General features: G+C 32.5%; 2 protein-coding genes across 2 annotated transcripts; one reads left to right on the top strand and one right to left on the bottom strand.

Annotated features, from left to right (window-relative positions):
- Nucleotides 1-12,329: 12,329 nt before the first annotated feature.
- LOC129219321 (cytochrome P450 3A24-like) lies at nucleotides 12,330-55,845 on the top strand. The gene is made up of 14 exons (XM_054853674.1): nucleotides 12,330-12,398; nucleotides 19,557-19,653; nucleotides 19,730-19,782; nucleotides 21,014-21,110; nucleotides 25,205-25,351; nucleotides 26,999-27,236; nucleotides 29,614-29,753; nucleotides 31,922-32,042; nucleotides 37,529-37,607; nucleotides 39,450-39,558; nucleotides 43,365-43,453; nucleotides 46,047-46,187; nucleotides 50,408-50,573; nucleotides 54,868-55,845. The coding sequence occupies exons 1-14, from the start codon at nucleotides 12,352-12,354 to the stop codon at nucleotides 54,943-54,945; spliced, it is 1,602 nt and encodes a 533-aa protein (XP_054709649.1). The 5' UTR covers nucleotides 12,330-12,351; the 3' UTR covers nucleotides 54,946-55,845.
- A 62-nt stretch (nucleotides 55,846-55,907) lies between these two features.
- Nucleotides 55,908-70,041, bottom strand: LOC129219077 (uncharacterized). The gene is made up of 6 exons (XM_054853396.1): nucleotides 69,961-70,041; nucleotides 64,366-64,880; nucleotides 62,995-63,258; nucleotides 61,073-61,375; nucleotides 58,433-58,735; nucleotides 55,908-57,686 (listed from the first exon to the last, which is right to left on the bottom strand). Exons 1-6 carry the CDS (start codon nucleotides 69,961-69,963, stop codon nucleotides 57,515-57,517), a joined length of 1,560 nt encoding a protein of 519 aa, XP_054709371.1. The 5' UTR covers nucleotides 69,964-70,041; the 3' UTR covers nucleotides 55,908-57,514.
- Nucleotides 70,042-72,089: the final 2,048 nt, after the last annotated feature.

The raw sequence follows: 72,089 nt of genomic DNA, 5'->3' as shown, positions 1-72,089 counted from the left end.
TACTATTAATGTTACAGTTATATGGCACCAAACTTTTATAACAATGAGTTTCATATTGTCGCGTAGATGAAGATAGCGAAGACAATGTGAAAGCCAAATGAAGCGAATACTCGTTAGTCTCAACTCGAGATCTTTATTCAGAACCACGAATGAACGTTACATCTCCTTATATACAACTTGAAAAAGTGCTGGAACTTTCCAGACTTGAAAAGATACAGAAATTAATAGAACATTCGAGAAAATACGGGAAACAGTAGAAACGAAATTTTAGTAAAATTCACTTTGTCCTAGTCGGGATTTGAACCCGGGTTGCTCGTGTGGGAGACGAGAATTCTACCACTGAGCCACCGTTATCCACGGATGAAAAGAGCGAACTTCGCTACAATATGATTTTAATCATTTAATAGGGAAATTTACTGTTTTTTGCCCATAACTTTTTATCTAAAGAACAAATATGGTCAAACAAAGTAATGGGACCTAAGTTGAGCCATCCTCTATCCATTAAAAAAAGAATCATCAAAATCGGTTCACTAGGTGAGACGCTATGAGTGGACAAACAAAAAAAAACATACATACGGTATGAACTGATAACCGCCTCCTTTTTGAAGTCGGTTAAAAATAAAACAAGAAACTCCTGAATGCAGAATTATTTACTGAAATGCATCTAGACTGCAAGGCTGTGTTACAAATTTACAGCATGATCATGAACTTGCTTTACTGACCAGATTTCAATTCAAATGTAAAATATGTGACGAAAGTCCTTATATTTTCAGTATGACAGTCCTTCTTCTCCCATTTGAAACATGTACGTTATGTAAAACCTTTGCCTCGGTTTGTCACTCCCATCCCCATTAGGTTAAAGTATATTAAAAGCAAAACTCAAAATCTCTAAAGCATAAAGTGAAGGGTTAATGAATAAGAAATTATACAGAGACTGTACTAAGTAATGAGAATAAATTCACACGAATAAAAATGCTTTACAGATAATGTTACAAAACCTTAGTAGTCTTCAAAGTATGCTCCTTGAGTATCAATACACTTCTGTAGGCGAGTTTTCCACGCTTCGTACGCTCCCTGAAAGTCAGCAAATGATACATCTTTCAGAGCACGCGTGCAAGCTCAAAATGCAGCAAAGCATTGAACAGAGTTAAACAATCAAGTTTTGCAGAAAAGATGGAAACAGACGGGTCAACAGAGTGCGATCAGAAGTGACCACTGATAGGAAGCTTCATCATGACAATGCACCATGTTTCGTGGTTACAGAGTACCTAATGAAAAGTGGCAGCAAGTGGCGTTATCCCCTACAGACTTTTTCGTCTTTCTCAAAGTAAAGTCTCCCTCAAAGAATGCTAACACGGAGCCTTAGATGCTGTCAAAGTGACATAGCACGAGTGGCTTGCACTCGTGCTATGAAGAATGTTTCATTTGCTGACTTTCAGGGAGTGTACATAAGAGTGGAAAACTCGACTGCAGAAGTGAGTTGATATTTGAGGAGCATACTTTGAAGACTAGTTAAGTTTTGTTGCGATATACGCAAAATATATTGATTTGTTGATTTATTTTCTTTACTTAAAATACAGACCCTGTAAAACATGAAAATGAACTTTTGCGTCGACTGTACACTGTATAGTTAAATATTTAACGTGATGAAGCACTGCTGTCTTCAGTTTACAAGTGCCGTCTACAATCATAATTGTAGTAGGTACCCATGTTTGGGTTCAGTTTCTAGTTTAGAAAGGGATCATTACTTGAGTATGAGCGCAGAAATCAAGAGAATTCGTCATATACAGGGTCATCATTTCAATTTTTTCCGGAGGGAGGGGTACAAAAGGCGTATGTTTTTTCTTTGTTTTTTTTAATTGGAAAACAGAAAAACACGCCCACGTTTATGCAAAACCGGCCAGCAGAATTTCTTTCAGCAGTTTGAGAAGAAAATCTAAAATCCCAAAAATAGTCTGCAAGATAAACCGATATTTGTTTAATCGTTAAATCTAAGCGAGCACCGAGAAATATTTAAAAATAATTTGCTTAACTTTAAAAATACACGGGCTCATGTGCAGAAAAAAGAGGGCATTTTCCTTGAATGTGTAATAAGCAAAAGCTCTATCAAAAACTGCAGGTTGTATTTTCTTTCTTTTTCAAAACGTGAAAATGATTGGTAGATTTTATTTTGTATCCCATTTCCCACGATGCTAAATTCTTGTTGTAAATGCAAGGAAGAAAGTACGATCGACTAAATTTTTGAGTCTTTTTTTTTTTTTCTGATTTTCATTGGAGGGGCGGGGACGTGAAATATGCTTGTAGGTAGGATGAAAATAAAGCCCACCGGTTGGCGTCTCATAGGGTTCCACTTACCAATCTCTGGTAGGCGAAATATGTTTTCAAATCTTTACTGGTCGTGGTTAAAAAAAGAGAGGGGGGATAGTATTCCGGTCTTGGGATGTTTCAGCAGAACAATGACAAAAGAACGTTACTGGTAATTCTCCGCAAACTTTTTCCTGTTCTCTAGTTCTAAAAAATCAAATCATTCTAATGACTATTTTATTCTTTATCAAAAAGAAGTGTCGAACACTGCGCAACTACTGAAACTGCTTCAAAAGTAAAAACGCCTTCACGAAAGTAATTTTTTACTCTTTGGTTTTGCAACCGTTGATTTTGTTAGCTTTTGAGGTATAATAGAAGAGCTGAAAAAATGCATACCTAACATCTAAGTTGGTAACGTGTTTCCTTGGGGCCGCTTTGAAATACTTAAGATATATAGGGGGGCAGATGGGGTAGGCAATGACGAATTAAAAGAGGCGGGGGCGATCGCCACCCCGAAATAAATTGATAAAAACCCACATCAGAAATTCTTTCAGCAGTCTGCGACGTACATTAAAAAAATCAAAAATAGTCTGCAAAATGAATCGACATTGAATTAATTGCAAAATCTAATTCAGCACCGAACAATGCTTAAAAATAAGATATTAAAGTTAAGAGCTACTAGAACATGCTACCAGTGCATTCATTATATGACGGAAAATACGTACAAATCTTCGCTGACTGAAATGTTAGATTATTTTTAGTTAAAAAGCTTCTTTTTTTTTTGGCTCCATCTAAGAAATAGTCGGCAGACTTTTCTATGAATCTGTTGCGTATGTTGCAGCATCACGCTGTTCCTGAAACCGGCAGTAAAAACATTAAATTTTTTCAATTCTTGGGACTCCCCTTGATCACGCTAATTGACGGGTCTGCTTACACATACGAGGAGAAAAAGGTTAACAGTATGAAATTACTTGTAAATTCAACATTTGCACAGAAATAAAAAGGTCAGAGAATTCCCCCTGAAAATTCCAAAATTGTACTTCTAAAAACGCAATTTATCTTTGGTTGTATGAAGACGGAAAGTTTAATGGCACATTGAACTTCCAAAACGCAATTTTAGAAGATCTGTGATGATGTAAAAAAAGGTTTCTGGGAACCCGGAAACATTACAAAAATTTTACTTCTAAAAACGCAATTGTAGCCCATCTTTGATGACGATAGACTGTTAGAGGAAGGTTCGAAAATCCACTCCGGAATTTTTGCAATCGAAGTTTCAAGAAATTAATTTGAGTAATTATCTTTCTTCCCATTTTAATTTCCATTTGAAACAAATTTTGGCTATCCATGCATTTTTTTCTAGTTTTGCTGTGCTTTTCGTAATGATATTATGATCTTTAAAGTATTACGCCGGCTCCACACTCTCCAACGAGAGCACAAGACAAGACAAGGGGTAGAGTGTGGATGGGGAACTCGGCGCCTTTTGGTGTCTCTCGCGAATGTCTCGCGTTGCCTCCAGTAAATGTCGGTAAATTGTTCCCGAGTCAAAGGAGCGCGAGAGGCTACTGCAGCGCCATCTGTCCGCCGCGCGGAATTTGCTTTGTTTTGGTTTTCTGAAAGCAAATCGCAGTTCGCCATGTCTAATAATTAGGTTTGGAACAACTCTTTGGAGTTGAAATTTTTGGAAATTTTTCAAACAGAGTCTATAATTTGGAACGCAAAGCACACAGATCATAAAAATAAGCAAACGGTTTGATGCATGGAATCGCATTTCTTCTGGCTGCTTCTTATGTAAAATGACCCCTTGTTTCCAAATACGACCACCTTTCCCCCATCTCGGCCCCCTTTTAGATTTTCCCCCACCCCTTCTTTAAATCAGAGCCATTTTTTTAAAACTTGGAGTGGGAAAAGAGCATTACAATAACCGTAAACATTACCCAAAATGACTAGAGATGTGCAAAGCTCAAAATTTTGTGCATATGTAGCAACAAATAAAACTTGCCCCCCCCCAAATTCAAAAATGGGGGATTTTCTACACAAATTGGTACGTGTAGGAGGAAAACGGAGATCATATTTGGATTCAGGTGGTCAATTAGCAGAAGAATCAGGCGGAATAGCCTCAGAATCATTTGAAAGTTTTTTTTGCTGCGCAGTGTGTTTGGGGGGGGGGAGTGCCCCCCATGTTTTCCTTTTTGCCACATATGCACAAGATTTTGAGCTTTGCACATCTCGTACGGTTAATGTTTACAGTTAATATAATGCTCTTTTCCCCTTCCAAATTAAAAAAAAATGGCTCTGAATCAGAGGAGGGGTATGGGAAGTTCTAAAAAGGGGGGCGAGATGGGGGAAGTGGTCGTATTTGGAAACAAGGGGTCATTTTACCTTAGAATCAGCCAGAAGAATGTCTTTTCGAATGAAAACCTGCGATTCAACTCGTATGCAACGTGCGACATGGACAAGACACTTTTTTTTTTAAATTTCTTTTACATCGCGAAAATTTTTTTGGATATAGGAGTCATTCATAGAAGAGAGTCTTATAACTCCCATTCTGCACCGAAATTTTTTTTACAAACATCTTTTTTAAAAAAGCAGAATAAAAAGATCGTTTTTCGTTATTTTTCTAATATTTGGGGGGGGGGGGGGGTATACACCCCAAGTCCCCCTTTTTGCGATCGGTGTCCATAATCTTGAACTTTGAACTTCTCTTGCCCATCAAAACTATTATTAGCAGTTAATATAAAGCTCCTTTCACCTCCAAAAAAAAAAAAAAAAAAAGTTGCTCTAAAACTAAGGAAATTTTTAAAAAACTTGGGGGGGGGGGGACTTTAATAAAATTGGGACGTATAGGAGGAAAACGGAGGTCATATTCGGATTCAGGGGGTCATTTTACATAAGAATCAGCCGACAAAATGTCAGAAGCATTTCGAAGGGTGTTTTTTTTTTTGCCGCACAGTGTAATTTAATGCTATGAAAATCATGAGTACAGATCTTTATATTTTATTTTTATAATTAAATTGTATAATATTGTGGCCATTTTTGGTTATAATCTTAATTTTTAAATTCACATTTGTTGTCATAAAACAGTTTCATAAAAATAGCGGATAAACATATTTGTCAACCACCATCTCTTCTTCCTCGACTTCTTTTTTGCCTTCTTGGTGTTGTAAATGTGTAGGTAGTTGTATGTAAAAAGAATACAGGCACATCGCAAAGTCTGCATCTACTTCGTGGTCCATTTTGTAAACAAACAAGCGGATTGACAGTTGAAACGCGCGCGAATGCTTGTGACATCACCGGCTTCTGCGTGCGCAAACACCTCGCCCGAGAGTGTGAACGGCTCTCTCGTTCAACGCTTCCCTCGCCATGACGTCACAGATCTCTCGGCAAAAAAAACCTCTCGTGCTTTTCAGGGAGAGTGTGGAGCCGGCATTAGAAATGTTCACATTCCGGCTGGCGCTGTAAAGCTATCATGTTTATCTATCGATTCGGTTTTTCAAATGAACTTGACATGGGTTTCAAATAACGTAGCGAATACTTTTGGCTTCGTTAAATAAATAAATAAATTTGTTGCGTACATTTCGGCGGTCTTTTGTTAGGTAATCTTAATAAAACAGATTATCATATATTCCTAAATAATATTTTAAAATTGCATATCTTTTTAACTTTATAGAAAAAAAACTTTTCGTATTTTTTTCCCCTTCATTTCTCCCCCAATCATATCGTATTTTTTCATTCATTAATTTTCCCCTCTTCCCTTTTCTTTTTTTTAAAATTTCATGTGTTTAAAAATCCCCACTCTTTTTTTAACACCAATAAATTGAATTTAAGGCCATTTTTGAAAAAAAATGGTAGAGTGTGACCCCCCCCCCCCCCTGGTGACTTTCCTGTTCCCTTGATCAACTCAAAGCTATAGTTGGATACTTCGTTCACATAACTTCAATATTATTACTGTATGTATAGGACAATAGCTATAAATCGTAGAAATCATTTCAAAGATTATATAATTTTTTTAGCACTAGGTGTGTTGTCGAGTAAACTCATGTGGGAAGAGGGGAACTATGCACTCTTAATTTTACTTATTTGTAATAGATTTAGGGTCCTATCACTCATTAATCGCGCCTTAATTAAGATTGATAAAATTTCCCGAGCATATATCTCTTAATGAATAGTGATTTTTTTTCTTAATAATAAGCGACGTGTAGGAGTCAGAGGCATAAATACTGACATCTGAGTACCCCAATCCTACAAATTCTACAAAAAACCTCTCTTGGCTGTCCTTTTCTGCCTGGCTGCCAAGCAGCGGAAACATTTGAAACTTCAGAACCAGACTTAACCAACCGAACTAAGTCTGATATAGGTACGGAAAGTTTAATAAAAAGAATAAAATTGAAGTTTAAAAATTTTAGGGCCCCTTCCGACTCCGGACCCCCCGCGTTGCTGGATCTTGCGGCACGTAGTTATGCCACTGGCCAATTGACATAAAAGTAGAGAGTTGAAACAAGCAGAAAAATCTTTTAACGAAAGAAATGCTTAGAAAAATTGCAATGCATTGTTAACCGACTTCAAAAAAGGAGGTTATGATTTCGTATTGTTATGTATGTTTTCGAATTATTCCAAAACTACTGAACCGATATGAATTTTTTTATTTTTGTTTGGAAGGGTATACTTTTCAGATAGTCCCATTGTAATTTGGTATGGATCTGATAAGGGGTCCCGGAGAAATCTAAGAAACTTTAAATTTCATACGTCATGGTCACGTGGTGTTGCTGTGATCGGTGTATTTTCACACCTAAGGTTTTGGCTTTCTCTTAAACGATATTTAATTCTCGCGACACATGGATGATTAATTTTCTCAACGCTGCGCCGCATGGTAATTTTTTATTATAGGTGTTACTAATGTACTTATTACTGCGTAACAAAGCAGTAAATTAAATATATTTTGCTACTTTAATAGTTGAATCAATTACCTTAATATTTTATTTACTAATAAATAACTTTATTTAGGCACTAAAAAATAAAGTTCTTTATTTAATATTCCAATTTTTAAATATACTTAGTGTTCAATTGAGAAGCAATTGAATACAGAACACCTCTCCCCCACGATTTAATTTATATTCTTTAATTATATACATTATAACTGTGTATGATTTCTGAAGTTTGACCAATATTCTAGATTTACTATTTCACGATGCCGCCAGTTCAATTTGAAATTAGGGTTATATTAATTAGCAGGCTTCAAAAAAAGGAGGAGGTTCTGAACTCGTCGGATTTGTTTTTCCTTTGTACAATGTTCCATAAATACTCGAAGACACCTGTACCCAGGGGCGTGCACAAGGAGGGGGAGGGACACCTGTTGACCCGGGCCTGAGTCTGGAGGGGGCACAATATTTTTGTAACTAACGGTGAAATATAGGGGTAAACAATAAGGAGAGAGGCCCGGAAAAGTCATTTATGATGGACTCCAAAATTTCTGTGCACGCCCCTGCCTGTACCGATAAGGAAAAGTCTTTTTTTGTTTGAAGCAGCATAGTTTCTCGGCGGTCTAATGTTAATCAAGTTCAGGTTTAATGAAATTGAGAGAGCTCTTCAAATATCATACTCACATTTAAATCGATTTGTACTTTATAAACTTTGTATATCGTCTCACTTAGTGACCGGTTTTTATGCTTTTTTTGTTTAGTGGTGGTTTTGTTTAGGGGTGGTCTAACTTAGGTTCCAAATCTTTTATTTACCCTATTTGTTCTTTAGGGAAAAGTTAAGGGTAAAACAATAAATTTCATGCAATTTCCCTCACAAACTATTAAATATAAAATCCATTGATAAACAAAGGCCATAAAACAAAGGTTTACATTTTCTTTACATATAGTTAAAGAAAGTACTAAAAATATATATTATTAAGAGTAATGATAATGAAAATTTTGAATTAAGGATTCTCTGAAGCAAACATAAAATTCATTCTAGTGGAATTTTTAATCTTCATCTATAGTAGGGCCATGTGAAGAAACATGCGACTTTTATCACGAGTTACATGACACAAATTGCGAAACATAAATTACAATTTACAATATTACAATTCTAAAATTTTCAATTTTACTAATTTAAACTTAAAGCGATTTCGTTTTTTTTCTAGTGACTCGTGCATTTGCTTTTGGAAAGCAAACTTTGATAAAGTTGAACAAATGATGAAGACAATTTTTTTTGTACATAGTTACGCATTTGAAAAAGCCTTTCTTCACAGTCGTCGGAAGTCTCCGAGACGCTCGCCTTGTTATTTACACCACTAAAAAGCAAAAAATAAATCACTTTTAAGTAAAAAAAAACCGCCTTCAAAAAATACCCAGGAACTAAAAAGTAAAAAATAACTGATTACACTTACATTCTATTTCCTACCCAAACATAGAAAAGAAATTTATTTTACAATTCCAGTACAAAAATCAACTAAACTAAACACCGAATTATAAAATAAACACTGATTTAAATTACTATACGATGAATTATTTTAAATACCTAACTAATTATATACGATCTCTTAATTTTTAATAACCTTTTGAAGTCGGGGCCTCCTATAAACTACTACCTAACGTAACTGAGTAGGTTTAGTTTTTTAAAGACGAATTTCGCGTATAAATAAATTAGTGTTAAATTCAGGATTCGGTGGATTGTCACTTAGACAATAATTTCGCATGAAATAGTTTGTCTTCTCAATAAACAAGACAGAAAACTTAAACCAGACACATTGAAAATTTACTTTAGGGGCGGTTTTGAAATATTTTGAGGAAAATATGCACTCTAAAAGTGGTGTAAGGATGTATACATGACCATGAACTGTCTCAGACTCATAATTTTCTCTTGCTGATTCTTCCATAATTAGAACCATTCATCCATTTGTAAGGAAAATCTGACAGAGAGCACGTATTCTTTCCTCAAAGGAAGTACTCACAGGTTGCAATAAACCAGATTACTCAACCTAAAGTTTCTTCATAAAAATAAATATAATTCTCGGAAATCATGAAAGTAGTATCATGAAGTTTTCTATTAGTTGATCCGGATGTATATATTTTTTAAATTCTTGAATAAATTAAAGAAAACAATTTGGTTTCAGCAACTAATTGTTTTATGTGAAAGAAATTTAAAACTCTTTTTCGCCAGAATGTGAATCTAATTGACTTAAATAAATCATAATTTGTGTTATTAAACTTTTAGTTTTCTTCTTCACGTTATCGTTCATTAGTTTTCTTGTCCTTTTGAGTCATATTTAGTTATAATTATCTTTAAACCAAATTTTCAAAAACAGAAATTTGTGAGTGCCTTAATATTTTTTAAAATAATTTTCGGCAACATAGTGCTTCAGGCCAGGAAGGAAATGTAATGTAGAATTTATTGAATTATCTTTAAGGATTAATTTTCTGTAATTTCAGCTTAAAAATTGTTTCAAATGCAAGATAGGAAGTGGATGCCGTTTGCGTAGACAATTATAGATAGGGTCAGTTGGGGTAAAGGGAAACAGAGTTTTGATGTTTCAGCTTCTGTTCCTTCCCTTTCTTTTGGATAAATTGGGACACAAAATTTTGGGGTAAAATGAAACAGAATTTCAATATTTTAACCATGAGTTCTTTCCCTTTCTTTTGGATAAAGAGGGACATGAAATATTTGGGGAAAAAGAAAACAGAATTCCAATGTCTCAGCTTCAGTTCCTTCACTTTCTTTTGGATGGATTGGGAGATAAAATTTTGGCGTAAAAGGAAACAGAATTTCAATGTTTGAACTTGAGTTCTTTCACTTTCTTTTGGATAAATTACGACACAAAATTTTGAGTATTGGGTCCAAAACTCTCCGAGAGGAATTGGGAATTAAAAAAAAAATGGACGAAAAAATTGTTTCTTAACGAATGAAATCTTGTGTTATTTTCCCTCAGAGACTAGGGGGTAAACGGAAACACCCCATTTATTTCCCCATGAGCTTCATATAGTTATACAGCATGTCCCCGTTTAACCTGCAAGACCTATATTTTCTTAACCGTTAGTCCTAGATACATACTTCCTATCGCAAAAATTGTCAAAATGAGATGCGGATTCAAAATATTGAAAGTTTGAAGAGATAAAAAAAAATTAGGGAAAAAATACGAAATCTAACTTTTTATATGGGTCCTAGATCCCTAAAGCTGCATTTAGAAAAACAGTGGTTACATTCCTTTTTGTTCTTCAATACATATTTGAAATTTTCTTTCTAGAAACTTACCATTCACGTTTTATTTTGTGCTTTACTGACGCTCTTCATAATTTTTTTTCAAACTAAATATGAATAAAATTAAATTTTTATCTTTGCAATTGATAAACTTAGTTATAATTAAATAACTTAAAACGTTTCTTTCTTTCTCAGTCTTTAATTGTTGTTGTAAATATGAATAATTCTGTTTTGAAAGAAAATTAATATGTGTTTATATCCATTTGATTTTTAAATGCCTTATTTTACCTGTGAACAAAATGTAAGAATTCATGATTTATATTTTAAAAGCATTTAAGCTAAGAAAAATGCGTTGATGCATAAGTGATTTATTTCTCCTGATGATTCAAACCTGATGTCAGAGTGAAGTCTTATCAATGTTTTGTTCATCGAAGAGTAGTTCAACTAGAGGTAAAGGTGATAAAACTCTTGTAATCTTTGCCGTGCAATGGAGACGATTTTAATAAAAGTAAAAGTTCTCCTTTGTTGCATAAATAATAAATGAGGGAATCAGCATTACCAAAGCACAAATGCAATAGCAGACACGGGGATCTAGGGCTAACGAGGGACCGCTTTATCAATGAATAAATTCATGTTAGTTTTCTAACTTATTATTAACTGATAGCTGATCAGCCCCAACAATACGACGCAGTTTTAAAACTGATTTTAAAACACGAAAATGCTGCAAGGTTTTGCTTAAAAAAGCTCAGGTTTTTTCGCGATATATATATTTTTTTTTTCTGAAGATAACATATGCTTTTCCTTCACCGAAAAAAAAGAAAGGAACAATTTCTTACTGTTTCACAAATAAAAGTAATTTAAGGCTTTTTTCGAGAAAAAATAAAGAACATAATAATTTAAGGCTTTCATTCAGAAAAAAAAATAAAGAACTTCAAAAAATTATCCTTTCTTCCAAATGATTTCTGCGTCCGCAACGTTTCTCAAATTTTTCTGACCTGCGGACCAGCAAACACTTTTGAAAAAAATCTAGGACCTGCAAGGTTTTCTTTTTCATAAAATAAAATAAAAATAAAATAAGAAGAAAAGCTTTTCATTCCCTCACCGATAAAATCTTTCGGAAAAAATTTCGGACCAGAAAGATTTTTTTCCTTTTTATAATTTAAAAAAAAAAAAAAACTACACTATTTAAAACTATTAAAAACTTGTAAAAAAGGTTTCGGATCGACGAGGTTTTTCTAAACAAAGTTAAATGAATTAATAAATAAAAGTTAACGTGGCATTAAAGAACTCACAAAAATTTCTTAGGTGTCAAGATAAGTAATTTTTGCAACAATTATGTATGAGTAAATTAATATTTTAGAAAAAAATATAGAAACTTTTAAACTATTATCACAAAATACACGAAACAATGTCATACAGGATTTTAATTTTTTTTTTAAGTAGAAATTTTCCTTTATTTAGACAAGCAAAAATCTCCTAGGACCGGTCAAATTTTTCTGCGGACCGGTGCCGGTCTGTCTGACTACCGGTTGAGGATCAAATTGAACAATGTTTCTATCATAATATATTCATTATTATTATAATTATAAAGTTAGTACTTGAATCAAATGAAAAGATAAATATTAATATGTCAATATAAAAGGAAAACGCAACAAAAAATTTATGCAAGTCACAAGCGTGGTCCTTTTCGCTAATATTATCATTGAAACAACATTTATCAGATGAGAGACACACTAAAATTAGTCAGATTGAAGATTGCACTGAAGCGCTTATCTTGAGCACTGTTTTTATTAAAGATAAAAAGGATTGTTTTCACCTAGAGTGGCTCGTAGCTGGTGAACAGAATTAACTTCCCTGGTGTCAATCATGTGGACGGTCACGCTTATAGCTTTCCTTTTAGTTTTGTTTTATTTGTAAGTACTGACCTAATACAATAGATCGAGTGCCAAAATTTTTTTTCAAATACATTTCATGAGTATAGCAATTTATGTTCTTTTTCAGACTAGTTTATATTGTTTTAATAACAGTTATTTCTGGAATATGGTGTACTAACGCATTTTTCTTTAATTGAAATGTGATTGTGATTAATGTAAGGGGAGAAAAAATTGTGTTTTAACACTTATGTTTTAACACTTACTAATGCGTGACATTACATGCATTAAACTTTTTTGCCAAATACTTAACTCTGTACTTAAGGTGCTATTTTAATTAATTTATTTTTAAGCAGGAGAAGAAAAAAACTTCAACTTTATTTTCATTTTGTGAGATAACTGTTGCATAAAATCTCTTTTTTAACGAGCTTTTATGATTACTTAATACCGAGATTATTAACCACTTGTTCGGCGAACCGGCAACGGTCCGTGGATAAACTTGACCAGTCTTTGGAAATTTTTATTTTCGTTCGTAAAAAAATTTCCTTATTCAAAAAATAATAATACTAAAAATTTTTAATGTCCTTTTTTTACGTCAGAAATAACTTTGAAACCTGGAATCCAGGGCCGGACTGGACCCCTCAGAAGGGCGTAAACCTTGGAACTTCAGAGGGGCGCAAGATATTTCTGTACTTATTTACCCATTGTAGATGTATACGACAGGGTGCGAGGGTGAAAATATTTTCATGTGTCATTGCTCATTACAAAACTTCTTGCATAGGTGATCCCACGAGTGGGGCATTAAAATTGTTATTTGGGTGTTTTGGGGATTTTTTTTTGGGGGGGGGGGAGTTCTCGTTCTTGGAATTCTAATGTTTTGCCTGCGATCTTTTTTTTTAATTTTTTTTTTATGTTTTATTGACCTTAAGAGGGGGAATGGTCTTTATTAGGAGAGTAGTGCAGGGTTTCCATTTAAGTGATTTATGTGATACTCTAAAATTACGGTCCGAGGGTTACTCCCCCAGAAGAAATTTCGAAAAAATGATGTAAAATTCTGCATTTTGAAGCCTTTTAAGGGGAAATTGGAACTACAAAAATATCAGAAAAAAATAGACAAACAAAGCTTATAAAAGTTACTTAATCGTTAGAAAATTAAGATAATACACAGTAAAAATTGCTTTGGGGTCTACAAATCAATGATTGTAGTCGGCAGAGCGAGGGAGGAGAAAAAAAAAATTGCTTATGTTTCTTGCTTACATCAACTTTCGGTGTGAGTAGTCTTTAATCACCTCTTCAACAGTGGTGCAACCAGAACTTTTTTTTTAGGGGGGAGCATATTAAAAAAAAAAAGATTTAGATATAATAGGGAAGAAAAGAAAGGGGGGTATGGGGGTTCTCCCCCGGAAAGTTTTTGAAACTTGTAGTTTTAAAACCGCAATTTAAGACTTTCTTTGCTGATGCTAGGGGGGAAAAAGTACAGGGGTCTCGGCGGAAATTCTAGAAATTGAAGTCTTAAAAACGCGATTATAAGCCATATTTGTTGACTTTTGGGTAAGGGATGGAGCTTCAGGGACTGTCAGGATCGATTTTTGAATAACGGAATTTTTCAAGAAATACTAAGCACTTCAGAATGCACTCAAAAGGACAAAATAACTTTTCTGGCATATTTTTTTGAGGGGAAAGTTTGGTTTGAAATGACTTGAGCTGCACTTTTCCTCGTTTGTGGAGTCATTTTCTTGGAATAATTGACAACTACAGGAATACTTAAATAGTGTTCTTTCTGACCCAGATAAGTTATTTTGTCCCTTTGAGTGTGAAAAGTGCTTAGTATTTTTTTCTTTTTTTCTTTTTTTTTTTTTTTTAAGAATTCTGTATTTTATTCTTTTATTCTGTAAATGTATTTCAGAGATAGAATAATGTTACTATCAGGAAATTTCACCTCTGTTTTCCATATAAATGCTTCATACCAAAAGGGAAAAAAAGCTATAACAATTAGAGCCATTTAAATATTAAAGGTTTGCAAAACTAATTCATATTTCACAACAGACAAAACACTCGTGATAAAGATCCGTATTTCTTTATTTAGCCCCGTTTTCGATTATTGACATACATAGATGAGGATAAAAAATCCAAAGAAAGCATTGATAGTGGCTTAATATCATGCTTGCTCCAGAGAAACCTTGATTCAAAATTTTTATTATGATTACTATTAATATTGCTGTTGTAAGGCAACAAAATTTGTAACAATGGGTTTTGTATTTAAACATTTAATAGGGGAAATTACATGAAATTTGCTATTTTCCATCCTAACCGAAATAATAATTTTACTTCAGAATTTTAATTTTTCAGCGTTAAGTTGTACCTTAAAATGAAGCAAATCATTTAGTGAAATCCAGAAGTCTCTCTATATATTTTCTTAAATTCAAATCTTAAAAACACGATTGAAGGACCATATCTTCTTATACTAGAGCCAGAAATTTTTCGAAATTAAAGCTCACAAAACTCAACTTTTAGCGATTTTTGAACTTGACCAATAAGCTGCAACTATTAAATATTTTTAATTCAAAGATTTCTTTAAAATAAATTAGGATTTCCCCCCGGACAGTATTATTTTGAAAATTGAAATCACTTTGTTTTCCCACTATACGTGTTCTTTCTTCCTCTTCAATAATAAAGAATAGTTTTTAAAAACATTTAGCTCAGCATTCCGGGGGGGGGGGAGGGAGCTGTGGGTCCCTCTTCTGGTTGAGCCACTGCCCTCCAACCAAAAATCTTTTAATCTCTACATAGTATAAAATGAAGTGTCCAAAAACGTCTGTTTGTTTGAACTCTCAAAACTCGAGAACTACCCGGCCGATTTTGCTGAAATTTTCACAATTTGTTCCTTTAAGTCCTGAGAAGGTTTGCAGACAAGTTCGAAAACAATTCGATGAATAGTTCTTTTTTTATTCCAATTTAGGGAAAATTTTCACATAAATTCCCGAATATGGGGGTGAAAAATTACTCGCAATTAGTAACATTATATATCGTTGGAAAGAGAAGAATTTTCCGCGTTCTACGCAATTTGTTCCAACGCTCTAACTTAATTGCGGCGGGAGTTATTTACGTTTTTAGCTTGAATTTGTTTAGGCTTAGCTGAAATTTAGGCACTATTGTCTTCATTAAATTTATCAATAAAAATTGAAGGAATTGTCCTACAGTTTTCCTTTTGACACCATTGAAAAGAGCTACCTTTTTTTACTCCAGATCTAACTCGACCTATGGTCGGAAGTTTAACCCTCTATCTCCATTAGAAAAAAAGTTACAAGCGAATTAAATGAAGTTCAAAAATCTGTTCTCTATTCAAGTTTTTAACCATTTTATTTTGCGTTTCCACGGTAACGCTTTTTGAATCCATCATTTCCATCTTTCTCATTTTCAATTCTGAAACTTATTTTACTTTGTGTTTCCATGGTTACGCTTTTTAAATTCATCTTTCTCATTTAAATTTCTTAAAAGTATTTTAATATCTCTCGTCATTGTTTGGAGGGGAAATTTTGCATGATGATTTTTTTTCTTTTATTTATGCCTGATTGTTGAATATACGTCACTCGACACAATTTTTGTTTTCAAAATAGACCGGGCAAAGCCGGGCAACGCAGCTAGTAATTAAATATAAATTTTGCAAACGGAACCTGTAAAGCTTTTATGACATTTTTACTTCAACTGATTACATTTCATGGACTTTCCTGCTTTTTTTGAGCGAATTAAAATAGTATTGATTCCCGATACACCACTGACAATATTAAATATCTTATTATAATAAAAGGAAAATATGATTTTTTCGGCTGTATAGTTATGTTTAAAAAACGTGATTACCGTACCATAGTCTACAAGAAATTTTTCTTTAGGTCAAAATTATGACCACATCCAAAGCTAAAGTAACATGGCTAAACATAAGAACGTAATATTATGCTATCTGCAAGAAACGGAAAATCTATAAATAATTGTGAATAAATTTTACAAAATAAGTAAATGGACTGAAATCAATAATGAAGATTGTGGAATCAGGTAAGAGAAGATATGAATTAATAATATATGTACATAATGATTAAAATGGAAAAACGGACATTTCCCTCAAAAATGTAAAAGGTTATAAATATAAAGTTTGCAGGAATAATTTAATAAATTATCACACAGTGAAAAAAGTTGTCTCATTTCTTGACTTAACATAGTTCGTCAATAAATTTTTTATTGTAAATTGCAAGAAGTTTCTGTTGTCTCAAAATTCAAGATGGCAAAAACATCTTTCTAGAAAGGTCCTCTTCTTCTGGGGCAGACCCAAATCTACGTACCCGCAGACGCCGCAGTAGGGGGGGGGGCACACCACAGAAAAACCTACGGTCCGAGTGACCAAAGAATATTTTTAAAAAATAAATAATAAATGTGTACTCAAATTTAAAAAGTTGAAAATATTTTCAACATTGTTATAAAAATTAGGATTAAAAGTTCCTCATAACTGCTCAAAACTTTAAACTAATAATAATTACAAACAAATTTAAACAATTTAAACAAATGAACTCATAATTAAAGTAGAAATATTGAAGCAGTTAAAAACAAACAACAACCACTCGTTTAACAAAATAGTCATTCGAGGTGCGGGGGGGGGGGGCTATCCAGTGGCCTGTTGGGGGCCCTGAAAATTTTTTCAGGGGGGGGGGGCAGAATTTTTGGAGGCGAGGAGTGTTTTTTGAAGAAAAAAAGACTTTTTTGCCGCAATAACATAAATGTCGTGTAAAGCGCGAAAATATTTATTGTTACAAGAGTTACAATAAGGCTGTAGGGCAGTTTTAAAAGACTGAAGGGCGCAACTAAAAGCGCAATAGGGTGCCTTTGCTTAAAAATTAACGATTACAGGTACGGTGGGACGGAATGTTGGTCGTTAAGAGAAGATTTAGAAAAAAAAAACTCTCTTCTCCGAAAACAATTTTTTTAATGTCTTAAAATGTCATTTTAAGTCTTTTCAAAATTCAAGATAGCAAAAACGGACCCTTCAAGAAACTTGTTGCGTACGACAGTGTATGAAAAATGGCATTAAAGACCTGAAAAACGGAGATCGGGAGGGGGGGGGGGAGTTTTTCAAGGAAAAAAGCGGGGCTGCGGAGTCGAATAAAAAAAAAATGACTACGGCTCTGATTCCGACTCCGGAAATTTTAGAACCTTCGACTTCTACTCCTTTACCCCAAAGAGAGTTCGACTCCGACTCTTGAAATCTTAAACCTTCGACTCCCGAATCCGACTCCTTCACCCCAAAATCAGACCGACTCCGGCTCTTCGACTCTGACTCCGCAACCATGGAAAAAAGACATTTTTGTCGAGTTGTCGAGATTACGTAAATTGAAAAGACTGAGGGCGCATCTAAAAACGCAACAGGGCCCTTACAGACTAACTAACAATTGCAGGAATTGGATGTTTGTCTTGATTCTAGATTTAAAGAGCTCTCTTTTCTGAAAATGTTTTTTTTTTTTTTTTTTTATTTTCTTAAATTGTCTTTTTAAAAGATTTTAAAATTCACGATCGCAAAAACGGGCCTTTCAAAAACTATTCTTCTAAAGACCTGAAAAAAGAGGGGGGGGGGGGTCACAGTATGGCTGCTGGGCGCTTTAATATGACGACAGAAGGGCGCACCTGTGCGTTAAAACAACAACTATTAAAGGTATGGGGTGTTTGTCTGTGTAAGAAAAAAGAAATCTGCAGGGCTCTTTAGAAGGCAAAAGGGCGCTACAGGATGTTGCTTTCTGCCAAATAAAGATGAGTCACCTCTAGATGCTTGTTAATTGTGTTAATGCAATCGGAGGTAAGATAGCAAGAAAATTGATGATTGAAATTGCAGTAGAAAATATTGCGGTCCTGATACACTGTTACAAAGACTAGCTATACAATTTTTATTTCGGAGAAAAAGGGAGGCAAAATCTAAATTACTATTAAAAATGGTAGCGTAATATACAACTGATAATTACTTTTCAGGAAGCACTCAAGAAAAAAGCTGAATAATCTTCCATGTCTATCCGCTCTCCTCCCTCCTAATCGCCGCTATTAAATTTCCACCAGAATTTCGCTGGTGATTCTGGGTATCGAGTAAGCTATCAGCGGTTCCTAGAATTTATGATTTACTTGTCAAGACCCCTGTTCCAAGGATTTTGACCCCCAAATTACCTTCAAAATCGCACCAGTGAGCAGTGACAATGATTGAGAAGAAAGGAACAAATTTTGAAAAGAAAGGCAAAATAATTCCAGGTTCCTCAGTGATAAAAGACTTATATTACCGTAAAACTTTTGTACTTAACAATTTCGAGGTGTCAGGAAAAGAGAGAAGAAAAATCATCAGTTAAAGGGGAAAAAATATTTTTTTTAGTAACAAAAAGAAAGGGGGCGGATAATTTATTTTTGTAAAGAATATTTTTGAACAAAACAAAAAAAAAAATATTTTTCTGGCGTAGGGGCGCATCGGCCATGTGGCCGGTTGCCCGGCGGGCCAGTCCGGGCCTGCTGGAATCCATTATTTTGTCTTTGAAGGTTGGCAATACTTGAGTATAATTGCATTTTTTATATTACATCGTCGCCTCCGAGCAACAGTAAGTTGTCTTAGTGTTATTTCTGGGATCAGATACCTTACTAGTGCTCTGAGGCGACGATATACTGGATTGGATTTTGTGATTATTATTTTTTTTTCAATTTTCTGTGATTTTTCTCAAAGGTTTATTTATTTATACTAACGTTACTTACTTTTATATTTAAATATTACAGTTCACAAATGATAATAAAAGTGTTACAATTAACCTTCATAACAGTTTTGAATACCAAGAAATGTTTTTGTAAAAAATCTACAGGCCCGCGGAATGGTTTCGGAAATTTTTACCGGCCCATTGGCTAAAAAAAAGGTTAAGAAGCTCTGACTTGGTACATTATTTTACGTTTGTGATATTTTCTTTACATCAACACACTATTATGACGCTACTTCAATTATTTCAAAGTAAAAGCTACTAAAGGAGAAAAATAATAAGCCATTTTATGATTCCAACTTGCGTACGTTTTGAAAAATTCTTAAATGTAAAACCGATAAATTGATTCAAGAAAAATAGATTCAATTCCCTTTTGAGTTTAACTAAATGAAAAAAAAAATAATTATACAACAAATAAGCAATTACACCCATGTTCCAGATATCGAAAGAAAAATTTTACCGTGCTGAAAGATCTAGGCATTCCTGGACCAGAACCAAACATTTTGTTCGGAAACTACTTGGAATTAACGAGAAAGGTAAGAACTTATTTACAAAGATTTGCATTGTACACGTAAAAACAGACGAGTTTTAACACAAGTATTTTCACTTTAGGGTGCTATACAGTGTCACAAGGAATGGATGGAGAAGTACGGTAAAGTAGTGGGGTAAGTTTTTTTGCTTATGTAAAGAAAAAACTTTACATGTCATGTGAGTATTACTTAAGAAATTAAGGTACACTTTTTGTGTACCTTAATTTCTTAAGTACATTCATTCAGGTTAACTTTGAGCTACCATTTCTCAATTTCAAATTGCCTCATTCATATATGAACAGTTTTATTGTATTGCTTTGGGACAAAACGTGAGAAAGACACTTGGACAAGTGTATAGTTATCCAAAACTAAGAAATAATAATTATTAAATCCTTTTAAAAGGAATTATTACCCCGGTGTTTAGCTATCCTGCCATTTAGGGTAGCTTCAGGCCACGTCCAAAGTCGAATCCAAAATATATTTTTTAAAAATACCGCAACTTCAATGAAGCAATGTGAAATTTCTAAATGTTTAAAAACTTCCCTTCTGCTTCACAACATTTCAAGATTTTTATCGTTTATAGTATCGCATTGAATCTTACAATGTGGGAAAAGCACTTTCAACAACTGCAAAAATAGCTTCCTAACTGTAACTTAAGAACTACTGAATGATGCTAGGTACAATATCGCCAAATTTCTGTTTGCTGAGAGTAGAAAAATTATCTCATAACATCATCAAGTGAGTGCAGCACTGAGCCTTCTACATACTTCCTTTTAAAAAAAAAAAAAAGTCAAATGTAATACAAAATTTGAGGTGGCACTAGCTCAACCGAAATATCTTGAAGTGACCTTGAATGACAAGAACATAAAACTTTCTAATTTTGCTCGTTAAAATTTGTGTATTTTCTATTTGCTACATTGCCCCGTGTTCGGGGCAAGTTTACGTAACTGACTTGGACTCAATTTTTTTTTTTTTTTTTTTTTTTTTTTTTTACGGTTAAAAACACAAGCTGAGCAACAACTGAATGCACAAATTTTGACTTCATTAACTGCTTTATAAAGCAACACAATGTCTAAAATTTCCTAGGTTCAAACATAAAAATTAAAAAATTCATTGAAAAAAATCCTCGTAAATGCGCCGCAGTCTACCCTAAGTATTTCAATTAACATTTTGATAAATAAACTACGTTTTGTTACAATAAATGTCAGAGCAAAAGAAAATAACATAGACACTTCTGTACAATATCACTGTTACATATAAGTAATTTTACAGCTTAAGGCTACTTATTTTTACCAATATTAGTAGCTTTTAAGATTTATTACTCTTCTTCATTATTGCTCTTACAAAAAATAACAATCTATTTCAGGTACTATTTTGGCTCAAAGCCAATTATAGTTGTTGCCGATGTGGAACTGCTTAAAAAAATTCAAGTTTCCGACTTCCATAAATTTATGAACAGACCAGTAAGTTGCTTTTGATTCTCTTGATAAATGATGAGGTCAAACGAAAGAACTGTGAATGTTATCGAAAAATAGAGGCATGAATACCTTAAATTATATTATTTATTCTACTTTTTGCATTAGCATTAATGACAGCCAAGTTATGATGAAATATTATATTAATTATTTACGAAAATATTTAATAAATTTTCATGAAAATTTATCACTCAATATCTATTCGTTAATATGATCACTAATTTACTTTTCAATTACTATTATTTGTTAATTGATATTAATTATTTATAGTGGTTCACTAGGGTGGTTCAAAAATACATGTAAAAAAAAAGTTTCTCCTAGATAGTGGGACACCTTTCAATATTTTTAGACTTGTAGATAGTAATCCACTCAGAAAAATTGAAAATAGCGCCCCACGAAAGAAGGAAGATACGAACGCGAAATTTTGCATATAAGAGTGACATCAGATATGCAAATGATCCAAGTTTGGAGTCAATACGCATGACCGTTTACCCTACAGTATCGGTGACATCGGGAAAAAGTGCTAGGGTAAGGTTGCCGTCAATGAAGAACATTACAGTTTTTAGAAAGGAAATCCAACTCAAATTTAGCGTTAATTACAGGAACAATTTCTCAGTATATTTCTCTTTTAATAATATTATTCACTTTCATAATAAACATTCACAATAAAGAATGAAAATGAAAAATAAATATTTTAGCAAGTGGTTCATTCATGGCTACCGGTTGCTATGGATGGACCATCGAGTTTCCATCGATGGACCATATTCTCAAATTAAAAAATCAATGCGTAACTTACAAATATTTATAACAGGTGATCAATAAACACTATAAATAACACTAAGTTATAGAAAAATAGATTTTCTTTCTAAACTGTCTTATTTTCGGGTAAGAGAAACATAAAAAAAATATAAAAAAAGTCAGCACTCACACCACACACACAGCTGTTGCCATCACCCCTCGTTCACCAGTCGATATTTTCCCAACCTGTGCAAATTTGATCTTAGCTAATATCTTTTCAACCTCTTTTGAACTATTGAGAATTTTGTTAAATCGATGTTGAAAATTTTCGTTTGACGCAAGATTGTACTTGCTCACTCAAATGTCAGAGAACATTTTTGACTACTTTATTACTGAAATCGGATGTTCAAGTCTCAAACTACCGCAGACTATAGTACTAATAGACTTTTTGTCTTCATTAAATCTGTAGGACATGTTATTTTTCTCAGCCATTTGAAAGACCAACTCCCCCAATGTTTCCGAAGTAATTCCAAAAACTTCTCTAGTTTCAAAAAAAAAAAAAAAAAAGATTCACTAATCATATTCCTATTTCGAAGGGCTTATCTCCTAAATTTTCAATAACCGACTAAGGTAACAACAAACCGGTTTTTATCTTCCATATGACTGTTTAAAGTTGCTTTCAAGACTCTATATTGTCGGCAAACTTCGTTAAGGTTCATACCACCATTTCTGTAAGCTACTGTAGCACGCTACATGCTCTCACTTGTCCACTAGCCATAATATTAATTTTTTATTTTTTTTGGAACAGTAAAGAATTTAAATCTGTATTATTATGTTTTAAACTTTTAATCAATTTTATAAAAAAAAATGCCTTGAAATTACAATAAAGTATAAGAGTTTTCATGAATTACTGATATTTTTTTAGTGTCATATTTATTTTTAAACAATTGAGCAATTTTCAAAGGTAATTGAGCTGAAGTTACAGCAATATTTGAGATTTTAACATGAATGTAACACTTTGTCAGGTGGTCCATTCATTCATGGAAACACCTAGTGGTCCAAAAACTGCATCATTTTGAATATTCTTATAGGTGTTACTGCTGTGACGAATCATGATGAAACATGAAGTATGAGGAATTGTACTTGAATAGGCACACTTTTAAGTCAATGTTCACGTTTAGATGATCAGTGATATTCAAAGCTACTTCGGTCCACTCTAGTTGTGGTACGTGGAACTTTAACGGGCCAGCGTTATGTTAATGACATTCTGCAACAACATCTAGAGCTGTTCCTAAATGGCCCTCAGGAGCAATTTTCCAGCAAGATAATGCTCGCCCGCATACAGCTAGAGTTGCTCAAGACTTCTTACGTCCTGTTGAGAATCTTCCAGGGCCAGCCCACTTCCCCGACTTGTCCCCTACAGAGCATGTATGGAATCAGCTAAAACGCCAGATGGCGCCGTGCTACTCTGTGCAAGATTTAGAAGTGGCTGTTCAAAATTTGTGGCTTCATCATCCTCAGAACAACATCAGACATTTAATTAGCTTAATGTAGGACCGCATTGCGGCACGTATTGCAGCAAAAGGGGGTCCAACGCGCTATTGAAGTAGCACTATATTTATCCAATTTCTTAGAGTGTATTTGTTTAGTTGTCTAGATTTTGAGATCAAGTGTATCTCCCATCTGTATTTTTCTGCACATTAAATTTCACTTCAATCCAATGCTCCCTTCTTGGGGCGCTATTTTCAATGTTCCTGAGTGTATACTGGAAGAATTTTAGCTTCCTATTTCAACAGAAAGAGGGTGCTCAACCCCCTCCCCTACACTTCATAAGTATGGGGAGCAGGGTTAAAAAAATACATTAAACTGAAAAAACAATGCTACATATTACAATATACACTACTAATATGCATATACGTTGCAATAGAATAATTATTCACAAAAAAAAAAAAAAAAAAAAAAAAAAAAAAAAAAACAGTTGGGGAATTTAAATGTGTCTGAATTTGTGGCATTTTCGATGCTACTGCAAATGTTAAATTAAGGGGTCATTGAGCACCCTCTTAAAATTTGAGTAATAAGCTAAAACTTTTACAGCATAATACTATTAATAAGTTTTAAATTAGGGGGTGTCTCTAGTGGAAAAAAAAAAAAATTTTTTTTGAACCACCGTGTTTTTTTTTTTTTTTTAGCAATTCCAATTTGCGGGAACAGAGCTCCCATTGCTTTTAAGGTCTACGTATGTCTTTACTTTGGATCAAACGGGCTCTGCGAATAATTTCATGTGAATTTTTTAATGTACACTGTAAAAAAATTCAGAAACGTAACTGTCCGTGGAACGGTTCGGGATTTCATACTTTTTCACCTATTTCCCCGTAAAATCAAGTACTTTCGCAAAAAAAGTTTCCTGAATTGCCAAAAGATGCACGAATGCAGTCGTTTCACTGATGTGAAAAATATTTTTTGCCACTAGTTTAAAGATTGACCCCGTCCGGATTGACTAAACTCCCAATGGGAGCAAATAATTCCCTGGGTAGCTGCAGCTTTGCGAGCTCGGTTCCTGCTTGCAATTTTCGCGAAGCTTTGGCCGTGGTTTTAATATTCCTGGAGTTTTCTTGATAAATCAGGAAGGTTCTAATCAAATACATTAAATCTATTTAATTTTTCTAGAAGGTTCACGACTGACTTTAACAGGGGAGATTTCCCAATATTTCAGATTTTAGAAAGGTTACTGACTTTTATCGGAAAACGTCCCTGGTTTTTGTAAGAAATGTTACTGGTTGAAATTGGGCACATGAGCTGCCTATTATTTTCCAGGAACGTTTCTGAATCGTTTTTACAGTGTAATGAAAATGCTTTGCATTATTTGATGAGCGTCTTCAATGGTCTCTTGACAAGAACTTTAGTTTCTCAAAAGAAATGCACCTATCAAAACTGAAACTAGTTAGTTAGTATAAAAATCTATTGAAGTGTGCAATAAATTCATAACCATAAACAAATGAATCAAGCTTTGTACATTTTATACATTATGTTTTGAAATTTCAGAAACAAATTAACTTAACAAAATAAATTACCTTACTGCCTTGAATAAAATGTTGTTCCTAAACTAGGGGATGATGAGAATCGCTGACTAATGCTTTCATAGTTATAAAATGTTTTTCGAGAAAAAAGTCTTATGAAGTATTTGTTAGATTTAATGAATTTCTTGGGGAAACATTCATCTTGATTTTTAACAATGTAGAATAAAAGTTTCACAAAATTTAAAAAAAATGCCTTTAATTTAATTAATTTTTTCCTTGCAAAACTGCTTGAAGTTGTTAGATTTCGTTCCATTATTGCATTTTTAGAGCATATTCGGAGGACGTGAGAAAAAGCCCGGTAAGGAGCACAGGGTTGAAGGTTTCAGTCAGCAGTTGATTTCACTCCGAGACAAACGATGGAAAGACATTCGATCCATCATCACTCCATCCTTCACAACAGCCAAAATGAAACTAGTAAGCATCGTTTTATTACTTAGCACGTTTGGTGACTGAAACTGAACATTCCGTTCAGGTGACTGACAGTTTTTAATGTGACCTTTTATTCTTTTCTATAAAGCGAGACATTCAGGTGCGTTTATAAAAGAAGTCGCATGTTTTTTTTTTTTTAGTTTGCACTTATTGCAGAAAGGAACACTTGAAAAAGTATCTATGTGGTATGGTGCTTTTAATGCATAGATTTGCTTGAGTACGTTTGTTGTCGATTTTAAATGAGAATAAAATTCTTGGCAAGATTTCCTAAAATTTACTTATGCTATCAACATTACTCTAAGAGATGTGATTTGCAACTGCGCTTGGCTCTTATGGCCTCGAAATATTTATAAGCGAAAATATATTTTACTCGCATTAGAGCAAGGCAAACATAAAATAAATTCAATAATTACGTGAAAGCTCTTACGGTTCAAATTATTTGATAAAAAAGTGCTTAAACAATGCCACCCAAATACTTTCAGTTGGAAATTTTTTCAGTGTTCCTCTCTGCAACTTTAGAAAACGGGACATTCCAGCGTTCCACAATGATGTGCAGAGACAATGCGGCAGGCTACCTGAAAACGGGACGTATGTCCAACTTTGTGATGCGGTACGAAACTAAAATATACGTGCGTGTTCATAACGACAGTTCTCCATAAATGCGCGAGACAGCTAAGAAACGTGTTAAATGTGTATGTCCTTATAACATTGTGACTAAATTTTTTAGTCACATGGTTCATTTTCTGCCTCTAACTATGTAATCATTTACATATACTCAGTAAGGATATAAGTCATACACTGCACTTTCAGAATCTGATTTTTACAATATTCGAATCTACAAACTGCCTTTTTGACTAACTTTTTAAACTGAGAGTTAGATTACTACCTTTGTGCTGCTGTGTTGGAGCAAAGAAGTCCCAACACAGCAACCCTCTTCCAAATTTTCATTACAGATTTCTTTCTCTAGGGATAGTGCTTCTTCTGGCTATCGTGTGTTGTATTAGCTAAGTCGAATTTTCACCCTAGTCATTACCGTTCACTACCGTATTCGTTACGGGGTAGAAGTGTTTATTTCTGGACCAAATTTTCTGTTTTGCGCAGAGTTTGAAATGTTTTTGTTTGCTGGGTTTTTGTCTTTGACTGTAATACAGCACAATTTCTCCTCTCAACTTCTGGTGATAATTTCAAGTTAAGGAGGAACTGGAAAGATGACTGGCTAATGACGCGATTCTTAGTCCAAAGCACGATAGTCATACTATTTTCTTGTTACTCTCTGTTGCAATTAGCGTTGTTCAACCGTAGAATACTGTACTTATAAGCAAGAACTATGCAACTTGACCTTTTCAAACCAGAAAAGTTTTGTTTCGGAGTTCGAGTATCAACTTATTTTGCTCATCGCTAGGGTTAGTAGTTTTGCCAAATCAGGCGAAGTTGACAAGTGCCGCCCTCTTCTCTTAACAATATGCATATATTTTTTAAATCTTCGAGCATACTCTAACGTATTGTTGCGATTTGAGCTGGGAAAAAAAAAGAACCTAGCCGGTGGTAGGTCGCCTAACCCAGGAGCCGGCTTAATACTTGTATTCCAGTCTATCCATTTTTTTCAAATGAGTCGTTAAACGTTTTTTGCAGATGGCTCCAATCATGAATGATTCCATAGACTCTCTGTTGACCAATGTAGAAAAGAAGAGCAAAGCTGGAGAATCTTTTGATATCTATCCAATGTATCAAGGACTCACTATGGATGTGATTGGAAGGACTGCTTTCGGCATCCAAACGGATGTGCAAAATAACCCTAATGATCCATTTCTTCGATCCGTGCGTGTGCTTTTATCCGGGGATAGCAGCAGCATATTATCAATAATTTCAGGTTAGTATGTTGTTCGCAGCAGTAAAAAAAATAATTCTTACATTTTCATACTTTCCCATGCTGTATCACACATTGTTTAGGATAACTTCGTCGAAAATTATTCATTTCACGTTCCAACTTCCTCCGCAGTTTTATTTCAACGTTCAATAGCTTCTGCAAAAGCACCCAATTGGTTTTTAGGGTCTCATATAAGCTGGCTTCTAACATGTGGTAACAGCACCAATAATTTCGTCACGTGAAAATTTAAGTAGATTTTGAGGACTTTATTTCAGTGGACAGCAGTTTGCAAAACTCTATATAGAACTTGAGCCAGAAATGATATTTAAAGATATAGTACTCTAAAGCAAAAAGTGCAGGAAGCTGATAATGAAGTGGAAGTAAAATGTGAGGACGATTCATAGCAGAAAAATGCTCCCTAAAGTGTGTTAAATGTGTAAGGAGTGCAAAAAGTGTCTTCAATCTCTTAGGCAAACCAAAACTCAGGAAAGAATGACTCTTTCTCCCCGAAACTGTAAATTGACAGAAGGTATATTATTAGACTTCAAACTGAATTTAAAGCATAAAAGTGAAATAGTACATGTAGAGAGCATGATGTTCTAGTAAAAATAAGAGTACAATTTTTTTTCTTTTAATTCTGTATGTTGATCAGTCAATTACAATATCTCATGCTGCCAACTATCTCTGATGTATACATTCATATACAAAACGTCAGTGAAATAAATTACTGCCAATAAATTCTCCGACGCGTTAACTCATTATCCGACGCTCATACTCCGACGCGTTAACTATCATTTTATTGATAGTAGAATGGAAAATAGCAATACAACTTTAACTCTATCACTATTGCATCCAATCTGTGAATCCGTATTTTACGAAATATATTTTATGTAGAATCGAATGTGAGATTCATATTACATCATCAGTGTTTTGCGTTTTCAACGACAAAATTATGAAAAAACCAACAAATGCTTACATAAAAAGTACATAAAAAGTAGTCGAAAACTTTGTACTGCATAGTGAATAAAATATGACAACGTATATAAAGTACAAATTCAAAATGAAAAAAGGTTAAAAAACCAGCAAACAGCTGTTTCGGCACTCTAAAATACAAGTGCCATCATCAGTGCAATTAAAAACGAAGACAGGTTCAACCCGACTAAAACACAGTCGAGGCGAACATTGGAATGAGAGACGAGTTGTAAAAGATATGAGAGCAGTACCTGGAAACGATGACGTCAAGGTTACGTCAGAACTACAGAGGACAGTTGCACTCAGGAGAAAACGTCACGGACAAAAAATAAATCAAATAACAGACTTCCAAACATTAGGAAAAGGGGGAGTGCTAGACAAATCATTGACGATTAAATTAGCATTTTTCCATATGTAATATGACTCCCAAAAATCTAAATCATGAATGGACGAACACTCGTGAATAACTTTGGCGGAAGAAAAAATAAAATTATGGCCACAAGACCAACAATGTTGAGCAATAGAGGAGCGTTTGAGATCCGTCAAAAAACAGGATGAACATCATCATGTCTTTAGGAGGAGTATGTTCACAAAGAAGGTTTTCTGATGACTACTCAGCAAGCGTTTCCCGTTCGGCTCCAGTTTGGCTGACATATCCTCTTCCAGATAGCAAAAAATCATTTGCAGGAATTTACAAGTATCAAACTTTAGTGCCACAGGCTCTGCATTGAAAATTAAAACGTCTGACCGGGTTCCAACTCTCAAAAATGTGGCGCATGCGAGGGCGTCTATCCAGGAATCTCCAAAGAGTTTAGCATATAATCGTGCAGCTAATCAGCGATTTTCGGACAGGAATGTAAGGAAATACCCGCACAGTGATCGTTACAAAGATAGTAGTTTTTCTAGCCGAATAGGATTATGTCGGTCAAGTTAGAAGCAAATGCGAAATTCTTATTAAATAGTAATGAAAAAAATCACCATTGTGCATATACTCCTCTACAGCACATGAGGTTGTTCACTGCCCCAAGCTACTACTGTAAATGGCACGTATACTGCTATCCATCGATACCACATCCCCCCGTGTCCCCACCACAGCTCACATAACGCCTTCTCTAAATACGGGAGGTGGATATGTCGCACCCAGTATAATATTTTGCAATGTGTTGTCACAACAGGGCAAGAAGTTTTAATGCACAACAGAAAAAAAGCATTCAGATGAAATAGTTGCCAAACATTTTTTAATTATCTATAAAAACAATAATCGATGTAGGAATCACATGAAAAGTGAACTGAATACAATTCTCGCCACATTTTCTATTGAAGATTCAACAGAAGAGTATATTTCGAAGCATAATTTATAATTTATACATGCATTTAAGCTTTTTTTTATATGTATTTTCTCTTTTAGTTAGTTTTCGTGGTTTGGAAAAGCTCTGGAGCATAATAAACAGAATGAGGCTCATGTCTAGGAACAAAGGAACCAATCCTGTTCGTGAATTGATTGAATCAACAAAAAATGTAATAGCTCTACGGAGAGAAGGCAAAAAGGTAGATATAGTTTTAATCATAAAGCAGTTAGTGGAGTATTTATTTCAAGCTAAGAAAAGCATGTTTCTAATTGAGTAGAATACTTTTTATTCTGATGTATTTGTTTATAAATTAATTGATTTACATTCCTTCATTTATTTATTCACTTGTTTACTTATTCATTCACTATTACATTCACTTATTTTTTATCATTAACATATTCATTTATTTATTTTTCGTCTATTGCTTCCTTATTTATTTGTTTGTTCATTCATTATTTGATTTACTCATTCATTTGATCAAAAATATTTTTAACAGTGAAATAAAAAATATTACTTTGGAAAAATTATTTTATTTTTCCTTTTGCCCCATACATTTTCAAAGTTTAAAATTTCCACTTTTTTGAAAGCACAAATTTACTGTCAAAAATGAAATATATTATTTTAACGCACTTTTTTTTTTTTTACAAAATACACTATTATTTCTTTATAAATTAATTTTCATAGCGAATTTCGGATTTATTCATTTTTGAAAAGGTAAGTTAAACCTTTTTAACTGTTACACTTTGACCCATATCCCCCTACATCCCGTTAGTATTTCACTGTTTCAATCTTTTTTTTTTCTTTCGTAAATGAATTTCCAAATACTTTACTCAACGTTGACTCAATATTTAGTGCTTAAGTGTGTTAACTAAATTCCTTGCCACTGCAATTACTATATGTTTTTATGCAAAAACTTGACGACTTATCTGGCTATTATGTTTCTTTCTTAGTATGCATCACCAAAAGTCGCTAAAACATCGTTTATGAATCTTCTAAACTTTTACTCATGTATGCATAGAGATATTATGCAACGTTGACAAGTATTTAGTGCTTAACTGCTAACAAAATTCCTCGAAATTGCACTACTATATGTTTTCATGCTAAAATTTGACGACTTCTCTGGCTATTATGATTCTTTCTTAGTATGCGTCACCTTAAGTATAGCTAAAATATCGTTATCAATCTTCGAAAGTTTTACTCATGTATGCATAGAGATATTGCTAAAGGCTTTCTTAAAATTCTTTTCCTTTTTTATATAAATTTAAGGCGTAAAAATACACCTCGACATTTTTTGAAGGAATTTGTTTTGAAGAAGTGAAATGCACAAAAAAGGTCTTGACCATAATGTTAATTAATTCTGTAAAAAAACTAACTTTCCTAACCAGGGAACTACACGAATAGTAAAATAATGAAAAAAATTGATATAGATACTAATTTAAAGAGGATATTGAGACAGATTTTGAAGCAAAATGTTTTTGCCCTCATTCACCCGCTAACGAGATATAAGTATTAAAATCTGAAGAAATTTTAAGAAAAGTGCCAAATTTAAAGCTTTGGTGAGCTTTAACAAGCAATTTCACCATCGTCATTCATCAGGAAAGACCATAATGTTATTTAATTGGATAAAAAAAAAACCTAACTTTCCTCACCATGGAACTACATAAATAGTATAACAATGAAAAAAGTTGAAATGGATAGCAATCGAAAGAGCATATTAAGATATATTTTTGGCGCAAAATTTGTTTGCCCTTGCTCGCTAAATAACTAGATACCGTATTAAAGTCTGCAGAAATTTTTTTAAAAGAGTGCCAAATTTAAAGACTTGGCGAGCAATTTATCAAGCAATTTCAACCGTCTGTATCTATCTACAAATCGTGATAACAGATATCTTCCATTATTCACTGAAATTCGCTAAATTCGGAAATTTTCTTAAAATTTTGGCAGACTTTCTGACCTTATATTTTGATAGCGGGGACACAAGAGCAAATCATTTACGCGTTCATAAACATGTTTTACAATGCTCTGTTGATTGTTACTTATTTATTTATTTTTTCATTATTACACTATCGTGTGATTTCCTGGTTAGGAGTGATAGATGATGGAAAGGGGAAAAAAAGATGAGCACTGTTTGGTTGTTTTTAAGCGTTTGACTGTTTGATATAATGAACAAAAAAAAATTAAAATTAAATAAAGCATTTAATTAAAAGTATTCAAATTTCCAGTTTCCCCCATTTTCCACGATGCTAAATATTTATATAAGATACAAGGCGTGAAATACGCATGTTGGAGCGTAAAAAATGTCTCTGCTTATACATATTGGTCAATATTAAATAAAACAAACTAACTTAAAAAAAAACACTTTTTCAGACCAATCGACCAGATTTACTGCAACTCATGATTGACGCAAAGATAGACGACTCGGCAGCAATAACTACAGATGACCTTACTGCAAAAAGTGATAACGAAAGTACGGAAAGTCAAAACAAAGGTTTGTTGTTTTTACTTGGTAAATCAGTGATTAAAGAATAACCCAAAAAAATATCTTATCACTCATTGAATGCGATTGAAAATTTTAAGAAGCATCTTTTGCAAAGAAGTTTTAGGTAAAAAACTGCGTTTGAAACAGCATTTAACATTACTTTATTTTGAGAAACTATATATATATATATATCTAGAGTTAAGATACTGAAAGGAGAAAGTAAAAAAAAAAATAAGTCAAAAAATAAAAAAAAATAACTTTTTATACGGGCCCCATGTCCCCTAACTTGTAGTTAGGGAAATAATCTCAATTAAAAAACAATTCCAACACAAAAAGTTTGAAATTATTACCACCAATATTCACCGAGATATGAAACGCAGCGTTTTGTGACTTACACAACTTTTCACTCGCCGTCAATAACACCTTTTGGGGGGAAATATAGCAGTTAACATGTGTTTAAAACTATATGTGTGCATAGAGTGTGGGTTTTCTCAAATTGTTCGAGGTTTTGTAGTGTTTTTTTGCGTATCACGGCATAACATTTGCATGAATTTTTGAATAGCAATGAAAAATACAAATACCTTGTTTTTCTTGCTTTGACGACCTGTCATTCTTCTGAAAGGGCGATAAGTTCCAATCTCATCTTTTGTATGTTCCCTAAAAACTTTGAACTGGAATATCTCCCTGAGTTTTGGTCGTACAAATGTCAAGTTTTTTTGTGTTAGTAATATATTTCAATGGAGATTATTTCACTAAATATAAGTTAAGAGGCCTGGGGCTCGTATAAAAAACTAAATTTTGTATTTTTTTACTCTTTTTTTTTTTTTGCTTCAAACTTTCAATATATTAACTCTGCATCTGATTTTGAGCATTTTTCAATGGGAAGTATACACCTAGGACTAACAGTTGCGAAAATAAAGGTCTTACTGGTTAAAACGGAACACCCTGCATATATGGGCCAGTCAGTGCAAATTTCTCACTTTCTTGCATTTTTGTGATCTATTTCATTTTTGCTTTATTGTACATACAAGGTACGGCAGGGAAACTTGCTAATTTGAAAAGTCAAAAGAAAAAGTACTTCATATATCAATTTATTTCTTTTTATGAGATATTGTATACATTCTGAATTTTTATTTTAACTAGATTTAAAAATTACATCGGGCAAATGGCAGCCCCCATTAATGATGCACTGCCCTACCCTAGATTTTAAGTTTTGTTCTACTCTTTCGAGCATATCGACAGGAATGTTGGCGATGGCTAGCCGGATGTTGTCCTTCGGGCGTTGCAGGGTCGGGGCTTGTCGTTGTAAACGATCGCATTGAGATCGATCGTTTACATGTAGGGGAACAAGGGGCAAAGTGAAATAGCGGGGCAAGTGAAATAGTGGAATAGTTTCTCTGCTTTTAGCTCAACCTATCTGGTATTATTTTAACTATGTAGTACCATATGTAGTCTATTCCAGTCAGGAAAAAAAAATACCGCCAAATATTAAAGCATTTGGTACTACAGGCAATTTTTAAAAATTGACACTCATACAGTAATATTTCGCTTTAAGCCAAAAAATATTTTTGGTACTATAAAATGGTAAAGTTATTGTTATTAACATTTTAAATATTAATTGAGACCTCCTAATATTCAAAGCAGCATTAATATAGTTAATATTAAGCTTATTTGTATTTTAAATAAATTGTACAAATAGTCAAGTGCATGCGGAGCAAAGTGGATGGGGCAAAGTGAAATAGTTCGTTTCATTTACTCATTCAATCATTTAATACAAATCACTTACATTTTCATTTATTAATTAAATCATTTAAATTCCTTCATTTAGTAATTCACTTATTTATTCAATCATTCTCTAATTTTCTTATCCATTCATTCTACTCGCTTATTTATTTCTCTTCATATATTAATTGATTTATTCATTTTATTTGTTTATTGTTTCATTATCTTTTCATTTATTCATTGAACCTTTTATTAACTGATTCTTTTGATCAAAAATATGTTTTATAATAAGAGAGAAAATATTTTATTTTTCACTTTGCCCCATGGAAAAAAGAAAGTGAAATTCTTCCACTTTTTTTGAAGACTCAAATTTACTGTCAAAAATAAAAAATACTGTTTTAACGCCTGTTTTATATATATATATATATAAACAATGTTCTTTCTTTATGTACTGTAATTTTCTAAACAAATTTCCAATTTTTTATTTTGAAAAAACTCAGTCATCTTAATCATTTCACTTTGCCCCACTTTTCCCTACATCGTACTCTGTAAATATTTTTGAACACGTATCTTTAGAGTTCTTGCTTGAAAAAAAATTTTATTAAATTTTACATTTTTGAAACAAAGTGCAAAACTTAAATTTATATCAAAAGTTTTTGAAAACTCTGAATGTACAACATTTATTTTAGAAAGAATAACGCATGAAAAATTTGATTTTTTTTAATTGAAAATGTCAGGGCCGATTGTAGCAGGTGTGCAGTGCATGCTTAGCACGTGGGCGGCCAAAACAAGGGGCGACCGCTTGCCGAACATGGTTCGAAAAATCAAGACATTTTCTTCGAACTTTTTAAAACAAAACTTGGGACAATTATTTGCTGAATTTTGAATACTCAATGAATAATCAAAATTCGACCCGATATCCATTCCATAGCTCAAAAATAATATAGTGTGGCTTTGGTTAGTTGAGCTATGACCTTGAAGATGTTTAACTCTGAAAAAGGAATGTGTTATGGTGCGGATTTGAGTTGGGATTAGAGATGAAAACAGTCCGAAAAAATCGGAAAATTTCAGGAAAAAAACGTTTTTTCCCCGAAGAGGTTTATTTCCGATCCGGAAAAATTGAATTTCTTTAACTTTTCAGGAAATTTTAAATGAAATATGTTATTTAGGTATATGTTTCATATTGAAGAATTTTCCTCTAAAATGTTACTCTTCTCCTGCATTTTTTACCCGTGTTCATATGTGCCCCTCTATAGAGACATGTGAACAACTAAAGGAGTTTCTTAAAAATACCATAAAGAAAAAAAATAATTAAAAAAAATCCCAAAAAAATCTGTGACACAAAGAAAAGTTTATTCAATCATAGGGACACTTTTGTGTTGAGAAATTGATGATATTTTTTGAAAAATAAAGAATTGAAAAAACTTGTTCACGTGTGCCCCCTCCCCCCCCCCCCCTTTTTTTTTCACTAGAGCATTTTTTTAGTAAAAACTTCTTTTGCATTTCTTAGTATAAAATGTCCGTTTTTTGATTCAAATGTAATATTTTTGTTTGTTTACTATATTGCTAAAGTATTTTGCCGCTCTTATAATTTATAAGCGGACTGAGTTTTGCCTATCAAATTTTCTTTGCATTTTTTTTATTAATGTTTTACTTTTTACTCTTTACAATGAATTTATAAAATCAACTTAAAGTATTAGTCAAAATATGAATAATTCTCCAGAGGGGCAGCACTTATGTCTTTGCATGCGAGCGGTCGACCCCTCAGGATCGGCCCAGATGACATGTACAAAATTAGGTCAGTGTGGATACGTCAGGGTCCAAAATTTGAAATGGACCCCAAAATGTAGAAGACTGATTAGGACTGACAGGCTAGCTACAAAGTTTCTCTGGATGACTAAGCAATAGTTTTGTACTTAAACGAATGATGGTTAAAATTACATTAATTATTAACATGCTCCACTTACGTTTTGAGAACAATTTAAGATCATAAATTTATGAATAATAAATGTGTATTTTATTTACACCGAACCGGGCAACCATATTACGGACACCTTACGTGTTCTGAGTTTGCTAAAAGTGTATTTCTATGTCTTTGAATTTATTATTTCGATTTGAAATCAAATAAAAGGTATTATGAATTTGGAAAACGTGTCGCCATCTTTCGGTTCCATCATAAACTTCTCGGTGTAGTAATTTTAAACACTTTTCGCATCTGCAGAGATCGTAGAATTTTCAAATAATGAAAAAAAATATTATTGGTATTTTATTATTTTGGTAGTGCAACCGTTTATTATTTATAAATATCCATTCAAAAGCTTAGAGCATTTTAATTAAAAAATGAATTATTGTATTTTTGGTTTTTCAGTACTTTTGTGCTAGAGTAATTCAGATTACATCTTTTTGTGAAAGAAAAAAAAAATATTTTCAGCAATTTTGTGGAAAAAAAATTTATCAAAATCATTTAAAATTAAATATGCATCTTTCAAAAACTTAAATTTTATTCTGATATAAATTATGGAATAATTCGAGAAACATACCTTTGCTTCATGAAATTTCTAAAAATTACAAATAAATATTTTTGTTCTAAAAAGTAACAATTATGAACAACAACGTTAAAAATCACACAATTTGCAGAAATTGCACACATGTGTTTTGGAGTTACAATGCAAAAATTATATTTCTTCATTACAAAATATCTGAACTTACAGATGTAAAGTAAAGGAAGCCTTCAGATCTAAAAGTTCAGATTTTTATTTTCCCAGTGAAAACCTTGTTGCCCCGAAACTCGTGTACGCTATTTTTCTACAAACTTTGTGGCTATCAACGTTTTTGTTCATGAATTTTACAATATTTAATATATTTCTGCATTCAAGGCTTATATTTGTTTAATGATTTTCTGAAGCTCAGCAGAGCATGTTTTATTCTCTTTTTTAACTCTGTATGTAACTATTTTGTGTTATTTGTGAGTAAAAAAATTTGAACAAGTTCACACCCTTTTTTTAAAAAGCTCATAGCTTAATCTATTTAAATAATTACACTGTTAAAAATTCAGGAAGATTTTCTGGTAATTGTTACTGTAAAATTGCATCGCTAACGCATCGCTGATTTTTACGGTAATTTATACCGGAGAAATAAGCGATCCCAGCGCCAACTGGTTGCTTCGGCCTACCGAGGAAACCGTAAAATTTTACAGTAACATTTGATTTTTACGGTAATAGTTACTGGCAACATGGATGCCAGTAACAATTACCGTAAATTTTCCGGAAAATTTTTAACAGTGTATCAACCTCCCAAAAATACTTCCATGCAATAAGTTTTATTATCTTTCTCCAATTAAGATTTGCATTAATTTAGGAGCTGTCCACAAATGATGTCACGCTTTTACAATTTGTGACAAGGAGAAGGGTAACAAGAAGTGTGACACCAAACCTTTTTTATAAGAATATGTTTATGAGAAACAGCGTGACATGAGGCGAAAAGGGGATGTGAAAGGTGAAGTGTGACGCTTTGTGAAAAAGGGAGGAGGGGGTCAAAAAGTTGAAAAAAAGTTTAACATCATTTATGGACAGTCCCTCGATGATTTTCTGAAACTCAGCAACGCATGGCACACAATCTTTCATTGCTTCTTCATTCCAGATGCGCCCTAAAATCTTTGTGTGATTACTTGGACAGTTTTCAATAAATCATTTTTATGTCCACGTATTTTTATACATAAATTTAACACTATAACTAATGTTTCTAATAATTTTTAAATTGGATTACTTTTTAAGGTATATCATCTGGCAAATTGGTTCGACGCATGACTGACGATGATATTTTAGATAATTCGCTACTCTTTTTCTTAGCAGGGTAAGTGTTTTAAACCTTTTGATCCTACTTGAGCGGAAAACTAAATAAAATAGTAAGAAAATTAAGTAACTGAAACCATAGAGTAAGCTAAATTATTCGCAAAATATCATTAAGCAAAAACACTAACTAACCAATTGATAAATCTAATAATAATAATAATAATAATAACAATAATAATAAGTGGAGTTAAAATAAGAAAATGAAGGATTTTAAAGTAGGTTACTGAAGCCGGAAAAGCATATTCTTCATGCTTTGATTTGAACGATTTTTGTGACTTTTAAACCCAAAAGGAGGAAAAGAGTGAAAAAAAAATATAAAATAACATAAAGGTAAAAAACATTAATGATAATAGCGTTCGTAATCTTGTAGAAAAATTTTTTTCGTCACACTTCCCGTTCAGTTAGTCATATTGGACAGATACAAGTTTGTCATCAAGAAATTTTGACTCAGAATATGCCAATAGAATGATCCGTTAATAAGAAGTCATCAAGGTTGGTCTTACACAGTTCAATATATATACGAGCAGTTTGAAAACTGCATCGTACATTAAAAACTACGGACAAAATTACACTAGAAATTAAATTTGTGCATTAGAAACTGAAAATAATGCAGGACAAGGACTTTTAATGTATTTTTCATTTTTCTTTAAACGAACAGCTAATAGTTTGTACTTATGCATTGGACAGCTTGATTTGAAATTTACACATATAATTTTTTAATAATGTAAAATAACTAATGGAGAGTAAGATTTTTAAATTCCTCTCTTCTTTCCTTAAATTTTGTTGTTAATTAAGATCTGATTTGCGGAGCTCTAAAATAACCGGAGGTAAACAGACCTCACAAAACCTCAGTCCATCAAATAGTGGCAGAAAAATAAAAATAAAACAGAAATGATAAAATAAGAGCAATATTTTTCAGCATCTTTATATAACCTTCGTTCACTAAAATCATGAGAAAATTCAATTAAGCATTCATATCAACGTCCGATTTATTTATACTGCACATGCTTACCTAAAATACGTTACTTGCAACGAAATCTCTAATGAGCGCAAACTTTCATTACATACATTCATATAACATACATTTTTCAGGGGCAATCCTCTACTTGTATCACTTCTTTCAGTCATTCAAAATTTTGATTTTCAAAAAATTTGCAGTCATTTCATCCTACTTTCTTTTCTTTTCTTTTTTTTTATGTTTGAATAAGACACTTATTAACTTGCATTGCTTTTACACACAGTATTCTATGCTTTACTCAAAGCATTGCAGGAGTGGCGTTAAGTCTTAGATACGGGTCATTTATTGCATCTAATGAAATTTTCTGGTTGTATCATTTTTATGGAAGAGCTTGGGCCTTCTCAAATTTAGACTTTTAGGTAAAAGGGGTGTAATTCTAACTTGACCGAAAGAAACTCCAGATTTTATCGAGTGCTAAAGTGCGAGCATCCACACAAACCTTATCTAACGAGAAGACATATTTGTTTGAAAAAAAAAAAAACAACTACAATATTGCAGTGCTGTCTCTAAATTTTCCGATTCGACAAACAAAATTTGCCTATTAAAGAAATTATTTGGGAGGTCACTCAGGGGGGTCAGGGGCTCCCATCGGAGCACCTCTAATTAGAGAAAAATCAGTTGAATTGGTTCAAATGTTATTCAAATCCCGCAATAGCTGTATTCATTTAAATGATTAACAATAAAATAAAGTTTTGTATCGAAGAAGTATCTCGCAGCATATTTAAATGCATCGTATTTCTTTGTAAACAAGATGCTTCATTCTATTTATTTCATGCACGCATTCCGTTAATTTTTCCTAATATTTTCACTTGCATTGGACACCAGGTATGAAACAACGAGCACTGCCTTGGCATTTACGACTCATCTTCTACTTCATCATCCTGAAGTTCAGGAAAGAGCTAGAGAAGAAGTTCTTGAACTTCTGAAGAATGAGGTAATCAAAGTGCTTTTATTTATTAGGAATGCTTAAAATCAATGTGGTTATTAGATTTGTTTCAAGAAATTTCAAACTGAAGCTGTTAGTATCCAAAACCATCAGGTGATGATGAATTTCTAGTGATATGTAGCTGGAAAACTGGTTTTTGTTTCATCTTTTCTCTCTTTCCTTTGAATTAAAAAAAAAAAATCTGGTGAGCATGTTCTGGAATACGGCGACTAATTTTGACATAATATTCGACAATGAAGAGAAGTGTTTATGAAATACTGAGATTATAGTTGTTAGTTTTTTTTAAAGCAAAAAGATTAAATACTTGACACCTGAAACGATCCGCAGTTGGAAAGAAAGCTGGGGCTGTGAGTCAAACGGATGTCTGCCATTTTACATGGTAAACTGTTACTTAACACTGCGCTGCAAATACATCAAATGACGATGTCAGTTCCGTCGATTATTATCAGAACTATGAAAAATGCTAGCGGCATTAAGGTAGTGAAAATGTTCGTGAAAACTCGTCTTATATTTAATCACTCTTCTGCGGTTGTATCTTGCGCCAACCGATAACGTCAAAAGCGAAGTTAATCAATATCTGAAATATGCATTCTTTAACACTTGATGGAGTATACAGCACTGTTTGTGTATTTATCACTGACAGTTTTTATGTAATTTAATGTTTCGTGAGCAACGTCATGACACTGACGAATTCAGCGCAGTATCCTAGAACGGAAGAGTAAAACTTATCCTGCATCAATAATAGATTAACACAATTTCAGAATTTACTCAAAACGGTTTGAGTACCATTTAATATATGTTCCTAATTATAAAAACTATTCGCTGTTTTTTTATTTTTTTTATTATATATTTCAACTTCAGGAATTTTTTTGTGCATTATAGGCTATAAGAGCAAGTCTTAGCACTTTAAAAGTCACTAAAACCAGCCAACGAAACATTCTAACCTACTTGAAGATTGAATGTGTCATAGCTCAAGACTCACTGAGCTCTGAATAGGGATTGGTTCACAGAAATAATGGTGGCGTCTGAAATTCACAACAAATAAATAAGTTTCATCTATACTCTGAGACTTATTTTCATTAGTAGAACTAGTCGTAATACTTTAGCAAAACGTCCTTTGGATCATTCCACAGAAATGTCAACCTCAACGTCAGAAATGTTTTTTCCACGAAGCCTTAATTGCGACCTATCATTTCATTCAGCATACTTTCTAGTACATAAATCCAGTAACAGTTTGCAAAAATTTCATTCGGTGTTTTTCTTCTGGCTCTAAACGTGCGAGGTTGTAGAAAAGGCTTAGCATGTGCAAAAAACATGCGTCTAAGTTTTCTTGTGTAATATAAAATTTTTTGAAAATATTTAAAAGAACTAAGTTTATTCCAAATGATTAGATGTTGGCCCAATAAAATTGACTGTTCTTTTTGCATACATTATAAGATAAGTATTTTAATTAGTTTAGTTATTTCACCGAAAATATTTACGTTACGTTAGTCACGAAAATGTACTATTTTCTGCTTAAAAACTAAACCAGATGATTGAACCAAACAGCACTTTTTATTTTCTTACATATGTGTCATATCTACTTAAAAAGTGCAAAATATTTATTTTATTATCAGTAGATATAAAATAATTAGTGTGACTAACATAACATTTGAGCTGTGACTAACGTAACAGTTTGCATGTGACTAACGTAACATTTTAAAAATGACTGCTAATATTATTTAATTTAATGTACATTTTCATGAACAATTTTTAATATGTAGGCATTCTATATTGATTAAAAATATAAAGGGTGAAAAATACCAGTAATATGGCACTGTAGACCTTCTGGTTTACTTAGAAAAATACTTTTTTAAAGGTCTTTATAAAGATACTTCCAATTTAAAGAATTATTAAAAAAAGAAAAAAAAGGTGAGTAAAGCAAAATGAGTACTCTGCTGAATGTGCATTCAACACAAGAATCCAAGCTTAAGAATTAAGATAACAGAAATACAGTCTTAAGCAAGGAGAACGTCTCTATTTTTTAGAAAATACATCTCCATCTATTATTAAAATGAAGTAATGGCTGCTCGTTGGAAAATATTTGAAGATGTTGCATGATACAGTGACAATAAGTGTTGTTGCCATATATTTCAGAAAATGCAAGAATGTTCATTTAGAAATTCAAACATTTGCGGTGATATCTGGAATTAAAATGCATTCTGCAAAAACGTTCGAATATTTTTTTTTTCAATATTACATTTTATAAAAGGAGGCGCAGCACTATTCGTTCGATGAATCACTAAACCTTAAAATATAATATGCCATTGAATAGTACTACGGAGTTTCTTATGACGATAACTAGTATATCGGCAGAATGCTAGAATTCGGTGAAACTATCAACTTGCATAAAGTTAATATTTTAAAAGAGAGATATTTAGGATTTAATTAGCCCAAGAATTATGTTATTCAGTTTGTAAAAGCAGTTTTTTTTAATTTCTTTTATTTTTTTCGTACATTCAAATTGAGTTAATTGAAATGAATCCTTCCAATCAATTTCTTACACTAATATAGAAAAAAAGTAAAGAAGAAACCATATTACAACACAAAACGGGGTTCCTAAAAAGTTTGAAACTAAAATATAAGAGCAAGAAATTAGTTATAAAAAGTTTTTTATATGCATTCATTGCTTGTTATTCGATGGTTACGTTAGTCACGGTACGTTAGTCACACACAGTTTTTCGGAAAAGTACCATTTAGGGCCAAAAAAGGTTCATCTGTAACAAATCTGTAGTAGAATTTTAAAAATAGATTGTTTACCTCTTACAAATATATCGGCCAATTTTAAATGCCCGCGTAAGTTTCAGAAAAATTTGTATCGTAACATAAGCATTGTTTCTTAGGGTTGCAAAAATGTTACTTTAGTCACGATGCCTTTTTTGGTGAAAAAACACCTGCCAGCGCTTATTTTGCTTCAAATTCTTGGTAGAAATGAAAAATAGTCACCTTGTACATTTTAAATCTGCATATTAAAACAAAACTCATTTATTTTTACTCCCGGTGTAAGTAAAAAGAGTTTGAAAATCAGCTGCGAATGTTACGTTAGTCACAATGGAATGACCCCTTTGCTTATCAATTGATTCCGATTTTTTTACCAATGGCAAATTTTTTGCCCTGTAACAGTATGGCACATTTATTGTCATCAGTAGAGTCATCATATTTTAAACTTTTTAACTATATTTTTTTTCTCAAAACAATTACACAATTTGTTTCCACAATATTTCTCGTAGACAATTTTTTATGCGTTAGTACCCCAACTTGTCCCAAATTTAGAGCGTATTTGCAATTTCTCAAATTTATGAACAAATAAGGTACATTGAATTAGCATAGTGGAAATGAATTTGCACAAATGAGGTACAATCACATAGCTGAGAAGATACGGACTAATGCCACTCAGTTAAAGAGGGTAGCTAAAGTTATTTCCACACTTTAAAAATTGCATATTTTTTCGAAATTTTCAAAATAATTAAATTTACCTATAAAGCTATTGCATCAACGTTTAACTCACATCGCTTCAAAAGACTTTTTCTGCCTAACTGAATGTATAACATATTTGGAATAAGATATTTAATAGTAACGCCTCCGTAACTTATACCTTCTCTAAAAGTTGGAAAATAAGTTATCTACTAACTAATTATTTAAGCAAAGAAAGTGGTGAAAAACATTAATTAAAATGTTTAAAATATTTTAGGTTAATTTGCCAAAAGCGTAATCAGAAATTCACCTTCATGAGACTAATTAGGTTTTACTTTTAGGGTCAGCTTGATTATTATTCAGTAAGTAAACTGGAATATTTGGATCAAGTACTACATGAAGGGTTGCGAATGTATCCTCCAGTACATTTGTGAGTATTTATTTGTGAGTTTTTGTATTTATTTTGTGTACATTTGAAACTGTTGTAGGATTATGATAACAGCAAGTACCCTCTTAAACCTTGCTGCCATCCCAGCTCTCTCATCCTTGCTTGCCCAATCTTGCTGCCTGTTCTGTATAGGGACTTGGCCATATCTGGGGTGAATTTGCCCATTTTTCAAAGGTTACAATAGTTAGTATAATTTCTGAAGCTTGACTATAAACGTAAGTAATCAGAGGGATAATAAAACTTTCATTCAGTTCAACTAGCGATCTTTTACGGTAAAGTTGTGTAGTTTCAAAAAGGATACAAAGTAACATTTGAAAAGTGAGCAAATTATCCACGGAAAAGGCAAAGTCACCATCAACAATAAACAACCTAATGGATCCCTTAAACGCTATTTGTCGGGTTTTTTAAACTTACTTGAAAACAATGTCATATAGCTTCGATAAAATCTGATGATATTCATCATCAGCTATGTGATATATTCGAAGGCAAAAAAAAAAAATCTATAAAAAAAGTCGGATGCAATTTTTGCTGACAAGAATTTTTCCACTACAGGAGGCTATTGTAATCTGGCTTGTTTTATATCCATTCAGATATTTCTTTTCTTTTTTTTTTTTGGAAAGAGGATTTTTGCTCATCGTCTGATTTAATTTCATTTGAAAAAAAAAATCTTGATGCCCTTATGAAGTACAATATTGAAATTTGCAACATTTTCGAAAAGACACAGGATATCTTTCAAGCAATAACCTTTTTAGCTACGTTTTCGGTGTCATTTACATTTGTATGGTTTCATGCTTACAGATGGATAATTTTGGGCAAATTACACCCAGAGAGCATATTGCATACACACCCAGAGAGTTATTTCTTTATTTCCTCCAGAAAAATTAAGGCGAAAAAAGAAACATCCAGCATCCACCACCCAACATCTAACATCCAGCCCTTGACAATCATTTGAATTTTGTCGTCTTGAATTTAAATTATGTTTTTAGCAATCACGAATTGCGATAGGGCTTGGGTTTTCTGTTTCTACAAATCGCTTCTATGGCAATTATAATTGAATCGGTTTTAGTTGAAAGGGTTTAAGAAAAAGTGATTAAATTCCGAAAAACATAATTTGAATTTAAAACGCGAAATTTCAAGTTAATGCCAGCATCTGGATGCTGAACGTTGTGTGCTGGATGCTATTTTTGTCGAAAGAGGACTGTGGAAAGTCGAGAGGGGGTCGGATAAAAATCAAGTCACTTCCGAGGGATATGGAAGCTATCATCGCCCAGGAGAAGCACCCTCGCGCGGAGGCCGGTGGACCTCAAAAGTGACCAGGAACTTTAATGAATCTTTAATAACTTGTGATATTTTTTTTTCTGCAGTTAATATACAAATTAAATGAACATTCGTGATAGATTCGACAGAGATATTGACGCGACTGAGAAGCTGAAATGAAAGATGGCGCTTAAGTACTTAAATCTTAATATATGTAACTGAAACTACGAAAAAAAATTGCAATTGTGGCACATAAATTAGCGAATAATAAGAAAATATAAGAAAAACAATTATGCAAAAAAAAAGTTTATTTGAATTTTGACCTCTTGAAATCAAATTATGTTTTTCGCAATCACGAGTGTGTGTGTGTGTGTGTGTGTGTGTGTAGGCATGTGTGTTTATGTGTGTGGGGGTATGTGTGTTTGTGGGCAGGTATGAGTGTGTGGGTAGTTGTGTGGGTGAGTGTTTGTGTGCGTGAGGGCGGGGTATGTGTGTGTAGGCATATGTGTTTGTGTCTGTGTGCAGGCATGAGTGTGATGAGTGTGTGGGTAGTTGTGTGTAGGTGTCTGTATGTATGTGTATGTGTCTGTATGTATGCGTGCGTGTATATGTATGCGTGCGTGTGTATGTATGCGTGCGTGTGTATGTATGCGTGCGTGTGTATGTATGTGTTTGAGTGTGTGCATGTGTTTGTGTATGTGTGTGTAGGTGTATGTATTTGTGTGTGTGTGTGTACGTGCGCGTATGTATGCGTGTAAGTGTAGGATATTGACGCAACCTGGAGACGGTTTTCGCTATAGGAGCAGATTCGTGAGGAGCCGGTCGACGGTGATGCTGCAGAGGGTGCTGGTGGGAAAATAAAACTATAGCACATCGAAACAGTCAAGTGAGAACAATAAGCAATCGTGATTGCTCAAAAAAAAAGAAGAAGAAGAAACGTAAATACTTGAAAATTTCAATATGAAAATTAAACAGCAACTGATTGAACTCCCGCTCATCAGACGCCATGTAGATGAATGATTGGCTATATGAAAGTATCTGATTCGTATGTAAAACTGTGATCAAAGTGAAAAGTTAAATAATGTTTTAGTAATAAAACGAAAAGCATAATTCCCTAACAATAAGAAGTAAAATCTTACAAAAAATATTACATTCAAAATACAAATAAGAATAAAATCGAACATATTTAGTTAAAAATTCAAAAATGTACAAGTTAAGTTACAAGTACCAAATTAACCTGCTTAAAATCCTCCTAAAACGAACGGATTGACGATTGAAATGACGAACTTCTTTTCAAATTATGTAATTCATTCATTAGATTCGTAAATCGAGAATGCAGTGAAGACATGCAACTGGGAAACTTCCGTTTAAAGAAAGGATCCAATATCCAAGTTCCTGTCTTCAATTTGCATAGAGATCCTGATCTCTGGGAAGATCCGGATGAATTTAAACCAGAAAGGTAAAATACAATTTATAATACATAGACGAACATCATTGATTTATTTTTACATTTCAGAGAATTGTACAATAAATGTTTTTTCATGATGTAAACTTTGAAACTTTAACAAAGAAATCATATACAACCTGTGAAGTATTTTATTGTTCGAATTTAAATTAAGACGCCTCCAAATTTTATGAGTAAATTTACTTAGAAAGCAGTTTGGAAAGCTTTGAAACATTTTTGAAAGTAGAGGAATATGGGGCAAAGTGAAATGGTGAAATATTTACTCTGCTTTTAGCTCCACCTATCAGGTATTATTGTAACTATGATGTACCATATGTAGTCTGTTAAAGTCAGGAAAAAATACCGCCGAAGATTAAAGCGTTTGGTAATACAGGCAATTTTTAAAAAATGATACTCATATTGTAATATTTTATTTTAAGTCAAAAATTATTTTTGTCACTATAAAATGATAAAGTTCTTACTAACATTTCAAATATCAATTGAGAACTAATAATATTCAGTGCAGTAAAAATTTAGTTAATATTGAGCTTATTTGTATTTTAAATAAATTGTACAATTACATGTACATTACATGTAAAGTACATGCGGGGCAAAGTGGATGGGGCAAATAGAAATAGTTTCTTTCATTTACTCACTCAATCACTTAGCGTATTACCCCGCATAATCCGGCATGCTGCAAAATTCGGAGGTCACCAGATTTTCAATAACACATGCCCGATCCTTTCCGGCATGCCGGAAAAATCGCGGTTAGGGGAAAAAAATATGTATATATGTGTTCAGCTAAAAAATGAATAAAAGTTCTTTTTCTATCTTATTAATATTAATAAACAGTTTAATTTTGTAAAAATATTTACTGACAATGTCATCTGTTATTTTAACAAGAAAAATAATGTTTAATAACGAATAATTTTATAAAAATCAAATTAAAACTAAATAAGCAAATATTTAAGCAGTAAGTTGCCGCCCCTAAACCAGTGTTAAAGAATTTACAATAGCTATTCAATTAACAAAAATTAAACTTACCTCTCTAAATTAACGTAAAATAATTTATTAAAAAACTTATTAACAAATCGCATTAACGATGATTGCTTCTGAATTGATTACTTTATAGTCAAATAATGAAATCCATTAATAATGACCTACCATAAATAACAAGCACTTTTTTTTTTTGAAAGAAGGTTACTTTCGATATTTATTAATTTTTTTCCTTACAGTGGTTTGCTTTCTGATTGGAACTGAAAAGGGAAATTTACTTTTGTTTTGTTGCAAAATAAACCTCGAATTATCGGTTCGATGCTGGGAAATTCGAATTTTCCGGCATGCAGGTCAACCTCACGTTTTTCCGGCAGGCCGGATAATGCGAGGTAATACGATAATATAAATCACTCACATTTTCATTAATTAATTAATTAATTAATATTCCTTCATTCAGTAATTCATTTATTTATTCATTCATTTACTTATTTTCTGATTCATTCAGTCTTTTACTCACTTATTTTTTTTTTTCATACATTGATTTATTTATTTAATTACTAGCCGCTTGCGGCGACCAGCTGGTCCGCCTTTTTACGCAATTCGCTTTTTTGCGCCAGGGTTGCCGCCTTCGGCGGCTGCTTAGACAATTTAGCGACGGTATTAATCAATGTTTTTCTCTATATAACAATATTATCATTCGCGTTTTTACGCCAATGTTGACTTCTTCGGAGGCTGCTTAAAAAAAATTGTCGATGGTATTAATCAACCTTTTTCTCTATACATCAATATTAACATTCGCCTTTTTACGCCAAGGTTGCCGCCATCGGTGGCTGCTTAAAAAAATTTTGTGTTGAATAATGTATTTTCTAGATTTATCTCCCGTTATGTCCTTTGGAATATTTTTCAGGGAGGGGATGCACAAAAGGCATACTCTTCATGCAAATTTTGTCGGAAAATAACAAAAAGCATTTCCACTTTTATGTGAAAGCATTGTTTTTTCAAAGTCATGGTGTGTGTGGGGGGTGGGGGGGCTATTGATCCCCCGTTGAAGTTCCTCTATTTCTTACTGTCCATCTACTGTATCCACCTCTATATTTGTCCACTTTTCTTTCTCTCTATTTATCTATCTATCTATACGATCCATGCATATCTACCTCTGATAGTAATTAACAATCCTTTTTATGTAAAAAAAAAACATTTTTGGCCCACTTAATATCATTTTTCTATCTACCAAACATAACACCAATCCCTACAAAAATCATGCAAAAAAAAACGCGAGCTTTATTTACTTAAAATTACACGCAAAAAAAGGCTCTATGTTCCCTGTAGTGTCCAAAAAGCAGCGCTTGCAAAAGTTAAAAAAAAATCACCGCTTTTATTGAATTAAAATGCGCAAAACTATTTGACCAAAAATAAATATAGCAAACAGTCCAGAAAAAAAAAAGTTGGAAAAATCAAGATCTGAGAAATCTCTGAACGTTAAAAAAAAAAAAAAAAAAGTGAAGAGAAAGCAAACGATTTCAGTTAGGTCACGTGATGAGGAAGTGCGGAACTCAGCCGGCAATGCTTACAGGTCGCGTCGCGTTCTGCATTTAAAAAATTGTAAAAAAAAAACTTTTGCGTATTTTTAAAAACTTTTTTCTTCTGAAGGGGGCGGAATGTTTTTACTATTACCAACTAAAGTTTTGGAATCGAGAGCTCAATACTTTTTGCAGGATAGGTTTCGAAAAAAACTAAACCCAGAAAAAAATGCAAAATAAAGGTTTTTTAAAAAATTTATAAAAAATGCAAAAATTGCAATATCTTCAAAATTTTTTCAATCATCATATTTAAAACTAAATTTCCTACATTATAGTACAAAAAATATTTGTGTGGTGCGATTGGTTCGGGGTCTGTGAGATAAAAAGTACTAAAAAGTGCAAAAAAACGCATAAAACATTAAATAACTTTTCTTCTAATAAAAATATCAAAAATCGAAGCCTGAGGTGCACTTTTTCAGCAAAAACTGCACCAGTATACCAAATTTCATCTTTCTAGGCCTTACCGTTTTCCCGGGATGCGCGCCACAAACACACACACACACACACACACACAAACATCTTATTTTATTATATGTATAGAAGAAGATATGTATAGATAGAAGAAGAGGATAGATATATAAGAAGATTCGTTTATTGTTTCATTATCTTTTCATTTATTCATTCAATCTTTTACTTACTGATTTTTTGATCAAAAATATGTTTTATAATCGAATAGAAAATATTTCATTAGAAAAATATTTTATTTTTCACTTTGCCCCATAAAAAAAGGGAAAAATTTTCCACTTTTTTTTTTTTTTGAAGACTCATATTTACAGTCAAAAACAAAAAATACCGTTTCAACGCAAGTTTTATCATAAAATACAATGTTCTTTCTTTATGTACTGTAATGTTCAAAACAAATTTCTGATTAGTTCATTTTGAAAAACTCAGTCATCTTAACTATTTCACTTTGCCCCACATTCCACTACTATCATGAGGCTGTTAAAATTCAATCACCTTTCACCTCCAACTAAGTTTATTTAATTAATCTTTGAAAAATATCTAGTACTAGAATTTAGCTAAGAGACCATTGATGAGTCATATATATTAATTCTCAAACGTGTTTTTTTTTCCCCCGACAATGCCACAACTTCTTCAATAACTCATTCAAAAGTAAAGTATATTTTCAAAGATTGTCTCCCCTGCTTTAGGCGAAAAATAAAGAGACAACTCATATAATGTTGGTTTTCTAAGAAAAATCGAATTCTTCTGTTTTTTATTAAACATTTTGTTAGTGCATAGCACTCCGCGAAGGAGGTTTCATTAGTTCAGGTGGTTAAAGCATCGTACTAATAACACGATGGTCATAGGTTCAATCTCCGATAGGCCAAGAAAGGTCGGTTTTGAATGACTTTTTTTCCTTCGCAGAAATATGACCCAAAAATTGCTTGAAAATCGGCATAATAAAGAACCATTCGACTAAAAAGCTGCTACTTTATCTCGAATTTATTTTTTTATCATTACTTTCAATGTTACACATACATTCGAGGAATTATTTTTCTTCTAGTTATTCCCTAGGGGTTCAAAAAAATACATCATTTCATGGCATTTATGCCATTTGGAGCTGTTCCTAGAAAAAGTGTTGTAGTGCGATTCTCTCTTACGATTATATTACTTTCAATCTTAAATATAAATTCTTTCGATTATATTTTATTACAGATTTGCTCCAGAGAACAAAAGTAAAATTCATCCCATGGCATTTCAGTCATTTGGAGCTGGTCCCCGAAATTGTGTTGGAATGCGATTTGCTTTAATGGAAGCGAAATTGGCACTTGCTAAGTTACTTGCCAAGTACAAACTCAAAGCTTGCGCAGAGACAGATACAGTAAGTAACAACTGCACTTTTTCTTTTAAATAACGATTATAGTATAAAATTACATTCGTATATGCACCATTGCAGATCCAAACATCATATCAAGAGTTTGATAATATACATGCAAATTGCATTTTCAATACATGCATATGATAATCATATTTTTACGACAACGTACAAATTGCGAAAATTAAGTCGAAAGTCGCATTTTTTATTTCATCTGTACAATTTGAACGCATAAATGATAGATAATAAACATATTGTCTCATAATGTGTCCTTAACGTTCCTATTTATTGACTTGTTTGCTTTAAAAGATAGCGAATAAATGGTCTCGTATTTCTGGAGGGTAAAACAAACAATATCGCACCCCGGCAATTAAGCGACACAACTAAAAAAAAAGTATTGAAAAAAATCTAGTTTTTACGCAATAGTAGTTTTAAGCGATTTAGTCTCAAATATCACAAAATGTGCAAAAAATTATAATGTGATGCTTACTGGTTAGTTTTTGTTGCATGGTTGCCCATATGCAAAATTTTAACGGGGACTCAGGTATTTTCCCCGTGGTTTTGCAGGATATTTTCCATATAGAAACCGATTTCAGTACAGATTAGAGTTATCAAAGCTTGACCATTTTTAACAACTTATTTACTAATGGCTGGAGAAGAATTTTTTTTACATTTTTGCAAAGAAAAAAGTACTAAGAGCAAGGAAGTTCTAATTTCTACGGGAGGGGGGGGGTGCTTGAGCCTCCACTTGCTCCATCCCCATATGGGCGCCTATGTTTTGTTGTCTAAATCAATGATGCATACTTAAAGTTCAAAACAAATTCTTGTAAATTAAGAAATTTTGAAGTATATGTCATTATATTTATTATATCGTTTTTACGCCACCACGCATCAGTTAAGTAAACTAACTTCGCGCATGTTTTGTGGAAAGAAAGAGCATTAAATTTAGATTTTAAATCAATAGTTGGTACTAATTTTCCAAAATTTTAGAGCACGATTTTTCCTTGCCGGGGTGCGATATAAATATGGTGGTAAGCCAATGTTGAATAACAATATTGCAGGCAAAATGAGCTTCTTCATGTGCCAGATAAAAATCTGCACATTCGTATTCATATCTAGTAATACTGAAGAGAGTACATACATTTTAAACTTAGATGTCAAACACGTGTTTAGATAATTGCTCCAAATTGAAAGCAGCTTGAGCACGACTCCATGAACCTGAGAAATGACTTCAGAATGTTACGCCATGTTGTTTTTCAAGATTTTACCAGTCTCACAAATTTGCACTTTAAAAATACATAGTTGGAAAAAGAAAACAGAAAATGCAATAAAAGTTTTACTATACCTTTTAAAAATTCCGTTATGTGTCGAATTGGATTTGCTGCCATTAAACAAAAGTCGGTGCAAAGCATTTTTCTTGTAAATTGGTCTACTCCACGCTTAATTGAGATACATAAAAAAATAAAGGTAATAAACTATTTCTTTTACGTGTTTAGCTATTTTCAAAGTCATCGGCAAACTGTGAAAACAAACTTCTTTGAGATAACATTCGTCTGCTGCTAAGCAACCAAGTCAATAAGAGGGTAGTTGCCAATCGGAGAATTAAGACTTCCGTTATAACTATCTAACGCTATTTTAATTAATATTATAGACATTATACCGTGCTCCACAGCTAGTACTACACTACACAGGTATCACCATTTCAGAATGAAATTTACATCACAAAGAGATGGAAATAACATCCTGATTGATGACAGTAGTCGAGCCCGCGAGTAGGCAGCTGTCGGAACTTGCACTTCCAACCATTCGGTTACGAAGTCTCTTTAAACTATTCAACGAAGGAGCTTTCGATCTTCAACCTAAAAATTAATGCATAGTTAAATTAGATAATCTAATCATAGATTAAATTACATATCTATGCTGATATTAACGGTTCCGTTTTTGGACTTTCTGCTTATAGTTACATGAATCAGAGTGAGCTTGCACATTGGCACAATCGGTGCAGTAAAGAGGGACGTTGTTTCTGGATTAAATTTCTTTGTCTTGGTGATGTACACATCTTTCCACTCTATATTTAGATCCATCTGTCATTAATTGATTCCCTCATTTATTACTTTATTTATTCATTCATTAGTTACTTCATTTATTAGTTATTCGTTCATTTGTTCAAAACCGTTGTTTGTAATCAAATCGTAAATGTTGCTTTGGAAAAATATTTCAGTTGCAACTTTATCCCATAAATGGGTAAAAGTGATAGTTTTCGACTTTTATTTGAAAGTACAAATTTACTACCAAAAGTAAAAATTAAAATGTTGATATAAGTTCTGTTGTAAAACTAGTTGTAAACTCTTTATGTGCTATAGTTTTCAGACAAAATTTCCAATTTGTTCGCTTTGAAAAATGTAACTGATGTTAAATATCTATCTCATTTTACCTCACATTTCCCAACATATTTTTAAGTATTTTTGAAACGAGGAAGGTACGTTTCAATAACTGTTACAGATAATTTTTACCCAATGGATTCTATCAATTGGACTGATATATTCTTTACGTAATTTTAGAGGTCATGTATCCAATATCACAAAATGTTTTTAACTGCGTCATTACTGGAGATTAAGTAGAAAACTTTTCATAATTAGCTTTCGTCTTAAGTGAATGTGTATAAATATTTTTTACCTGCATCACAAATAAGATACTGCATGCATAAATAAATTCTGTAATACTGCGGCACTATTCTAATGCTGCTCCTCATTACTACAAACCAATCCTAAAACTAAATTACTATACAAGTTATTTTTATTATTGTTTTATTGTTATTTTTAAGGGGCGGGATTCTTTCGCTATCTTATGTTTCCAAATTAAGGGAAAAAAATCTTCCTTTTAAATTCATTCCTTCTTATATCCATAAACCATGTTTAAATTTATTTAAATCACATTTGCCATAAATCTCTTTTTTCTATTTCTCACAAAGGTATTCTTACAACGCTTGCACTATAGACTTTTAGACATCGTTTTAAAAGTGCAAATTTTCCACCATATCTACGTTATACTACAAGTACATTGTAGTAAATAAAAAGGGGTCTTAGTTTACGGAACTACTTCGCGTTTGAAGTATAAATACATTGTTGCAAATACTTCACTTACGGTTATTTTTACATTAGATTCTTTGACGAGTATTTTTCATATTTTCTTTCAAATCATGTGTAGCAGATTATTACTTGTTTCCTATTATTTAAAAGAAAATAACGTGACATGTAAAATTATTAGCAATTCCTCTTAAATGGCTAATAAATGACACACAAATTCGAGTCTTAACTTTCACTGCCACCTTTCATACAAGCAGCTAGGTTTCAGATGTAAGCAATAAATTTGCTTCCATTTTGTAGGATGATCTATTTTTAAACGAATAAATAAAAATTATTAAGTCGCTACACAAAATAAAAAAGCGGTTATAAACTTGCGCTTTATTTATGTTTAATTGTTCTTCGCATGAATTGTAAGGCAATGTAAAAATAAGTAGATATTGTTTTGAAACTCAAGAGCAGAATTCTTAGAGGAACTATTAAGTATATTTACAGTTATTTAGCATTGTGCTATTTCAATTATAATTAATCATAATGCTGTTTCGTTTATATAATTATTGTGTAATGACATCTCATTAATAATTATCATAGTGCCGTTGCATTTTCGACTTACTATCATCTTCAATTTCCTCATGATGGTTTATTATTCACGTTTTTGTTATTACCAATTATATGAGCAAGTAAAGTAAACACACCAGTAGTGGCCAGTGCTTCACTAATTGCCACTTCAAGGTTCAAACTGCACTAGTAGTAGCCACAGTGAAGTATATTTTTGAGGGGTCTACAATATTAACCTCTCTTGAAACTCAATGAGCGTATCACAGCCCAACTCTTCCTTAATCGTCCCATTTTCTAAAATTGCCAGAATTTTAATTTGTTCAATTTTTGGTCCATTGTTTCTCTAAGCCTCAAATTTGATCCAAAAGTGGCCACTCCAAAATCTGAAAATTTCAGTTGTAGCCATCTGACACTCTCTCGTCCGAAGAATTACATTATTTACTTTAAATTCAAATAACTGACGAATAAAATTAATGCAATATAATACTACAGTTACATTGAGTATACCAATATATTAATCACATAATTATTGTTCATTTATTTCTTCAAAGCATAGAAGTGGCCACTACTGGTGTGGTTATCTTACTGTAACCTTGTAGGATTAAAAGAACTCTGTAACAAATTTTGTATACTAAAATAGACTTTCTTTAAAATTTTAGGAGCCTGTGACTTTAAAGCTTGCTTTTGCATCAATGAAACCGAAGCATGGAGTATTTCTGAAGGCAATACCACTTTAAAAAGGATTGCATAAAAGACATTAACGCATGTTGGAACTTAATGTTGACTCGCAAAAGTGTGTGTCTAATTTATTCGTCATAACTCACCTCAGCTGAATTATTATAATGAACTTTATTCTAATTCTACATTAAGCAGAAAAGAATCACAGAAAAACTTCACAACATTTAGTTTCTAAGCAACTTTTGAGTTACATAAGTTTTCTAGTTAAAAATATTGCTTTTAAGTAAAATGAAATGTAAACGTTTGTAAAAAGTTAAATCAATGTAAAAACACATTTCTTTAAAATAACTATTTTTCACGTTAGTTTTTAAAATTACGTTACATTCTGGTGTATTTTTCCAATTGCAAAAATATCATATTCGTTAGTATTTTACCAAGTCTTGAAGTGTTTGCAATAATATACTAAAATGAAATAGTTTAATGTATTTAAATATTTTGCTTGCTTTCAAATGTTGATGGAAGAAATTTATTTATTAAAGCAAAACATATTTTAAAAGCATTACTGATTACATTAAAAATGAATTAATTTAGTATAACTGCGAATCGTAAACTAATGCATATTTAAAAAAATATTTTACGTATTTCCAGGTGAAATAATGTAATAAAATATATTTTTCACTAAAATGTCTTTTTACTTTAACGAAAAGAATCTTGTAGTTCAAAATGTTGAAACTTGTAATTATCCCCTGTGTACAATAATTGTATGAAACCTGAGAATGAGCATAAGGGTTTTAGAAAAACAAACAATAATGCAAATAGCAAAAAATATTTATTTAGTTTTCTTCACTACAAATCGCAATTGCTATTTAGCAGTTAGCGTAAAAATATCACTTACATTTTCTTAAATATCTTGCTAAAATACAAAACGAATAAGACAAACTTTCACCTTATTTGATAAATAAAATTTTTTTCTCAATTTCTGTGTTTATGAATAAAATTACATTTCAGCATTTAGATATAATCTTGCACTATGAAGCTATGAAAAACACAAGTTCAATCTTCTTGAGACAGTTGCAAAAAAAGTATAAAAGTATCTTTGGCATTAACTGTCCCCAATGAATTTGGCTAACTACTAAATTTTACTATGGTATCACAAGCTGAAGTATGAAATATCCTTCGTACAATGGGACGAATAATTTATGCAAACTTGAACATTAGCACCCGTTTGATAGATTATGAAAGCGGGTTTCAAAATACTCAAATGATAAGCATAGCCAGCTATGCCAAGGTAAATAACTTATAACGAGCGCACTTATTCTTCTACCCCTGGTTTTAATGAGGAATAATGCACTGGAACATCGATTAGGTTCTGACGTTTGGTGGTAAAATATGGAAAATAAATGTATCAAAGTTCATTTAGGTGAGAAATGAGGACGAACTATATTTGAAAATAAAAAATCTGAAAGTTTACTGAATAGAGATTCATCACACCGAGAGCTGACTTTATGTGAAAACTACAGGATGTGTCCAAATTCCCTCCGAGGTTTGGAAGGCTTGCTGAAACAAAATATCACCAATACATCAACAACACTGACTTTACCGAAGAAGAAATTCTACAAGATTTACTTACAGAGATTTCATTAATCTCTATAAGTAAATCTTGCGTGTTGCGGCAGATATCAAGTCTAAATTCTGATTCTTTCTTCGCTCACTGAAACATGTCACGATCAATGATAACATATATGCATTTGAAATCCTTTGGCGTAGATCTTGTAAACCACGTGTCATAGGGGACACGAACATACGATCTTTGATGAGCCGCATAAAAAATCGCATAGGAGTTAAGTCCAGAGACCGCGGTTGCTATGAAAGAAGTGGCTTGTCGTCAGAACCCAATGTCCAATTGTCCAACTCAATGACCAGGAAGCATACAAACAACTTTTACTCAACTAGGGATTTTTTAATAGTTCTGGAACTCTTGATGGGCCAACCGACGCAAATAAGTCGGCCATGTTTTTTCCGCATCTAACGCATGTGAACAAATTTCGTTCCTCAGAAGTTCCGAATTCATGAATTGGACGTTTTGACCCTCTATCCGCTTTAAAAAACGTCCAGAAAATTTTGTTCCGAAATGAAACAATAATTAGGGAATGTAAAACAAGCTTTAAAGAAAATGGTTGACGTTTTTAAAGTGACAACCAATCAGCAGTCTCCAAATTTCTAACATAGTCTTAGCAAATCAAGGTTGTTTAAATACGACCAAAACGTTCATTTTTGAGGAAATGGCAAACTTCTATCAGAAATGGAGGAATGCCTGATCTTATTGGAAAATGAATAATCTCTGATCGTGATATGTTACAGTAAGTGTTTGTTTTAATAGACCTTCCAAACGAAATTCTGCCACACCCTGTATTATTGACTGGACAAATGCTTATGAAGGCGATGAAAATGTGAGAAATTATGAATGTAGATTAACTGATTTAGATTCTGAATTTTTTCCTTTGAAACAATCGTGTTGTCTTCACAATAAAGTGACTAGTGATGGATTTGTTATTAATGTAGTTTGATCTGATTTTTGGTGACTTTTGTTTTTGCGAAGAAAGATCTTCCACTTATCGATGATGTGCTTTAAAGCGCAGTTCTGCAGACGCATGAAGTCGGGAATTTGTAGAGTCTAATATACGGGCAGGTTTCTGCACTTTCTGGATCAAAACTGATGAGTTGATGATGGCTGTATTTTTGGACGCACTGCGATTGCTCATTATTACATAAGTCACTCGAGCAGGGTTCTCCAGGTTTTCTAAAGCAGAAAGAAATAAATTAGCAGCATCAACAAATTGCTTTAACTCATTAAAATTATATCCATTCCAAAAGGATAGAAATTTACCTTCAAATTAGTTTATGCAGAATATTCGCATTTAAACACAGTGATCTTAAATACAGAAATAAATACATCTGCGCTAAAAAGTTTTAAAAAAATTAACAACGTTACACCAATTTTCAAAGAATTGTAGACGTACGTTTTGGTGTCACACAAAGTTAGATTACACAACTCATGCGTTGCAAAGTATAAACGAAAATCATCTATAAAATTTCTCAGTTAGGAAGAAAAATGTGCGAACTTGATCTACACACAACTCATTTAGACTGTGAAAACCAACAAGTAATCATAACATATAACCTAACTTTTTAAGTACGGTAAAAGCACTTATTTTCGGGAAAAAAATATATCGGTGATTTGAAAATTTTACATGAACCGAATCGAGTAGAAAAAACTCGCCGATATAAAATATTTTGCAATTTTTAAATTTTCACGATTGTGAAGGGCTCGCTAAAATCACGAAAATTAAAGCCTCGCAAAATTGAGTGTTTTTACAATGTATTGCAGGATTTGAGCAAAAAATCAAGTAAAATTAGGGAGAACCCTGAATTTCTCTGAAGATCTTTTCAGATGTGCCACTATTATGACCGATGAGTGATATACTCTACATTAGTACATACATTTCCACTTTTAATTTCAATTTATTTCTACGTTTCATTACTTACTTGCAAACTTCCAAGTTTATTCGTTGTGGAAAGGTTTCAGTTTGTATTATGACATGCCATTTGCCTCTAATGTCTTGAGCAAAGCTCGGTCGAATGGTGTCACGCTCAATTTCACATAGAGGGACCTTAAAGTGTGTTTGGGTATCCTTCCACGGCCAATAAGCTCTAGGACCATGGTCCGAAATATTTCTGGAAAGAGAATATGACGCAATGTCCTCCATAACGCCTGATTCTTCGGGAACTTCGACGAACATTCTGTTGACTAATTCTTCACAAACGTCCATTATTTGAGATACTTCAGTGCTGTAAATACAATATAAACTATGTCAAAACTTGGGAAAAAAAATTCTTACTCACTGTATTTCTTTATTCAAGCAGATTTAATTTTCAAGAAAACAAACGCTGTTTTTTTTTCTTTCTCTCTTTTTCAAAAGAGAAAGTTAACGTTAAATTGCGTTAGAGATTTAAAAGTTAGTTGACAAAAATGTGTCATTTTACCCAACATTAAATTCGTTAGAGATTTAAAAGTTAGTTGACAAAAATGTGTTATTTTACCCAACATTAAATTCGTTAGAGATTTAAAAGTTAGTTGACAAAAATTGGATTATTGTAACCCAACATTGATTTGCTTTAGAGATTTTAAAGTTAGTTGACAAAAATGTTATTTTATCCAACATACATTAATTTTAAATACTCCAAATTTGTTACAAGAAATTTTTAGAATTAATTTCGATATCGATATTTAAGTTGGATATTTCAGTGTTTATTTTTCATGTACAATATTCGTGATGTGAAGAATTTATTGGCATCAGCATTTAATTCATTAAGTATGCTAACTGTAATTTTCATGTTAATCTGCCGCATTCCTTCAGAAAGGTACTACATTACTCTGAAACATTTGTGCTTCGTGAAACTTCATCAAAGTTTTAAACGTAAACGACGTAACTACAATCTATTTCCTCTGGAGGTTTAGGGAGATTAAAATAATTAAAAAATGAAATTTCTCTATACGGTTAGGGGAGATTAAAATGATTAAGAATTCTGTGTACATCATCAGAATGAAACTGATTTGAAAAAATATATCACACAGTATGCCCTTACATGAGTGTAATTAATTAAAATAATCATAAAAACAAGGTTACCATACATGTTTATTAAATTTTTGAAAAACCAAGTCTCCAAGTCTATTCCGAGTCTCCAGATATCCAGAAGGTGTAGACGTTTTTACAAATGTATAAACAGGGCAAGGTGAAGTGATATTGGAAGAACCACCGGTAAGAATTGTCTATTGGTGAGTGCTTAAAGTCATGGGCGACCATTCACCGCAGTATATAAAACGTATAGTGTACTATTGTAATGTTTGATTTATTTATCGGGAAAATAATTTTACAGGATTGTTCGAGATTTCCAAGAAATCGGATCTAGTGCATCCTTACAAGGGAGAAACTTTCACAGCCGATACTTGCATATGGGTTTACAATTACACCTTTGACCGACCCTAGTTCTGACCTTTTATTTCGTAAACATAAATTGTAACATTAGCTCATTGTTTTTTAAATGTGTAATATGAAAAAAGAAGGTCAAACTCTTTATGCTAGAGTATGGCTATTTGAGGTTATTAAGCGGATAGTTGTCAGATTTAATAATATTTTTATGGGCAGTTGGTACCCTAAGACGTTTAAAAAATAATTTTCCAGTTTTTATATATTCAAAATATTCAAGTCGCGAGCTTTCAAACTATGCCAAATTCATGTTTCTACATAGATAAAAAGTTACTCAATTTAAATATTAATGGGGCAGGAATGTATTAAAAAATGTGTAAACAATTTTACTTTCAAATGCAATTTTCTCAAAAAGTCAATTTTAAAAACTTGTATTCCTTTTTCTAGAAAGCTACTTAACATACTACTTTGAAATTTTCGACACATTTTATTTATATGTTCATTATTATAGTGAAGTAAAATTTTTACTTATATATATATATATATATATATATATATATATATATATATATATATATATATATATATATATATATATATATATATATATATATATATATATATATATACATATATATATATATATATATATATATATATATATATATATAAACTCACTTTTTACAAAACAACTGTTTTTATGGTCAAAAGCTGTCCTTTTTTTATTTAGAAAGTGATGGTTAAAATTTAATAAATAAACTGAATCGCCTTAAACTTCTACTTCAATAAACCATGATATCCTTAGATACCATTTAAAAGCACTGTGAAAATTGTAAGTTTCTAATTAAAACTTTTTGACAAAAAGGTACATAAAGTTTAGCAATTTAACAGCTTATACAGGGTACCGATTTCCTTAATGTAATTGGCATTACTACCAAACCACTGACAGCTCCTTTTAGCAAAATTTCATAAATATTGATTTTTTTTGGTCAACTAATACCACTAAATACATTACCACTATGAGTGTTAATGTATATTCCAGTTATGATACTTAAAACACATTTTTCTTTTCTAATTTTCAAGCTATGGCTTAGATTTAGAATCAAAGACAACTTTTTAGTCACGTAGTTTCTGATTCGATTGTTGCTTTCCTTTAAGAAAAATATATAAATTTCGGTCTTAAGTTGTGAAATTTTACCTAGGATAGTTAGCTCCAAGATCACACCATCCTAAATCACTTGTTCCTCCACAGTTCAGTTCCATCGGGGGCCCATCTTCGTTTTGCAACCTGGAAGACGCATCTTGTGGCGGATCTGCTTTTATGTAATGGATATTCGAAGCTGCCCAGCCTTCACCTTTGCTTTTCGAAACAGCAGCCTGTTTGTATGACACGGGGTGTGCTTTGGCTTTGATTGCTGTTGTTACCATTGGCTCAGGAGCAGAAATTACTCTAGCTTTGGTAGTCATGACCTTTTCAGTGTTCGCCTCTACTACTCGTATTCTGGAATGAAAAAAGGCAGTTAAAAATTCCTAAGTTTGTCCATGCGAACAATTACTTAATAATGTGTTCATTTCATGATTTGTTTTAATAGTGGAATAGTCAACCCATAACACGTTTACTGTGTGTATACTGGTTCAGTGCAAAAATACAACATAAAAGTTACGAGCGAATAGCTTAAGAAAAGCTATTATAGACTGAACAGAACCGCTTAATATTTTTTAGTTTGAAAATTTTATTTAAGGAATGACTCTAAGCTCATAAAACAATTATTTCGGTTAATGAAATCTGATGAAAAACTCCCCAACAAACTTTGTTACTCTTTGTCTGACCGTTACCTAACCTTTTCTCATCGTTGAGCAATTTAATGAATGAAATATAAACTAATTACTTTAATATTCAATCATTTAATGGAAACCATTCATAAAGTCACGAAAATAGGAATAATTATTCAATGTCGAGCTGCTTCGAACATTTCATGCAATGTTCTTTCAGGTTTATATTTGCTTACAAGAAACCGTTCAAAGAAAAATACGCAGTTAAAACAACAGTATTAATATATTAATGCTGGAATAATTTCAAATAATGTAGTCACACCTATTCTCTCTTAAAAATAATCAAGGTATCAATAAATTACTAAATAATTGAGCCAATACAGATGAAGTAAAAACATGCATTGATTCACTTTTGTGAGTAATTAACAAATAAAAATATCATGGTAATAAAAAGCACAAATTGACAAAATTATTGCAGACTGATGTTTTAGAGTTAATAAGAAACCCTTTAATCCGTACATAAATTTAGCACTTCGGCCTTCTTCTATTCCGAAACTCACAACTTTGATTGATGAAGATGTTCCCGATTAACCACGAAACAAGCATCAGAAATACTGCTGCTAACTATGCCTGTTATTCAGCTGTTTGTATTTATGTATTGATTTGTTGTACTCACTCATTTGAGTCTGAGTATAATACCCTTGCCTTAACAATATTTAGTTCGAAATTGCAACCAAAAACTTCTTTGGAAGCGTAAGTTGACGATTTCCCATTCCGTGTTTTTGAACAGTTTGTACAGCATTGATGAAGTCGCGTGGTACGTCCCATCTTTAGCAAAGTTTTTTAGTTTAGCAATTGTTCTTAAAATTTCGACAGAATTTAGGACCTTGTATCTCGATAACGAAGAGACAGTGGCCAAATAATTTATGTGTCAAAAATATTGGTAATAATAAAAATATGTTTCACTATGCTCCTTCGATTGCTACCTATTATATATTTCTTCATTATTCATGTGGTTCTCTGGTCATTGCTCTTCGCAATTCGTCACAACAATTTGGAAATGCACATCAGTAAAAGACTAGAACCAGCATGAATATTTTTTCTTAAAAAAATTTCATTTATTCTTTCCTTCTTGACATTAATTTAAATGTCTATCCCAAGTTTTACAAACTTTCAATCAAACTCTACTCAAATACGAATTGTTGTTACACCTGATCTTAGTTGACACCAAAATCTGCATAATTGGCACTAATAAAAAAATGATCTCGAGGAGTAGAAAATCTGAATCGTGACCTACTCTATAAAATCTTTAAGAACTAAACATGAAAAATGCACTACATGCAGTACCTTTTAGCTTCTAGCTCTTTTGGTTCAATAATAATGGCCTTCATAGATTTGTAGGAGGGACCCCCATTGACTTTCCTCGCTGCCAAAACCTTGGGATGAGCAGCACCATGAGCTTTGATGACGGTGACGTGACCTCCAGAAGATCCCATTAGGTCATCCAGTTCATAAGACACTTCACCTTTGCTCCAACGCCCTCGTTTTCTGCTGTCTCTTTCCTCTTCTTCACTTTCAGTTTGGGTCACGGGAACAAAGCCATAATGAAATCTAATGGAAATAAGAGCACATGCTGTTTTAGAAGTCACGAAAAAGAAGAGTTTATTGTTATTTCGTTACGAGAAAATTGGGAAGAATAAAAAGTGCCGTTTATAGTACTATTTTAATCCTGAGTTATGTCAGAAAGTGTGTATTTTATTCTTAACTGCCCTTTATCATCGTTTACCATTTTCATGACTCACAGCACATTTTTATGGTGACAAAATTTAATAATTAAAAACTACTCATAAATATTAACAAATTTTAATAGCTGATACAAATTACTACTAAATGTAGTCGTAAATATTTTTGCAGAATGAAAATAGTCTTTTAAAATGTTTCATGGTTCATGCGTAATTTATGAGATTATCTTTGTTAAACCTATGAAATTGGTTATGAAGTATTGTGTTTAATAAAATATTCTTTCCACTTTAGCCAAACTTGATTAGCTAGTTCATTTTGATATGTGTTTCCTTATATTAAATTTTCAAAAGTTAGACCATATTTAGTAGATTACATTTTATTTACTGGGAAGTAGAAGATATATAAACATACTCTATAAAAATGTAACTACGAGTATTGTTTTGTTTTTAATATAAATTGAACAATGAAGATCAATGGACTTCACAGTCAATCATTCAAAGATGAGTTTTGCTAAATGAACTTTTCAACAGTTGAACAAGTATATACACACACATAGAGAAAGAAAAGTTTTTTTTTTTTTGCATGTGAGTGCGTGCACAATTGTGCACCATAAACGTTTAAATCTACTGCCGATATGATTTCGGGTTGAGCTCACCCGAATTTGTCAGAACCACTAGCTTAGACATCTCTGAAACTCATCTATTTTTGATCATTTTATAGCCTTAGAAAGTGAGCTAAGTTGAAGAGAAAATTTCAGCCACAAAGGCAAGAGATTTAAATTATAAAAACAAAATTATCAGCAAGAAAGATAGAAAACATAATTCATTTCTGGTGTGAACAGTTTTAAAGATATAAGAAAAGGTTGCTGTCATCATGGATTTTTAAAGGTCATTGTTATGAAAAAAAAATCGAATCCTGATTTGATTTACTAATCATTAAAGAACATTTAATCTCTAGAGAAAAAAGTTAAAATACCTGGAAGCTTGCCGAGGTGGACTTGGTATTTGTGAGGCATAACTCCTTGTTGTGCTGTATCGATTTGACTCTTTGGGTGTGTCTTCCGAATCGGAATCCCTCAGTGACAGAGTAAGGGTTGTTGGAAGTAAATGAGAACCTCTATCCGACATAGCCTCAGCGTTTAAAATTTGAATATTATCTTTGGGCAGCGTAAGTATGAGTCGCCTACTATTTCTTTGTCTCTTGTTAGCTGTCATTGGTTGAATATAAAGATAAGGTGGTCCTCCACGCTTAATAGGTCCTTGATATTTCACAGGTGGCGTTGTCTCTGCTGATCTGGTGACAGGTGAAGGAGGTTGAAGTACCCTCATAAATGGTCTATGTTCTCTTTCCAAAAATCGTGATCTCTGTGATGGCTCTATTTGGAATTCATGGTTACTGTGGAATGGCCCACTACGAAATCCGAGTAACAAGACTTGACCAAAATAAGTGGAAAAAACACACAGAGTGAACAACAAGGCGTTGAGTGACATCTAAAAAAAAAATGTACAATCAAATCCCATTTTTTTAATAAGCTACTCATTTCGAAATTTTATCTGCAAGTAATAAAATGACAAAGGGAAGCGGCCATTACCGTATTAAGATTTACATATATTAAGAACCAATGTAGACTGAGCTAAATAACTGACGAATTTAAACTTCATATTTGCATGCAATAAATTGCCGAAAAGAAGCCGTCTTCTAACCAAAAGATAGATAATCTACTGATATGAGCCAAGTTAACATATGAGCTAAATGAAAATTTCAAAGTTCGCATCTATATAGGTAGTAAAATGGTAAAAATCAAACTTTATGTGTTATTCAGTTCTAGCCTAAACGTAATACGACGTCGTAATGTCTAATGTCGGCAAGTAACCAAGCCTATTTCCTAAATATCATGTTTTTTCCCTTTCTAATTTATTTTTTGTTTCTTTCATGATACGTTAGAGGTTATATTACGTTAGAGGTAGAATTTTTTTCTAAACCCATCCCGCGAAATGTATAACAGCCTCTATTCTAAAATTTAAGTTAATAATAGAAACAACATTTCTTCCTCTTCAGAAGAAATAAGTTTTTAAAAAAACGCAATGGTTTTTTGTTTACAATTTTTTAAATGCAGAACACGACGCGAAATGTGCGCTTTGCCGGCTGAGTTCCGAACTTACCTCATCACGTGATCCAACTGAAATCGTTTGCTTCCTCTTTACTTTTTTTTTACGTTCAGAGATTTCATTTCTTTATTTTTCTAACTTCTTTTTTTTCTGGACGTTTTGCTATATTTATTTGTGGTCAAATATTTGTATGCATTTTGATTCAACAAAAGCAGTGATTTTTTTTTCTGCACACATTTACGTTACATATTTGTTCGCATTTAATTTAAAAACCTCAGCGAATTTTTATCTTTTGCAAGCGCACCCTCTGGGAGCGTAGAGCCTTTTTTTTCGTGCTATTTTGGTTAAATAAATAAAGCCCACGGTTTTTTACTTGATCTTCGTTTTTGTTACGGATTGGCGGTTAGGTTAGGTAGATCGAGAGATAGATATTGAATGGGCAAAAAATGTTCCGTTTTGAATTAATACCTATTTTCAACACTCACTTTGAACTGCGGCAATGGTATTTGTGAATACATGAATTTCTCTCATATATTGAAATAAATAACCAACCATAATAATTTTAGTGTTTCAATCAAATGGTGACATGAAAATTGAAACTGAACTTCATTTTTAAAAATCTTACTAAAAAAAAAAAAAAAAAAAAAAAAAAAACGCTCTTCTCTTGATATCACAATAGTTTCCTAATATTTTTATATAAAAACTAGAAAATAAACAGTCAATTTATTTCTTTTAAAATATATTAATAACAGTATTAAACCGCATAAAATAATGATTTGTTTTGAAAGCACAAAATAATGTTTTGAACGTGTTGCGGAGCACCAGCAACACGTTCAAATCATTACTTTTTAAATACGATTTTTTTAGAAAGTTGATGTTATGATGCGTAATGGCTCAATTATACAAAAAATACAAGCTAAAGGTTTAATTCCGGGAATAAAGTTCAAATATATACGAAAAAATGTCACACCCGTGCAATTGTATTGAGTAATACAATAAAAATATTACTGAGCAATACAGTAACAATAACGTTTGTCGGAAGTCTTTTCATCCACAAGCTCATTTCTTTTGCAGTGAAAAAGGCATTTCTTGTCAACGCCAAAACACGTGTCTACAGAAATATCCAATTTTATGCAATTAAACGTTGTTATTTCCTAATTTTCAAGCACAAAGGTATTTATTCAACTCATACAATAACATTCTTTGGAACTGTGGAACAATTATGTCAATATTATGAGTTTAAACTTGAGGGGGGGGGGACTGCTTTAGCAAGTTGAATTCAAAAGACAATTCTTTTCTCTCCATCCTATGCATTAAAATACCCAAAAGGAGAGCGACTAAGTACACTCTTACTAGAGACGTGCAAAACATTTAAAAATCCCTGATCCCTAACGTAGCATATCACTATTCAGGACAACTTATTAGCAAAAAACAATGAAAATTATTACATGTTTATCTACTTATAAAATATGTTTGAAAAGCTTCAGCACCAATCCTGTTTTTCACACCTAATCACGAAAGGTAAAATAAAAATATTATGATGACAAAGCGGGTATTTTATGCGTGACCTATAAAAAGCATGTGCTCTCAGTTTTTCTACAGTAAAACTTTCCAATGCATTTTCTTACGCTAATAGGTTCCAGTGAATATTAAACTGAATTGCACTATTTAAATATTTAAAAGCCTTATTGCCTGCTCTACAGTATAATATTGCAGCATAATTTCAATTTTCTGGTAACAATTATTAAAAAATATGCTTAAAATTGCTCTAAGAAATATATAGAAGAATATACCACATTATTAACTGTCAGATAATAAAAATTTTAATCTTTAGCGGCGTGATATTACGAACCAAACTATACCTTCTACGAACGGGGGCGGGAGAGGGGGGGTATTGGTCATAACAGACATTACATTTATATAAAATACCACACGAGGACTGGCAATATGGTTTAAAAACAAGAGTTCAGGGGGGAGGGGGATAACTTCCTCCCTGTTAACGTAGAAAGAGTTTAAGTGTAGAAATCTTGATTCAATGGGAGTCACATCGAGCTGCTATTTGTTATTCTATCAATAAAAGGAAAATACACTCTGAAGTGTCTAAATTCCATATTCTTAAACCCTGAAACTTGAATTGTAAATTCTTTGAAATTACTTATTATCACATGGTTTTGTAAACAGCAAACATGAAATTTTTTGATGTAGTTTGAAATACTCACGCGTAAATTCATTGCATAGTTTAAAAGCGGCTAGTTTACGATACTTTTAACGAGAATTATGCTAACTCTTTTTCTTCTTTCATAAATCAATGAAAAAGGACCGGTTTATCTTATTTCAATACATTTTTTATAGCGATTTTGGATTATTTTTCCACCAAAAAACAATAGAAATGTTTTAAAGTCGTTTTACGTTAAACAATTGACTAGCTGCAGTTTTCTATGTGTATAAAAAAGCCTAGCATTAGAAAAAAAAAAGTTTATGCTTTTTTTTTTTTTAAATAAAGAAAAAGGTAGTGCTCTAGACTTTTTACGAAGCATACTGCGCTTGAACCATTTAAAGCTATAAAATCCAAATACTCTAAAATAATTGAGAGAACGAAAATATATAGAAGAGATGGCACAGTAAATAAATTCTCGACCCACATTTTTAATTTATCCGAGCTCCAAGAAAGATTCTCCAGTGATACTTTGAATTTCTTATTGTCATGTTTCCTTCAGATAGATTTTGAGTGGTTGTGGACAGCAAAGGGAGAAAAAATCATGATTCAAAACTATATGTATGAAGTTTTAGAATTAAATAAATTCTACACTTGTTGACCAAAGTAAGTAAATAAAAAGATAACAAATAAAAGCATTTCTTTTTTATAGCAAAGAACAGAAGAAATGACTTTTGACAGAAATAAACACTTTAAATTTTTGGATTTCATAAATAATTCAGAAATGATTACTGTATTTAATATATAAAATATAAATTTTATCACTGAATTTATTGAAAGACTAGCTACATTTTCCAGCGTGGCACGGTCTACCCCAAAAATAAAAGTTGTGTCAAGTGACGCATGTTCAACAGTCAGGCTTAACTAAAATAAAACAACAGTCGTATAAAATTTCCCGTCAACGAGCAGAAAAGAGAAATTTTATGGCTCCAAGTTTAAATTTAGACTTCTCAAGATTTTTTTTTAAATTTTAAAAAGTCAGTCATTGTTATTAATAGGCTTTAATATTCCATTTTATGGATTTTCTGGCGAAAGCCCCCAAAGGGTTTTGCACCCCTTAGGTGGGCTGCAGTGCGAACTCCTAGCATCAAAGAACCATTGTGCCAAATTTGGCAAAGATCGGACGCAAACTGTAGATTTGTATTAGGAAAATACACACACATATAGCCATTTTTATGTGCATAGACTGGATAAAGGAGATAATGTAAAATGCTATTGGGAGAGTCAAAGATACTTTTCCAATTTTTGATCTTAAAATAAAGCATTCGATTAAAAAAGGATGAACTAACATAAAATTTATATTTTTGACACAACGTTTATTGGAAGCTGTAAGCACCAAAAAGAAAGCTAATTTCATTTGACACTGAAATGCATTTTTTTGGACTCTCAGCGTCTAAATGAATTGCTAAATATAAAGGTTAAATTTGAAAAACTTCACATCGATGCAAAATCTTGTTGAAGAACTGAATTTAAAGAATATTTAATTTGAAGAAACTTGCTGCGCGCGCGCGCAATGTTTTGTGCAAAACGCATAAAAAAGAACTGACACTCGCATAAATGAAAGTGACAAGTATATCTACGTCGGGATATATGAGAGAGATTTCTTTTAAGATGGAAGGGATAAATACATGCATCAAAATAAAGTCTCAAATTCGTACACAAAGATAGAAGTGACAAATATAGGCATCAAAATGAAGTTGACAAATTACATCTGGTGCTTAAACATTTTTTAAATCCTCTCCTTGATTTTAGAGCACAAAAAAAAAAGCATTGAATGTCATTCCTACGACTTAATTTGTTGAAAAATATGCACTCTTAGAGCTCTGTAAAAAAAAAGTACGCTACAGTATGAATTGAAGTATGGAACTTAAAAAAATAAATTGAAATGTCAATTTATTTCTTAGTTACTACTTTTAATGTGAAAAAAAAATCATTGAAAAAGTGATAAATGCATGATTGAAAAATAAAGATTTCCTCAAATATTGATTCTTTTTTCAATTCTTTACATCGAAATGTATTTTTGAAGGAAAAAAAAGATATAAAAACATAACAATTAAAAAAAAACATTCAATTCGAAAACTTTTTTCATTGTCAAAATGACAAAATTCGCATCAAAATCTTTGTATTAGCATTTTTCTTTTATTTATTTATTTTTGTGCTCAAACAAAACTAATAAGTTAAGTAGAAAAAATTATTTTCTGCATATAGTGTTTTAAAATTTGATGAAAAATACTGAAAAATACCCACCATTACAAGCAAGGTAAACAAAGCAAGGTAAAGTCCGAAGCAAAAGCAAGTCCAATAAAAGTAAGTCCTGGAGCTCCCGAAATGTTCGCGCACGTTGTAAAGAGTAAACAATCTGCTTGTCAACGAAGTTTCACGAATATATAAGTACCGGCTGAGACAAAGAGGAAGCCAACTTCTTCCCTACCGATGCTGATGAGACATCAAGTTCTGAGGCGTTGTGGGCGAGATGTGGTGGAAAACAAGCCAAGAAGGGAAACCTGGTTTGTACCAGAAACCCGCCTCCCCATCACGCTGCCTGACCTTCATAAACAGACACACTTTTTTTGTTTCAATTCCATCCCCTAATCCCGGGATCGACATCATTTCTGTGGCGTCACGGTCTTTACACCCAAGTCGTTCGATTCAATAGCATTTTCTATTACGAGACCGAAAAGTGGGAAGATTTCGCTGGGAAAGCATCGAAATTGCTGGAGAGGGTGTGTTTCGCGATCGTTTGACATATTTAGATGAGTTATTTAGCTGAGAAGTGCTCATCATATTGTTTTACGCTGGTTAGGAATCTGGAGTTGGGGATTGATTGCATGAGATTTCGTATCGAAGTTTTATTTTTACTTTTCCCATGGCATAGATATTTGAATTTTCGAGTAAGCTGAATTCCAGGTTCAAATTTAGTTTGCGATGGTATCGATAAAGATACTGATTTGTTTTGAGATTCAAGAAAACCTTAACTCTTGTTAACCAGCTAGTAGCTAACAACGGGAAAAAAGGGTTTCATTTTATTCATGAAAATACAATAACAGTTCATGACAACACAATAACTAGTTTTCTTCAGACTCAAAAGAATAGTATTTAAATTGAACGAGACAGTAAAACTAAAAAGAAATGGCAAATCAAGTTTTCCCACCGTTTGCATTTTTTTTCATGAAAAAATCCATGCATTTCTTTTTTGACCAATTAAAATATTTTAAAATGTACCTTCAAATTTAATACTACTGTAAAATAGTAAACAATTTTCTAAAATATCTGCTAAACTGATTTACTAGAACAACTAAAAAATTATTACACAAATTTAAAATTGAATTACATAGTTCCAAATAAATATACTTATCTTAGTAGCTATGAAAAGCTTATTTAATAAAATAACTTCCATAAACATTAGATCTCATTCGAAAATAACTTTTTATTTTTTTCAATTAACTACCATAATGAATCATTTTCAACCAATTTCCGCACAGTTACTTTAACAGATCTGTTGTTACTGTCGTGTGCCTGCTAGACTGACGATTTGGGGCGAGCTGCTTCACTTTTCCAACTGTACCTTAATCTGGTGGGAAGTCCGACTTCCGCAGTACTACCATACCATAAAGACCCATTTATAGGGTAGGCAACCATTCACAGCATAACAACACATTCACACAAAAAATGACATTAGAGAGAAAGTACATCCATGCCCGAGCCGGGATTCGAACCCGAGACTCGCCATCGCAGTCAAACTTCTCTGACCTCTAGACAAGGCGGTTGGCACTTTAACAGATCTTCCGAAGCCTTTAATTAAAATACAGGTATCCATCTCTTTTCTGAAAATTTCTAGCTGATTATGAGACGCAGAGGTGTCCATCCCCCCACAAGTTCAATGGCGCAAATTCCCCCTCCCCCCTCCAAAAAAAATTCTCAACACTCTTTCCCTTTTTTATTTTTAGCACTTTTTTAATTTTATTATTATTTTTTAAATATTAGTTATTTATTTTTTATTTTCTAGTTCTCTTTCTTTTATTTCATTTACTTTTTTAAAAATTAATTTATTAATTAATTATTATTATTATTATTATTATTATTACTACCACTATTGTTATTATTATTTTATTAGAAAAGTTTAGTGCTATGCCAATGAGAGACACACCCACAAACTAAATAAATAAATGAAATGAAAAATAAACAGAATACAATAAAATAAAATGAATAGTTTTCATTAAAAATAAATCAATAAATAAATTAAAATATTCCCCCAAAAAATTTTGGTAGCGCAACTTGCGCCATAATCCCCCCTTGTTTGCACCTCTGATTAGACGCAAAACTAATTAATGCTTTAGTTCAATTTAAAGCTTCCACAAAAGTTAAGGGGCCTTTTC

Source organism: Uloborus diversus, chromosome 3 (assembly GCF_026930045.1).
Source record: "Uloborus diversus isolate 005 chromosome 3, Udiv.v.3.1, whole genome shotgun sequence".
NCBI classification, from domain to species: Eukaryota; Metazoa; Arthropoda; class Arachnida; order Araneae; family Uloboridae; genus Uloborus; species Uloborus diversus.
Note: the sequence above shows the minus strand (reverse complement) of the source record. Positions and strands in the feature narration are given on the sequence as shown.

What these genes read in the sequence shown, in the direction of transcription:
- LOC129219321 (XM_054853674.1), top strand. Translation starts at nt 12,352, where the DNA reads ATGTGGACGGTCACGCTTATAGCTTTCCTTTTAGTTTTGTTTTATTT. An exon ending in ATAAATTTATGAACAGACCA is followed by an intron (nt 21,111 to 25,204) that starts GTAAGTTGCTTT and finishes TTGCATTTTTAG; the next exon opens with AGCATATTCGGAGGACGTGA. An exon ending in TACGGAGAGAAGGCAAAAAG is followed by an intron (nt 29,754 to 31,921) that starts GTAGATATAGTT and finishes ACACTTTTTCAG; the next exon opens with ACCAATCGACCAGATTTACT.
- LOC129219077 (XM_054853396.1), bottom strand. An exon ending in CTTGGAGCTAACTATCCTAG is followed by an intron (nt 58,736 to 61,072) that starts GTAAAATTTCAC and finishes TTGTATTTACAG; the next exon opens with CACTGAAGTATCTCAAATAA. An exon ending in ATAAACTTGGAAGTTTGCAA is followed by an intron (nt 57,687 to 58,432) that starts GTAAGTAATGAA and finishes TTTCTGCTTTAG; the next exon opens with AAAACCTGGAGAACCCTGCT.